At 34.2% G+C, this 71,724-nt stretch overlaps 5 protein-coding genes and 3 long non-coding RNA genes across 11 annotated transcripts; 2 read left to right on the top strand and 6 right to left on the bottom strand.

The window, feature by feature from the left end:
• Window positions 1-25,117: 25,117 nt before the first annotated feature.
• Window positions 25,118-26,273, bottom strand: LOC133200995 (uncharacterized). Of its 2 annotated transcripts, none has more exons than XR_009723027.1 (4): window positions 26,231-26,273; window positions 25,695-25,784; window positions 25,328-25,414; window positions 25,118-25,191 (listed from the first exon to the last, which is right to left on the bottom strand). It is a non-coding gene; the product is annotated as an uncharacterized LOC133200995 (long non-coding RNA). The 2 variants fall into 2 exon arrangements; XR_009723026.1 differs by having other exon boundaries at window positions 25,328-25,406.
• A 652-nt stretch (window positions 26,274-26,925) lies between these two features.
• Window positions 26,926-32,508, top strand: LOC133201083 (uncharacterized). Of its 2 annotated transcripts, none has more exons than XR_009723034.1 (6): window positions 26,926-27,619; window positions 28,070-28,148; window positions 28,435-28,508; window positions 28,621-28,728; window positions 28,981-29,100; window positions 31,367-32,508. It is a non-coding gene; the product is annotated as an uncharacterized LOC133201083 (long non-coding RNA). The 2 variants fall into 2 exon arrangements; XR_009723035.1 differs by having other exon boundaries at window positions 28,427-28,508.
• Window positions 32,509-37,565: 5,057 nt separating this feature from the next.
• Window positions 37,566-41,114, bottom strand: LOC133201081 (uncharacterized). Of its 2 annotated transcripts, none has more exons than XR_009723031.1 (6): window positions 40,421-41,114; window positions 39,892-39,970; window positions 39,532-39,605; window positions 39,312-39,419; window positions 38,912-39,059; window positions 37,566-38,769 (listed from the first exon to the last, which is right to left on the bottom strand). It is a non-coding gene; the product is annotated as an uncharacterized LOC133201081 (long non-coding RNA). The 2 variants fall into 2 exon arrangements; XR_009723030.1 differs by having other exon boundaries at window positions 38,940-39,059.
• Window positions 41,115-44,891: 3,777 nt separating this feature from the next.
• Window positions 44,892-47,453, bottom strand: LOC133201080 (ankyrin-3-like). The gene is made up of 3 exons (XM_061336882.1): window positions 46,894-47,453; window positions 46,261-46,564; window positions 44,892-45,335 (listed from the first exon to the last, which is right to left on the bottom strand). The coding sequence occupies exons 1-3, from the start codon at window positions 47,446-47,448 to the stop codon at window positions 44,896-44,898; spliced, it is 1,299 nt and encodes a 432-aa protein (XP_061192866.1). The 5' UTR covers window positions 47,449-47,453; the 3' UTR covers window positions 44,892-44,895.
• Window positions 47,454-49,350: 1,897 nt separating this feature from the next.
• LOC133201079 (serine/threonine-protein phosphatase 6 regulatory ankyrin repeat subunit C-like) lies at window positions 49,351-52,973 on the bottom strand. Its single transcript, XM_061336881.1, has 4 exons — window positions 52,920-52,973; window positions 51,662-52,230; window positions 50,288-50,597; window positions 49,351-50,125 (listed from the first exon to the last, which is right to left on the bottom strand). The coding sequence occupies exons 2-4, from the start codon at window positions 52,217-52,219 to the stop codon at window positions 49,677-49,679; spliced, it is 1,317 nt and encodes a 438-aa protein (XP_061192865.1). The 5' UTR covers window positions 52,220-52,230; window positions 52,920-52,973; the 3' UTR covers window positions 49,351-49,676.
• A 238-nt stretch (window positions 52,974-53,211) lies between these two features.
• Window positions 53,212-55,554, bottom strand: LOC133201078 (poly [ADP-ribose] polymerase tankyrase-1-like). Its single transcript, XM_061336880.1, has 3 exons — window positions 54,909-55,554; window positions 54,440-54,743; window positions 53,212-53,753 (listed from the first exon to the last, which is right to left on the bottom strand). The coding sequence occupies exons 1-3, from the start codon at window positions 55,461-55,463 to the stop codon at window positions 53,311-53,313; spliced, it is 1,302 nt and encodes a 433-aa protein (XP_061192864.1). The 5' UTR covers window positions 55,464-55,554; the 3' UTR covers window positions 53,212-53,310.
• A 510-nt stretch (window positions 55,555-56,064) lies between these two features.
• LOC133201181 (uncharacterized) lies at window positions 56,065-60,927 on the top strand. The gene is made up of 4 exons (XM_061336968.1): window positions 56,065-56,389; window positions 57,338-58,087; window positions 59,640-59,744; window positions 60,076-60,927. The coding sequence occupies exons 1-4, from the start codon at window positions 56,216-56,218 to the stop codon at window positions 60,583-60,585; spliced, it is 1,539 nt and encodes a 512-aa protein (XP_061192952.1). The 5' UTR covers window positions 56,065-56,215; the 3' UTR covers window positions 60,586-60,927.
• Window positions 60,928-61,433: 506 nt separating this feature from the next.
• LOC133201182 (fumarylacetoacetate hydrolase domain-containing protein 2-like) lies at window positions 61,434-70,211 on the bottom strand. Its single transcript, XM_061336969.1, has 7 exons — window positions 70,041-70,211; window positions 69,443-69,659; window positions 69,272-69,331; window positions 67,346-67,508; window positions 64,830-64,938; window positions 64,422-64,509; window positions 61,434-61,580 (listed from the first exon to the last, which is right to left on the bottom strand). Exons 1-7 carry the CDS (start codon window positions 70,199-70,201, stop codon window positions 61,518-61,520), a joined length of 861 nt encoding a protein of 286 aa, XP_061192953.1. The 5' UTR covers window positions 70,202-70,211; the 3' UTR covers window positions 61,434-61,517.
• Window positions 70,212-71,724: the final 1,513 nt, after the last annotated feature.

The following is a 71,724-nucleotide window of genomic DNA, read 5'->3' as shown; positions in this document are numbered from 1 at the left end:
TTTGTCAACTGTAGAAGACATTGTCATATTTAACAACAACAACCTCCATTTTCTCTTTTTCGCTTTTATGTTTTGGATTATTTATAAAATGACCTTGAACTTCATATCACAAGCAACTCTTCTTGACGTTTTCAAAATTATAAGCCTTAATTCTTTCTATAAAATAATGGTAATTTACATGTTTATGTTCAAGACCCCCCCCCCCTTCCTCGAAGCAACCAGGTAGAATACACAGATATAAAATTCACAACTTATACGGAACTTCTTAAGAGTTTCATTAATAAAATTCAGTTCCCCTGATGTGATTTGATATTTTGCTACCATTCATTCTTCTTCTGTTTTGTCTATAGAATTTATAATTATTTTATTTAGAATTAATTTATCCTCAGAAAGTAGTGATTGTCAGCTGCATTCATTAGCATTTCACGTTTTCTTGTATATCTATTACTTCCATATTAATAATTTCATTAAACAATATTTAAAAGTATTTAAACTTCATTTCTATTAAATTTTATTCATTTGTAAATCCTTGGATCCGCTCCTGCAGGTGCGCGAAAGCCTCATCACTACTGTAAACAAATTATTCATCACGCCGAAAATGTTCATGATTCCGCTAAACTAAGAAAGTTTACACATAGTTTATCATCTCATAAACAACCATCAGCCCTGTCCAATGCAGAAATGCTCGAATTGAAGGGGAAAATTCAGGAATTGTTTTGCGTCAGCCATGTTTTGACGTGAACCTTACACGGCATTCTCTTATTAAGGTCTTCCGTTTCAGACGGAAGACCTTATAGTGATTCTACTGTTTCTTCTTTTTTAAGGTCTTTCGTTTCAGACGGAAGACCTTATAGTGATTCTACTGTTTCTTTTTATTATTATTTTTTTTTTCCCCTTTTCTTGTCGGAGCGTTTTCTCAGAGATGGCTGGACGGATTTTCTTGAAATTTTCAGGGATGATAGAGAATGAAAATACCCCTAGGCGTTTTTTTCATTTTTTCAAAATTCACTTCCGGTCGTCAGATATGTCCGATTTCCGTTTTTTTCAAAAATATTTTGTCCCAGTCATATCTCAGAAAAGGTAAGAGATTAAGACACCAAACCTATACGGTTAATAGATCTTGAGGAGTAGGCAAAACCATTTGGGTTAAGAGCGTCAGCCGTCACTTCCGGTCGTCACAGGAAGTGATCAAAGAAATCGAAATTTTCAACTTTTCTTTTTTGATTTTTTTCTTTCATTACATTGTTGCATCTTATTTGTAGATTCGAAATATGTTAGTCTTACCGGAACCAAAAACGTCAACTTCCGGCTATAAGTGAAAAACTGCATAATTTGAGTATTTTACTTTCCCATAAATATTTTTTATACATAATGTATTTGAACTGATTTTTGAATATGTTATCAAGACTGCAAATGTCTAGAGTAACGTCAAATATCTTTGTAAAATTCACTTCCGGTCGCGCGTTTAAATGTCCGCAAAATGAGAACTTGTCCGAGTGAGATCTCAGAAACGGTAAGAGATTTAGACACCAAACTGATAAGAGTATTAAACCTTGAGAAGTAGACAAAACAATTTGGCTTAAGAGCGTCAGTCGTCACTTCCGGTCGTCACAGGAAGTGATCAAAGAAATCGAAAATTTCAAATTTTCTCTTTTGAAATAAGACTTGCATCATATAATTGTATCTTTTTCACAGTTACGAGATGTCTTGGTTCCACCGGAAACAAAAAACGACAACTTTCGGTTTTAAGAGAAAAACTACATAATAGGGGTTTTGAATTTCCCCCAACATATCGCTTATAGATAGAGTTCTTTAAATGATTTTTATATATGTTATTGAGACTGCAGTTGTCTAGATTGACATGAAATATCTTAATAAAATTCACTTCCGGTCGCGTGTTTTCTTGTCCACAAAATGAAAAGTTATTTCAGCGAGATCTCGGAAACGGCATGAAAGTAAAACACCAAACTTGTAGGAGTAATAAAACTTGGTGAGAAGGCAAAACACATAGGGTTAAAAGCGTCAGCCGTCATTTCCGGTCATCACAGGAAGTGATCGAAGAAATCGAAAATTTCAACTTTTCTTTTTAAAATTAAAATTTTCATCACTTTATTGCTTCCCTTTCGCTGTTTTAAAATATGTTAAATTCCACCGGAAAAAAACTTTAAACTTCCGGTTTTAAAAGATAAACTACGTTATTTCGTGGTTTAGCTTTCTCATAAATATCACTTATAGATAAGTAATTGAAATGTTTTTTTTTTTTTTTTTTTTTTTTTTTTTTTACATATGCTGTAGATACTGCAAAAGTCAAGAGAAAATTCAGAGATTTTTATTCAGTTCACTTCCGGTCGTGTGTTTTCTTGTCCTCAAAATTAGAATTTGTTCTCACAATTGTTCGGCAACAGTAAAAGACTGAACTCTAAAACTTTCAGGACTTATAGTCAGTCATCAGTTCATTTGCTTGGTGTAAAAATCGTGTGTCGTCATTACTTCCGGTCGTGAGAGGAAACGAAGCAAAAAAGTATATTTTAAGTTATTTGGTTTCTACATAAGTTTTAGGCTAATACCGACGTTGGAAAAGACATGTTCATGCAAACAGGAAGTCGTATAACGGAAGACCTTCTCATTACTAGTAATGAGTTTCTAGTATTCTTAATATTATTGTATAGACGAAATTTTGTAAAGGACCTTTGTCCGCTCCATTTCTCCAGAACAGTTTAAGATATGAAAGTTAACTCTGTCAGATATCATAGATAATGACTTGTAGATGTCACCATGAATATTCTTTCCGTCGTCAATACTTCCGGTCGTCACAGAAATTGGATTAAAAAGTCGAGTTTTTCAATTTCTTCGTCTTTCTAACTTCTTTTTTCTGTAATATTCATAGGGTATGTAAAGGCCCCTCTTTGAAGATTTTACGTATTACCAATTTCTTGATAGGATTAAGAAGGAATTAAATATCTTTAAATATCTTAGAATTTCCAAAAACGTAGGACCAACGTTTCTTAAACACTACAAAATATTGATTTTCCCCCCGTATAAATAGTTTGCGGGGACTGCTGAGCGCTCATTTACGTACGAGGAGGTGTAGAGGTAACACCTACCTGGTGATTGGGATAAGCCAGAAAAACCTTCCTGTTGCCATGGAAACGAGTTTATATTAAATAAAAACGGTTGTATATGATATGTGTGCGCATTTTATTCGCTCCTCTTTTTTGTCAACTGTAGAAGACATTGTCATCTTTACCGACCCCCCCCCCCCCGCCCTTTTTTCTCTTTTTCGCTTTTATGTTTTGGATTCTTAATAAAATGACCTTGACCTTCATATCACAAGCAACATTTCTTGTAGTTTTCAAAATTATAAGGCTTAATTCTTTCGACAAAATAATGATTATTTACATGTTTATGTTCAAGACCCCCCTCCCCCCTTCCCCGAAGCAGCCAGGTGGAATAGGCAGATATATAATATACAACTTATAAGAAACTTCTTAAGAGTTTCATTAATAAAATTCAGTTCCCCTGATGTGATTTGATATTTTGCTACCATTCATTCTTCTTCTGTTTTGTCTATAGAATTTATAATTATTTTATTTAGGATTAATTTATCTTTAGAAAGTAGTGATTGTCAGCTGCATTCATTAGCATTTCGCGTTTTCTTGTCTATCTATTACTTGCATATTAATAATTTCATTAAATAATATTTAAAAGTATTAAAACTTCATTTCTATTAAATTTTATTAATTTGTAAATCCTTGGATCCGCTCCTGCAGGTGCGCGAAAGCCTCATCACTACTGTAAACAAATTATTCATCAGGCCGTAAATGTTCATGATTCCGCTAAACTAAGAAAGTTTACACATAGTTTATCATCTCATAAACAACCATCAGCCCTGTCCAATGAAGAAATGCTCGAATTGAAAGGGGAAAATTCAGGAATTGTTTTGCGTCAGCCATGTTTTGACGTGAACCTTACACGCATTCTGTTATATTCTTAATATTATTGTATAGACGAAATTTTGTAAAGGACCTTTGTCCGCTCCATTTCTCCAGAACAGTTTAAGATATGAAAGTTAACTCTGTCAGATATCATAGATAATGACTTGTAGATGTCACCATGAATATTCTTTCCGTCGTCAATACTTCCGGTCGTCACAGAAATTGGATTAAAAAGTCGAGTTTTTCAATTTCTTCGTCTTTCTAACTTCTTTTTTCTGTAATATTCATAGGGTATGTAAAGGCCCCTCTTTGAAGATTTTACGTATTACCAATTTCTTGATAGGATTAAGAAGGAATTAAATATCTTTAAATATCTTAGAATTTCCAAAAACGTAGGACCAACGTTTCTTAAACACTACAAAATATTGATTTTCCCCCCGTATATATAGTTTGCGGGGACTGCTGAGCGCTCATTTACGTACGAGGAGGTGTAGAGGTAACACCTACCTGGTGATTGGGATAAGCCAGAAAAACCTTCCTGTTGCCATGGAAACGAGTTTATATTAAATAAAAACGGTTGTATATGATATGTGTGCGCATTTTATTCGCTCCTCTTTTTTGTCAACTGTAGAAGACATTGTCATCTTTACCGACCCCCCCCCCCCCGCCTTTTTTTCTCTTTTTCGCTTTTATGTTTTGGATTCTTAATAAAATGACCTTGACCTTCATATCACAAGCAACATTTCTTGTAGTTTTCAAAATTATAAGGCTTAATTCTTTCGACAAAATAATGATTATTTACATGTTTATGTTCAAGACCCCCCTCCCCCCTTCCCCGAAGCAGCCAGGTGGAATAGGCAGATATAAAATATACAACTTATAAGAAACTTCTTAAGAGTTTCATTAATAAAATTCAGTTCCCCTGATGTGATTTGATATTTTGCTACCATTCATTCTTCTTCTGTTTTGTCTATAGAATTTATAATTATTTTATTTAGGATTAATTTATCTTTAGAAAGTAGTGATTGTCAGCTGCATTCATAAGCATTTCGCGTTTTCTTGTCTATCTATTACTTGCATATTAATAATTTCATTAAATAATATTTAAAAGTATTAAAACTTCATTTCTATTAAATTTTATTAATTTGTAAATCCTTGGATCCGCTCCTGCAGGTGCGCGAAAGCCTCATCACTACTGTAAACAAATTATTCATCAGGCCGTAAATGTTCATGATTCCGCTAAACTAAGAAAGTTTACACATAGTTTATCATCTCATAAACAACCATCAGCCCTGTCCAATGAAGAAATGCTCGAATTGAAAGGGGAAAATTCAGGAATTGTTTTGCGTCAGCCATGTTTTGACGTGAACCTTACACGCATTCTGTTATATTCTTAATATTATTGTATAGACGAAATTTTGTAAAGGACCTTTGTCCGCTCCATTTCTCCAGAACAGTTTAAGATATGAAAGTTAACTCTGTCAGATATCATAGATAATGACTTGTAGATGTCACCATGAATATTCTTTCCGTCGTCAATACTTCCGGTCGTCACAGAAATTGGATTAAAAAGTCGAGTTTTTCAATTTCTTCGTCTTTCTAACTTCTTTTTTCTGTAATATTCATAGGGTATGTAAAGGCCCCTCTTTGAAGATTTTACGTATTACCAATTTCTTGATAGGATTAAGAAGGAATTAAATATCTTTAAATATCTTAGAATTTCCAAAAACGTAGGACCAACGTTTCTTAAACACTACAAAATATTGATTTTCCCCCCGTATATATAGTTTGCGGGGACTGCTGAGCGCTCATTTACGTACGAGGAGGTGTAGAGGTAACACCTACCTGGTGATTGGGATAAGCCAGAAAAACCTTCCTGTTGCCATGGAAACGAGTTTATATTAAATAAAAACGGTTGTATATGATATGTGTGCGCATTTTATTCGCTCCTCTTTTTTGTCAACTGTAGAAGACATTGTCATCTTTACCGACCCCCCCCCCCCCCCGCCCTTTTTTCTCTTTTTCGCTTTTATGTTTTGGATTCTTAATAAAATGACCTTGACCTTCATATCACAAGCAACATTTCTTGTAGTTTTCAAAATTATAAGGCTTAATTCTTTCGACAAAATAATGATTATTTACATGTTTATGTTCAAGACCCCCCTCCCCCCTTCCCCGAAGCAGCCAGGTGGAATAGGCAGATATAAAATATACAACTTATAAGAAACTTCTTAAGAGTTTCATTAATAAAATTCAGTTCCCCTGATGTGATTTGATATTTTGCTACCATTCATTCTTCTTCTGTTTTGTCTATAGAATTTATAATTATTTTATTTAGGATTAATTTATCTTTAGAAAGTAGTGATTGTCAGCTGCATTCATAAGCATTTCGCGTTTTCTTGTCTATCTATTACTTGCATATTAATAATTTCATTAAATAATATTTAAAAGTATTAAAACTTCATTTCTATTAAATTTTATTAATTTGTAAATCCTTGGATCCGCTCCTGCAGGTGCGCGAAAGCCTCATCACTACTGTAAACAAATTATTCATCAGGCCGTAAATGTTCATGATTCCGCTAAACTAAGAAAGTTTACACATAGTTTATCATCTCATAAACAACCATCAGCCCTGTCCAATGAAGAAATGCTCGAATTGAAAGGGGAAAATTCAGGAATTGTTTTGCGTCAGCCATGTTTTGACGTGAACCTTACACGCATTCTGTTATTAAGGTCTTCCGTCTTCACGGAAGACCTTATAGTGATTCTACTGTTTCTTATTAAGGTCTTCCGTCTTTACGGAAGACCTTATAGTGATTCTACTGTTTCTTATTATTATTAGGGTCTTCCGTCTTCTGCGGAAGACCCTTCTATTATTCTATTGTTGATTTTTCACTTTTCTTATTATTATTATTATTATTATTCTTTTTTTTTTCCTTACCGATTTTGTGCAGAAGATTTCTCGGAGATCGCTCGATCGATTTGCTTCAAATTTTCAGGGTTAATGCGTTGCTATCTGAAGTTTATAACGCCGCTTCAGTTTTTGAGAAATCACTTCCGGTCGGAAGTTATCGCCCTTTGATCGATTTTTTGATAGACTTCGTGTCTGCACAAAAACTCAAGAACGACAAAAGCTAGAGTGCTGAAACTGTCAGTGGTGATAGAGGACATGTTCTAGTTGTGCACCTTGGTTTTCAAATTTTCCGGAAGTGCGAAGTATGGAAGCTCGGTAGGGGTCAAAATTTAGGACGTGATTTATGAGTGAATTTTAGAGACATTTCTTATAATAACATTTTAAATAAAAGTATTTTGTTAAAACATATTGAACAAAAAGTCTTTAAAATCACAAGACCTTTTATTTGATATCAATAAAAAGGGGCCGACTCCTCAAATTAGGGGCTCAGAAGGGCCAAAAGTCTTTCATCTATAACTCTTTAATGATCAATATTTTGTTATAAATTACTGAAGCAAAAATGTTTATCTTAACACTCTGCAACTATATATTATAAAATTTTGATCATATGTTACGTAATAAGGGGCCATAAGGGGCCAGAATGCTAAATCTTTGACACATTATATCTCGAAAAGGGGAAATATTTTGATAAGCAATATTGAACAAAAGATGTTCAGAATAATGTTCTAAACAATATACACCCTTTTATTTTTTGCAAGACATCCCCATTAAGGACTTGGAGGGCTGGCCCCTAAATATTGTTATTCTATATATCTCTTAAACGAAAGGAAATTTCTGAATAGTTGTTGAACAAAAAGTCTTCAAAATCACAAGACCTTTCATTTGATATCAAGAAAAAGGGGCTAACCCCTCAAATTAGGGGCTCAGAAGGGCCAAAAGTCTTTCATCTATATCTCTTTAATGATCAATATTTTGTTATAAATTACTGAAGCAAAAATGTTCATCTTAACACTCTGCAACTATATATTATAAAATTTTGATCATATGTTACGTAATAAGGGGCCATAAGGGGCCAGAATGCTAAATCTTTGACACATTATATCTCGAAAAGGGGAAATATTTTGATAAGCAATATTGAACAAAAGATGTTCAGAATAATGTTCTAAACAATATACACCCTTTTATTTTTTGCAAGACATCCCCATTAAGGACTTGGAGGGCTGGCCCCTAAATATTGTTATTCTATATATCTCTTAAACGAAAGGAAATTTCTGAAGAGTTGTTGAACAAAAAGTCTTCAAAATCACAAGACCTTTCATTTGATATCAAGAAAAAGGGGCTAACCCCTCAAATTAGGGGCTCAGAAGGGCCAAAAGTCTTTCATCTATAACTCTTTAATGATCAATATTTTGTTATAAATTACTGAAGCAAAAATGTTCATCTTAACACTCTGCAACTATATATTATAAAATTTTGATCATATGTTACGTAATAAGGGGCCATAAGGGGCCAGAATGCTAAATCTTTGACACGTTATATCTCGAAAAGGGGAAATATTTTGATAAGCAATATTGAACAAAAGATGTTCAGAATAATGTTCTAAACAATATATACCCTTTTATTTTTTGCAAGACATCCCCATTAAGGACTTGGAGGGCTGGCCCCTAAATATTGTTATTCTATATATCTCTTAAACGAAAGGAAATTTCTGAAGAGTTGTTGAACAAAAAGTCTTCAAAATCACAAGACCTTTCATTTGATATCAAGAAAAAGGGGCTAACCCCTCAAATTAGGGGCTCAGAAGGGCCAAAAGTCTTTCATCTATAACTCTTTAATGATCAATATTTTGTTATAAATTACTGAAGCAAAAATGTTCATCTTAACACTCTGCAACTATATATTATAAAATTTTGATCATATGTTACGTAATAAGGGGCCATAAGGGGCCAGAATGCTAAATCTTTGACACATTATATCTCGAAAAGGGGAAATATTTTGATAAGCAATATTGAACAAAAGATGTTCAGAATAATGTTCTAAACAATATACACCCTTTTATTTTTTGCAAGACATCCCCATTAAGGACTTGGAGGGCTGGCCCCTAAATATTGTTATTCTATATATCTCTTAAACGAAAGGAAATTTCTGAAGAGTTGTTGAACAAAAAGTCTTCAAAATCACAAGACCTTTCATTTGATATCAAGAAAAAGGGGCTAACCCCTCAAATTAGGGGCTCAGAAGGGCCAAAAGTCTTTCATCTATAACTCTTTAATGATCAATATTTTGTTATAAATTACTGAAGCAAAAATGTTCATCTTAACATTCTGCAACTATATATTATAAAATTTTGATCATATGTTACGTAATAAGGGGCCATAAGGGGCCAGAATGCTAAATCTTTGACACATTATATCTCGAAAAGGGGAAATATTTTGATAAGCAATATTGAACAAAAGATGTTCAGAATAATGTTCTAAACAATATATACCCTTTTATTTTTTGCAAGACATCCCCATTAAGGACTTGGAGGGCTGGCCCCTAATTATTGGTATTCTATATATCTCTTAAACGAAAGGAAATTTCTGAATAGTTGTTGAACAAAAAGTCCTCAAAATCACAAGACCTTTCATTTGATATCAAGGAAAAGGGGCTGACCCCTCAAACTAGGGGCTCAGAAGGGCCAAAAGTCTTTAATCTATAACTCTTTAATGATCAATATTTTGTTATAAATTACTGAAGCAAAAATGTTCATCTTAACATTCTGCAACTATATATTATAAAATTTTGATCATATGTTACGAAATAAGGGGCCCTAAGGGGCCAGAATGCTAAATCTTTGACACTTTGTATCTCGAAAAGGAGAAATATTTTGATAAGCAATATTGAACAAAAGATGTTCAGAATAATGTTCTAAACAAAATACATCCTTTTAATTTTTGCAAGACATCCCCATTAAGGACTTGGAGGGCTGGCCCCTAAATATTGTTATTCTATATATCTCTTAAACGAAAGGAAATTTCTGAATAGTTGTTGAACAAAAAGTCTTCAAAATCACAAGACCTTTTATTTGATATCAAGAAAAAGGGGCTGACCCCTCAAATTAGGGGCTCAGAAGGACCAAAAATCTTTTATATATAACTCTTTAATGATCAATATTTTGTTATAAATTACTGAAGCAAAAATGTTCATCTTAACATTCTGCAACTATATATTATAAAATTTTGATCATATGTTACGTAATAAGGGGCCAGAATGCTAAATCTTTGACACTTTGTATCTTGAAAAGGAGAAATATTTTGATAAGCGATATTGAACAAAAGATGTTCAGAATAATGTTCTAAACAATATACACCCTTTTAATTTGCAAGACATCCCCATTAAGGACTTGGAGGGCTGGTCCCTAAATATTGTTATTCTATATATCTCTTAAACGAAAGGAAATTCCTGAATAGTTGTTGAATAAAAAGTCCTCAAAATCACAAGACCTTTCATTTGATATCAAGAAAGAGGGGCTGACCCCTCAAATTAGGGGCTAGGAAGGACCAAAAATCTTTTATATATAACTCTTTAATGATCAATATTTTGTTATAAATTACTGAAGCAAAAATGTTCATCTTAACATTCTGCGACAATATATATTATAAAATTTTGATCATATGTTACGTAATAAGGGGCCCTAAGGGGCCAGAATGCTAAATCTTTGACACTTTGTATCTCGAAAAGGAGAAATATTTTGATAAGCAATATTGAACAAAAGATGTTCAGAATAATGTACTAAACTATATACACCCTTTTAATTTTTGCAAGACATCCCCATTAAGGACTTGGAGGGCTGGCCCCTAAATATTGTTATTCTATATATCTCTTAAACGAAAGGAAATTTCTGAATAGTTGTTGAACAAAAAATCTTCAAAATCACAAGACCTTTCATTTGATATCAAGAAAAAGGGGCTGACCCCTCAAACTATGGGCACAGAAGGGCCAAAAGTCTTTTATCTATAACTTTTTAATGATCAATATTTTGCTATAAATTACTGAAGCAAAAAAGTTCATATTTATATTTTGCGGCTATATATTGTAAAGTTTTGATCATGTGTTACGTAATAAGGGACCTTAATGGGCCAAAATGCTAAATCTTTGACACTTTATATCTCGAAAAGGGGAAATATTTTGATAAGCAATATTGAACAAAAGATGATCAGAATAATGTTTAAAACAATATGCATTCTTTCACTTTATAGACAAATATCTTACTCAAGATCTTGAATAATCTCATCCAAAATCAGACGGAAGACCCACTCGTTGCTCGCAACGAGAACCATCTAGTTATTATTATTCTTTTTTTTTTCCTTACCGATTTTGTGCAGAAGATTTCTCGGAGATCGCTTGATCGATTTGCTTCAAATTTTCAGGGTTAAGGCGTTGCTATCTGAAGTTTATAACGGCGTTTCAGTTTTTGAAAAATCACTTCCGGTCTGAAGTTATCGCCCTTTGATCGATTTTTAGATAGACCTTGTGTCTGCACAAAAACTCAAGAACGACAAATGCTAGAGTGTTGAAACTTTCAGTGGTGATAGAGGACATGTTCTAGATGTGCACCTTGGTTTTCAAATTTTCCGGAAGTGCGAAGTATGGAGGCTCGGTAGGGGTCGAAATTTAGGACGAAATTTTTGAGTGAATTTTAGAGACATTTCTTATAATAACATTTTAAATAAAAATATTTTGTTAAAATATATTGAACAAAAAGTCTTCAAAATCACAAGAACTTTTATTTGATATCAAGAAAAAGGGGCTGACCCCTCAAATTAGGGGCTCAGAAGGGTCAAAAGTCTTTTATCTATAACTCTTTAATGATTAATATTTTGTTATAAATTACTGAAGCAAAAATGTTCATCTTAACATTCTGCAACTATATATAATAAAATTTTGATCATATGTTACATAATAAGGGGCCATAAGGGGCCAGAATGCTAAATCTTTGACACTTTGTATCTCGAAAAGGAGAAATATTTTGATAAGCAATATTGAACAAAAGATGTTCAGAATAATGTTCTAAATAATATACACCCTTTTAATTTTTGCAAGACATCCCCATTAAGGACTTGGAGGGCTGGCCCCTAAATATTGTTATTCTATATATCTCTTAAACGAAAGGAAATTTCTGAATAGTTGTTGAACAAAAAGTCTTCAAAATCACAAGACCTTTCATTTGATATCAAGAAAAAGGGGCTGACCCCTCAAATTAGGGGCTCAGAAGGGCCAAAAGTCTTTTATCTATAACTCTTTAATGATCAATATTTTGTTATAAATTACTGAAGCAAAAATGTTCATCTTAACATTCTGCAACTATATATTATAAAATTTTGATCATATGTTACGTAATAAGGGACCATAAGGGGCCAGAATGCTAAATCTTTGACACTTTGTATCTCGAAAAGGAGAAATATTTTGATAAGCAATATTGAACAAAAGATGTTCAGAATAATGTTCTAAACAATATACACCCTTTTAATTTTTGCAAGACATCCCCATTAAGGACTTGGAGGGCTGGCCCCTAAATATTGTTATTCTATATATCTCTTAAACGAAAGGAAATTTCTGAATAGTTGTTGTACAAAAAGTCTTCAAAATCACAAGACCTTTCATTTGATATCAAGAAAAAGGGGCTGACCCCTCAAATTAGGGGCTCAGAAGGGCCAAAAGTCTTTTATCTATAACTCTTTAATGATCAATATTTTGTTATAAATTACTGAACCAAAAATGTTCATCTTAACATTCTGCAACTATATATTATAAAATTTTGATCATATGATACGTAATAAGGGGCCATAAGGGGCCAGAATGCTAAATCTTTGACACTTTGTATCTCGAAAAGGAGAAATATTTTGATAAGCAATATTGAACAAAATATGTTCAGAATAATGTTATAAACAATATGCATCCTTTCACTTTCATAGACAAATATCTCAGTCAAGATCTTGATTAATCTCATCCAAAATCAGACGGAAGACCCACTCGTTGCTGGCAACGAGAACCATCTAGTTATTATTATTATTATTATTCTTATTTTTTAGACAAATTTTGTGCACGCAATATCTCGAGAACTATTCAATGGTTTTCCATCAAACTTTCAGGGATAATGCGCTATAAAATGCCATTGTTACATTTGAAAGAATTTTGGAAAAATTCGCTTCCGGTTCCAAGTTATGGACATTTTTCTGATTTTGAAAGGACATTTTATCCGCGCGAGATCTAAAGAACGGCTAAAGATATGAACTGGAGACTTGTTGGAGAGCATAGAACATGACTTCTAAATATGCGGGTTTGCCTTTTCGTGCGTCGTGAGTACTTCCGGTCGCTACCGGAAGCGAATTAAAAAAGTCCATTTTTTCAACTTTTACGTTTTTCAATATTTTTCTTTGATTTTAATAGGGTTAATAGAGACTCTTATTGTAATGCTTAATATATAATTTGTTTTTAAAATTGTCTACTAGAATACATTTTAAAAATAGATTTTTTAGACAAATTTTGTGCACGCAATATCTCGAGAACTTTTCAATGGTTTTCCATAAAACTTTCAGCGATAATGCGCTATAAAATGCCATTGTTACATTTGAAAGAATTTTGGAAAAAATCGTTTCCGGTTCCAAGTTATGGACATTTTCTGATTTTGAAATGAAATTTTATCCGCGCGAGATCTGAAGAACGGCTAAAGATATGAATTGGAGAAATGTTGGAGAGCATGGAACATGACTTCTAGATATGCGGGTTTGCCTTTTCGTGCGTCGTGAGTACTTCCGGTCGCTACCGGAAGCGAATTAAAAAAGTCCATTTTTTCAACTTTTACGTTTTTCAATATTTTTCTTTGATTTTAGTAGGGTTATATTCCTTTATAGATGCAAGTTACCGAACATAATAGGTATCAGATTCCTTGAGCATCATATGGCGAGACGTGTTTTGTTGCAAAACATTCAAGTCTTTTCATTAATGTGTTACTGATTGGAATAGTCCACTTTGGGGGTTAAGAGGAATATAAAATGTGTAAGAAAACTTAGCGCTGCCTTTATGTTACTTGACCGTATACGATATGTTATATGTACAGTGTGATAAATAAACATTCTTAGGCTCCAAAATCAGGCTATAGCAACATATATTTTTTTTTAAATTCATTGAAGCTATCATGTACACTCATTCAATTGAAGACACATTTCAAAGAAAAGGTGCGAAGATTTACTCGTGACGTTTGGCGCGAAATAATGTATCTTGACCCGCCTTTCACAAATGGTCTGATGCAGTAGTGTAGAAGTACAGAAAAAGATTACACGGACATGTCTGTATTTGGAATTGCATAGAATAGAAAGCTGAATGCATAAAGAATAAAGGAAGTAAACACAATAGTTTTTTTTTTAGTTTTTATCAGTAACAGATTATTTTCTCTGCTATCAGTTATTGTTAAAACTCAAGTATAAAATCCGATGTAAATCTACTAGCACTTGCACAAAATTTAGCTGGCTAGTTTTCATCCTATAATTCCGCACTATAAGAAAAAAAAATTAACCTGCCTGACACTCGTTACTTCAGAGAATGAGTGCAAGGTAAACATCGATAATGGCTGGTACATTGCGCTAGTGTAGTGGTTTCAATATTAAAGAACAAGGTTCACTTAGGGCCTTTTTTTGGCCCTGTGAATTTCAGAAAAACTGGAACTGCTTGGCTTTAGTTGACAATGCATTAAATATCATTTAGACCTTTGATGACTGCGTATCTTTCAAAAATGACGTAATTTTTTGGCTAGCCTATGCATTAAGACGTCATGAAATGCGTCATTTTCCTCGTATCCTGAAAATTTCTACAAAACAGCAATTTTTAAAGCTATTTTTCGATATCGATATTTAATATAGGACGTAACCTCTGATCTTAAATATGCAACTATTAAATGATAGAACTATTTCTGAGGATTACCAAACCTGTTTTATCGTTTTAGATCAGAGGATGCGCTCATGTTATTTCTCTTCTTTCTTTTTTAAACTAAAACTTGCATCACTTTATTGCATCTGTTCCGCTGTTTTAAAATATGTTAGATTCCACCGGAAATAATCGTCAACTTCCGGTCTATTGCTCAACAACAGTAAACGACTGAAGTCTAAAACTTTCAGAACTGATACTCAGTCATCAGTTTATTTGAATCGTGACAAAATCTTATATTCACGATACTTCCGATCGTGATAGGAAGTGATGCAAAAAAGGGAATGGTTAATGGTTAGCACGTTGGATTTTCAGGCTGACGACCAGGGTTAAATCTCGAGAGTGTCTGAATTTCTTTTATCACTTTTTCAGCTTGAGTTTTCTTTTTTTTCAGAATTGGACGGAAGACCTCTCATTGCTCGCAATGAGTTTCTAGTTATTATTATTATTATTCTTATTTTTTAGACAAATTTTGTGCACGGAATATCTCGAGAACTATTCAGTGGATTTTCTTCAAACTTTCAGAGATAATGCGCTATAAAATGCCATTGTTACATTTGAAAGAGTTTTGGAGAAATTCGCTTCCGGTTCCAAGTTATGGACATTTTTCTGATTTTAAAATGAAATTTTATCCACGCGAGATCTAAAGAACGGCTAAAGATATGAACTGGAGACTTGTTGGAGAGCATAGAACATGACTTCTAGATATGCGGGTTTGCCTTTTCGTGCGTCGTGAGTATTTCCGGTCGCTACCGGAAGCGAATTTAAAAAGTCAATTTTTTCAACTTTTACGTTTTGCAATATTTTTTTTTAATTTTAATAGAGGTAATAGAGATTCTTATCGTAATGCTTAATATATAATTTGTTTTTAAAATTGTCCACCAGAAGATATTTTAAAAATAGATTTTTTAGACAAATCTTGTGCACGCAATATCTCGAGAACTATTCAATGGTTTTTCATCAAACTTTCAGGGATAATGCGCTATAAAATGCCATTGTTACATTTGAAAGAATTTTGGAGAAAATCATTTCCGGTTCCAAGTTATGGACATTTTTCTGATTTTGAAATGAAATTTTATCCACGCGAGATCTAAAGAACAGCTAAAGATATGGACTGGAGACTTGTTGGAGAGCATAGAACATGACTTCTAGATATGCGGGTTTGCCTTTTCGTGCGTCGTGAGTACTTCCGGTCGCTACCGGAAGCGAATTAAAAAAGTCAATTTTTCAACTTTTACGTTTTTCAATATTTTTCTTTGATATTAGTGGGGTAATATTTCTTTATAGATGCTAGTTACTGAACATAATAGGTATCGGATTCCTTGAGCGTCATATGGCGAAACGTGTTTTGTTGCAAAACATTCTAGTCTTTTCATTAATGTGTTACTAATTGGAATAATCCACTTTGGGGGTAAAGAGAAATATAAAATGTGTAAGGAAACTTAGCGCTGCCTTTATGTTATTTGCCTGTATACGATATGTTATATATACAGTGTGATAAATATACATTCTTAGGCTCGAAATTCAGGCTATAGCAACATATATTTTTTTAAATTTCATTGAAGCTATCACGTACACTTATTCAATTGAAGACGCATTCCAAACAAAAGGCGCGAAGATTTACTCGTGACCTTTGGCGCGAAATATTGATCTTGACCCGCCTTTCACAAATGGTCTGATGCAGTAGTGTAGAAGTACAAAAAAAGATTACGCGGACATGTCTGTATTTGGAATTGCATAGAATAGAAAGTTGAATGCATAAAGAATAAAGGAAGTAAACACAATAGTTTTTTTTTTTTAATTTTGATCAGTAACAGATTATTTTCTCCGCTATCAGTTATTCTTAAAACTCAAGTAACAAATCCGATGTAAATCTACTAGTACTTGCACAAAATTTAGCTGGCTAGTTTTCATCCTATAATTCCGCACTATAAGAAAAAAAATTAACCTGCCTGACACTCGTTACTTCAGGGAATGAGTGCAAGGTAAACATCGATGATGGCTGGTACATTGCGCTAATGTAGTGGTTTCAATATTAAAGAACAAGGTTCAATTAGGGTCTTTTTTGGCCCTGTGAATTTCAGAAAAATTGAAACTGCTTGGTTTTAGTTGACAATGCATTAAATATCATTTAAACCTTTGATGACTGCGTATCTATCAAAAAGACGTAATTTTCTGGCTAGCCAATGCATTATGACGTCATGAAATGCGCCATTTTCCTCATATCCTGAAAAATTCTAAAAAACAGCCAATTTTTAAAGCTATTTTTCGATATTTAATATAGAGCGTAACCTCTGATCTTAAATATGCAACTATTAACTGATAGAACTATTTCTGAGGATTAGAAAACCTGTTTTATTTTTTTTTAGATCAGAGGGTGCGCTCATATTATTTCTCTTCTGTGAAAGTACTCAAATATACTAGTTTTCCTTAAAATTCAATAACATTGCAATTCCATGAAGCCTGTTTTCCAGAACCTTTGCTTTAAGGAGAAAATTTTTAATAGGTTATGAAAGCACTAAGTCTCTACTTTATCTTGATGTTTAAAATGGAACATAAAGTGTTAGTCAATAAATTGGTATATCTACAGGTCCATTTTATGCATAAAGTGAACCTAGCTCTTTTCAGGCAGCCGATCTTGGTTTAATCCCGACTATATCTGAATTTTTTGCATTTTTCGTTTTTATTTATCTAGAGTAACCTTAAATATCTTTCAAAATTTCACTTTTGGTCGCGTGTTTTTCTGTCCTCAAAATGAGATATTGTCTGAGCGACATCTCAAAAATAGGTAAAAGATTAAAACACCAAATTTTTATGAGTAACAGACCTTGAGGAGTAGGCAAAACCATTTTGGATAAACGCGTCAGTCTAAACTTCCGGTCGTCACAGGAAGTCATCAAAGAAATAAAAAAATTTAACTTTTCTTTTTAAAATTAAAGTTTGCATTAATTTATTGTATCTCTTTCGCTGTTTTAAAACTTCAACTTCCGTTTTAGGTGATAAACTAAGTTATTTCGATATTTAACTTTTGTCATAAATATTGCTTATCGATAAAGTACTTGAAATGTTTTTTATGCATTTTGTAGATACTGCAAATGTCTACAGAAACGTCAGAGATTTTTTTTTTAATAAAATTCACTTCCAGTCGCTTGTTTACCTGTCCTCAAAATTAGAATTTGTTTTCACAATATTGCTCGGCAACAGTAAACGATTGAAGTCTGAAACTTTCAGGACTGATAGTCAGTCATCAGTTTTCTTAATCGCGAGAAAATCTCGTATCGCTGTTACTTCCGGTCGTGACAGGAAGTGATGCAAAAAAGTGAATGGTTAATAGTTAGCTCGTTGGATTTTCAGGCTGACGACCAGGGTTAAATCTCCAGAGTGTCTGAATTTCTTTTATCACCTTTTCAGCTTGAATTTACGTTTTTATTCTCAAAATCGGACGGAAGACCTCTCATTGCTCGCAATGAGTTTCTAGTTATTATTATTATTATTTTTCATTTTTATTTTTCTGACCTTTTCAAATCGCGATATCTCAAAAACTACTCATTCATTTTCAGCCAAATTTTCAGGAATGATTTGTTATCTCATGCCATTTTGAAATATTGAAAAAGTTTGGAAAAATTTACTTCCGGTCGGGAATTATTACGATTTTTCACTTTTTACACTAAAAATCTAGTCCATGAATGTTCTCAGAAACTGTTAAAGGTAGGAGTCTGAAACTTTCAGGTATGATAGAATTTGGTTTGTAGATGTGTGATGGAAACATTTCGTGTGTCGTCGTAACTTCCGGTCGTCACAGGAAGTGATTTAAAAAGGGTAATTTTTTGAACTTTTTTGTTTTTCAATATTTTTTTATAATGTTGATAGGCTTAATAAAGAGTCTTACAAGAATGCTAAATATGTAGTTTGTTTAAAAATTGATTAACCCATACTCTGAATATTTATCATTTTTCAATTTTAAGAGACGGTGTTTGATAGTGTAATGGTTAGCATGTTGAATTTTCTAGTGGGCGATCTGGATTCAATCCAAAGAATTTCCAAATTTTTTCTCACTTTTTGGGGCTCAAATATAAGATTTTATCTTAAGGGGGGGGGGGGGGCTATGTCTTTAGACGTCAGAGCAGCGGTGTTTGACGGCACAATATCAGCGTGTCTTTTTACTCCCTCATAAAGAGTTTGCAGTTTAATTTTGCACTAATTATTGTGCATAGATGCAATTGTGATATGACAAAATGAGGAAAACATGTTGGTGCAAATGTATATGTAGCTAGATACCTATGCAATTGTATCATAAATTGGAGAGTTGCGGAATTGTATTTTGAAAGTAGAATTTGTTACTTTCTCATGTTGATTGAATAACATATATAGCAATTTCAAATGAGAGAAAAATAAACTTCAATGATATTTTTCTTTGATTTTAGTAGGGCAATATTCCTTTATAGATGCAAGTTACAGAACATAATAGGTATCAGATTCCTTGAGCGTCATATGGCGAGACTTGTTTTGTTGCGAAACATTCCAGTCTTTTCATTAATGTGTTACTAATTGGAATAATCCACTTTGGGGGTAAAGAGGAATATAAAATGTGTAAGAAAACTTAGTGCTGCCTTTATGTTACTTGCCCGTATACGATATGTAATATGTACAGTGTGATAAATATACATTCTTAGACTCGAAAATCAGGCTACAGCAACATATTTTTAAAAATTTCATTGAAGCTATCACGTACTATTATTCAATTGAAGACACATTCCAAAGAAAAGGCGCGATGATTTACTCGTGACGTTTGGCGCGAAATAATGTATCTTGACCCGCCTTTCACAAATGGTCTGATGCAGTAGTGTAGAAGTACAGAAAAAGATTACACGGACATGTCTGAATTTGGAATTGCATAGAATAGAAAGTTGAATGCATAAAGAATAAAGGAAGTAAACACAATAGTTTTTTTTTTTTAGTTTTTATCAGTAACAGATTATTTTCTCTGCTATCAGTTATTGTTAAAACTCAAGTAACAAATCCGATGTAAATCTACTAGTACTTGCACAAAATTTAGCTGGCAAGTTTTCATCCTATAATTCCACACTATAAGAAATAAAGATTAACCTGCCTGACACTCGTTACTTCAGGGAATGAGTGCAAGGTAAACATCGATGATGGCTGGTACATTGCGCTAGTGTAGTGGTATCAATATTAAAGAACAAGGTCCACTTTAAGGGCCTTTTTTGGCCCTGTGAATTTCAGAAAAACTGAAACTTCTTTCACAATGCATTAAATATCATTTAGACCTTTGATGACTGCGTATCTATCAAAAATGACGTAATTTTCTGGCTAGCCAATGCATTATGACGTCATGAAATGCGACATTTTCCTCATATCGTGAAAAATTCTACAAAACAAACCAATTTTTAAAGCTAATTTTTCGATATTTAATATAGAGCGTAACCTCTGATCTTAAATATGCAACTATAAAATGATAGAACTTTTTCTGAGGATTACAAAACCTGTTTTATTATTTAGATCAGAGGATGCAATCATATTATTTCTCTTCTTTCTTTTTTAAGCTAAAACTTGCATCACTTGATTGCATCTCTTTCGCTGTTTTGAAATATGTTAGATTCCACCGGAAATAAAACGTCAACTTTCGGTCTATTGCTCGGCAACAGTAAACGATTGAAGTCTGAAACTTTCAGGACTGATAGTCAGTGATCAGTTTATTTGAATCGTGACAAAATCTTGTATCGCCGTTACTTCCGGTCGTGACAGAAAGTAATGCAAATAAGGGAATGGTTAATGGTTAGCACGTTGGATTTTCAGGCTGACGACCAGGGTTAAATCTCCAGAGTGTCTGAATGTCTTTTATCACTTTTTCAGTTTGAGTTTTCTTTTTTTCAGAATCGGACGGAAGACCTCTCATTGCTCGCAATGAGTTTCTAGTTATTATTATTATTTTTCTTCTTCTTCTTCTTCCTGGGTACTTTTTTGTCCGCGAGTGATCTCGTCAACTACTCATCCGATTGAGGTGAAACCTTTTTAGGGTTAATAGGCATGTTATGTAGATTTGCGGAATCAGGGTCATTTTGCGCGCACGTGCATGCACGTGCGTGCGCGTGCAATGCGTAAAATGACTAATATACTTGATATAGCTGTAACTTTTATATATTTTGATGAAATGCTTTGATACTCAAAATATAAGGATATATTAAAAGTGTAAACAAGATGACATGGTCAACATGCACATGCATGCACGTGTGCGCACACGCAAAGCGTAAAATGACAAATATACTTGATATATTCGTAACTTTTATACTTTTTGATGAAATGCTTTGATACTCAAAATATTTATATATATTAAAAGTGTAGACAAGATGACATGGTCATCATGCACATGCATGCATGCATATGCATGCACGTGCGCGCGCGTGCAATGTGTTAAATGACCAATATACTTAATATAGCCGTAATTTTTATATTTTTTTATGAAAAGTTTTTATATTAAGAATATACAGATATATTAAAAGTGTAGACAAGATGATGTGGACATCATGCTCATGAATGCACATGCGCGCGCGTGAAATGTGTTAAATGACCAATATACTTAATATAGCCATAACTTTTATATTTTTTTATGAAAAGCTTTGATACTAAGAATAAACAGACAAATTATAAGTGTAGACAAAATGGCATGGTCATTAAGAACATGCATGCAGGTGCGCATGCATGCAATGCTAAGATGACCAATATACTTGATATAGCCGGAACTTATTTATTTTTTGACGAAATGTTTTGATACTGAGAATATAAAGATGCATTAATAGTATAGATGAGATGACATGGTCATCCTGCACATGCATGCACGTGCGCGCGCGTGAAATGCAAAAAACGATCAATATACTTCATTGCCTTATTTAATGAAGCTTACAGGAAATAAGACACCAAGAGGGTGTTGGGGAGCGTTTGGGGAACATCTGTAACGGTCCCCGTTACAATTAATACTAGTTCATAATGCAATATGCGATATATTGGATTCTTTAACAAATCTATTAAAAAAGGTTTTGTAAATCATTTAATGCATGAATTTGATAAAAACTGGGTGTTTTATTACCAAATTGGAAGTTCATGTCTCACTCTCTTTACAAAGTACACTTCAAATTCAAATTTTTAATGACTGTAAAACTAACATGTTGAAAAATAGTTGTCTATGTATTTTGCAGTAGTTATTAAGATGTGCTATCTCCTTCATGTTTATTTCATTATTGATCAGCTTTAATTCAAAACAGTGAAATATAATCTTTGGGGACTGAAATTCCCAACTTTTTCACAGAATTTTAAGAAAAACTCTCTGTCCAATACAAATTGGAAGTTAGTTTTTTGATACGATACATTCCTGAATATTGATACGTATTGATTAATCGATATATTGACACAGCCCTAATGGGGACCAAAATATTTTAAGAGAAAACGCTTTTGAAATATTTAGTCAATTTTTGCTCTAAACTTTTTGAAATATGCACTGAAATGAATTAATTTTTTTTTTCAGAGCTTGGCAATAAATGACACCTCTACCAGTTGCGGAATCACCGCTCATGTATTGAGAGTATTTTTGATGTGTAAAGAAAGAGATCTTCACTGAATTAGTTTTACATAGAAATGATAGAATTTAATCTTCTCAGATTAAGCTGTAAGCTTAAGAGAGCTTTTCTGATCATCCATTGTGCAGCATCTGTTTGTCTATATACTGTAATCATTTTAGACTTCTTCTTGAGAACCACTGGTTTCCCCCTTCCAAGAGTAGATTATCAAGAAGGGCAAAAATGGGGTGGATGAAGGGATTATTTAAAAATCTTCTCAAGAACATCTTGGCCAAAAAGATGAAAGGTTTATGACAAAGGATAGTGTGAATTCTGAATTTTTCAAATTGTGGCGCCCATGGGTAGGCTACAATTGATCATTGATTAATGAAGTTAAGAGAGTCTAACACATGTTCGTGCTTTCAATCACATTTTGCTTTCGCACAGCTTCCTTCATGGTTAAATTTTCAAATGTGGAGAACCCTGGGTAGCATAGGTCCAAGATAGGGATCTAACTTTAACATGGAAATATAAAGGAATTTAAAGTTTTTTGATGTAGCATAGATTTTAAATTGATCATTAAATCAAAGGGGGTATGTTGGGGCTAAAATAAGAGGTCAGTTTGACATAGGAATTGATTAGTTGAGCATCCTCAGGGTAGTGCAAAATTAACTTCATTTGAATCGTGGCCCTTAGGGTGGAATCATAATGGGGGATCCAAGTTTTGCTGGGGAAAAAAGAAAAAAATCTTTAACAATCTTTTTTTGAAGAACACTAAGGCCAAGACTAATCACAATGCATTTGGCCAAATGTAAAAACTATACAGGGGTAAATTGTTTTCATAAGAATGAAGAAATAATTTTTTTTTATTTAAAGTATTCTGAGGAAAACATGACCAAAGTAACTCTGGTGAGCTATGTGGTTCATGTTTCTTTTTTTATTGTGTATGTGTATAGAGTATTTTTTTGTTTTTCGGGCAAATACTATGTAGAATGAAAAAAAAAAACTTATTCTCGCATTTTAGTATTGTTTTTAATATCTTGAAAGGTCCTTGATACAAGAAAGCAATAAATTAGAGTACTGTTTGTCTGTGTTATAGATAATGTGCAGTTTACATCTTGTACTACAATATTTTACTTTTTTGGTGGGGGGGGGGGGGGGATTTGCTGTTATTTACCTTTGCATATGTTATAAAAAACTGAAACTGAACTTTTAAAGAAATGCAAAAAAGTTAAAGCATATATATATATATATATATATATATATATATATATATATATATATATATATATATATAACTTTCATTGGCCATAGTGGTCACACCCTAACCTGGGAGTCATGATTTGAACAGATTTGAATCTACATTATCTTTGGAAGCTTTCATGTAATTTTCATTTTTTTTTCTGGTCCAGTGATTCTTGAAAAGATTTTTAAATGACCTCACCCAATTTTTACTTTTTCTTAATTATCTCCCCTTGGAAGAATTTGTGTAACCCTTTATTTGATCAAACTTTAATTTACTTCACCCAGTCACACTCTGTACCAAATTTAATTTAAACTGGTGCCGTGATTGTTGGGAAGGGGAGGAATTTGGAAAAAAAAGTTATAGATGACAACGACAGACCATGGACAAATTTTGATCAGAAAAGTTCACTTGAGCCTTTGGCTCAGGTGAGTTAATAATGGCTGAATTGTGAATCGCTGTGTTTTGCTTGTACATGTATGTCTCTGGTCTTAGTCTTTAGTTGTTTTGTAAAACAGGCCCCTTATACCTAAATCTAAACAAGAGATGTTTGTGAAACACTCATGCCCCCCCCCCCCCCAGGACATACATTATGCTACAGGGTGCACAAGCCTTTATTATGGGCAGTATACATTATGGGCAGTGTACATGGAAATGAAATTGACCTTTTGAACTTAAAATCAATAGGGGTCATCTACCAGTACTATCTGAGATGCATCAAAGAGAAATAGTCTTCTACATCACATCTTTGGCAAAAACATGTTTCTCATGATATATCAGTAATTTATTTGTTCAACCTTTGCAGAGATAATGAACAGAAAGCTAAGTCCAAGGGGCATAACTCTGTCAACAATTGTTCGATCGTACCCAAAACAGAACCTGACCTAGATATTCATATGATAAATCGGTATACCATATTTCATTTCAGTAAGTGCAACCTCTGCGAAGAAAATGAACAGAAACTGTTGGTGGACCGACAGACAGACAAATTGACCGACTGACCAAAAGACAGCAGCAAAGCAATATGCTCCCCCTTCTTCAAAGGGGGGCATAATAAATGTACAAACCTTTGAACTTGAAATTGGTAAACTATACCTGTTTAGCTATTTTATGGGTGTCCTCTTCTGGAATCAGTTGTTGGTACAAATTAGGTTTTAACCAATATTTGGAGTTGACCTTGACCTAAATGGTGCTTTTCAATCTTCGAATAAGAAGAAACAATACATGATTAGCAATACAAATAGAAACTTGTATGATTATCATCTTGTTACTTTATCTATGTAAATTAAAAAATTATGAAATTCAATGCAAGTTGTTAACTTCATTACAAACATTATTTGTTATATCTGCTAAGTTCACAATGTGATTTAAAGCCAAGGGCAATGAAAATCAATTCACTATAAGCATCAATTCATTGTAAGCATGTTCACATTAACCGTGTTTTACTGTACTGACCTTTGGACTTGAAACTGGTGCATTAATTCATTATCTTTTATCTCGCAAATCCAATACACAGAGTGGTTTCTTTCAAGCTGACATCAGTCTTGGCCTTTGATCTTTGACCTTGACATTGGAAAATATAAAATATATCTGTATAAGTAATTCCATTATGTATGATTGCTGGTTTCCTTTTCGTTAAAACAAACAGAAAGTATATATAGACAATTATAAATTTGAAATGCTTGTAAATGAAGTGTACCACTTTCAGCTGCACATTCCTAATTCTGCAAAATGGTTTTCCATACTCATAGTCCCCAGTCAGCTGAGCATGCGTCAATCTAAAATACTATTAATATTTAATACATTTTTAATATACATGCATTAGTCATATATATATGTGTATCTACAAATAATATAAAAGAATACATGTACATGTATATTTAAATTTTCAAGAAACTATATTTTTTTTCAATACAAGAAGTTACACAAACCTTGTTTGCTACTAATTACCTTTTTTTAAATTAATATGAATACATGTATTAAAAGCATCTTTTCATAAAAAGACATAATTAGAATTCAAGTTTAATGTATTTGCCCAAAATTACAAGAAGTAAAAGAAAACCTACCTATACATATCTATCACCAGTCTTGGCCGGTATGGATCTGCAGTTTAATATGTTGATGGTTCAGTACACACAAATTACTGTTACGTGGTACTAAAAAGAAAAAAAAATGTACATAAATGATACGTTTAATTTAAATTGCAAAAATATAATGCAGTAGGTGTTGTAATTTATCTGTATAGAGCAGGATGAAGCCCCCTTCCAATTTAGCCCCAGAGTTCTATAATTGAATGAAAGTATTAAGGAAATTTCTCTTGAATGTATTGTAAAACAACTTGATTCTAAATGCAAATGAAATAACATATTTCTTCATGTTCTTAACTGCATAGAAAATTAAAGAGCCATTTATCTTAATTGTATAACAAATGTGTCGATAGACAAATTCGAATTTCCTCGATGAAAACTGCAGAATGTCTTCGATTGTTGGAATGCTGTTCATATGATTTACTCCAAAGAAGCATTACGTTATACATACATGTTTAGAACAGCAAACTAAGCTATTCATAAAGATTTATAAGGGAAAAATCACCTGAACTTACCTTACTTGTCAGCTGAGACGAACGGGGAGGCTAGAAACCCCAATACACATTTTAGCGGTTTTTCGGTGTTAGGGAAGCGCTTACAGATTATCATACTAAAGCGAATCATGACTGCGTTTGGAAGTCACATATCCTGGCGCAATGCAATCTTGACTGCGTTTGAAGAAATACATCCTGACTTGCCCAGGATTGACGCTTGAATAAATCATGACTGCGTTTGGAAGTCATACATCCTGGCGCAATGTTATCCTGACTAGGCCAGGATTGACGCTTGAAGAAATCATGACTGCGTTTGAAGAAATACATCCTGACTTTATGGAAAGCCATAGGGGACCCCCATGTCATGTTCTATATGTTCCATTGTAAATCAATCCTGGCCGGTCAGGATATTAATCATGACCATGTCAAGATTTCAAACATGACCAAGCCATGATTTTTATCATCTTGACCAAGTCAGGATTGATAACATGACCAACCTATCTTGGGCAAGTCAAGATTTATAACATGGCCATGCTATCTTGGCCAAGTCAGGATTGATAACATGGCCATCCTATCTTAGCCGTGGTCATCATATAACATGACCAACCTATCTTGGCCAAGTCAAGATTTATAACATGGCCATGCTATCTTGGCCAAGTCAGGATTGATAACATGGCCATCCTATCTTGGCCGGTTATCATATAACATGGCCATGCTATCTTGGCCAAGTCAGGATTGATAACATGGCCATCCTATCTTGGCCGGTCATCATATAACATGGCCATCCTATCTTGGCCAAGTCAAGATTTATAACATGGCCATGCTATCTTGACCAAGTCAGGATTGATAACATGACCATCCCATCCTGGCCAAGTCAAGATAACATGACCACCCTATCTTGACCAGGTCATGATTTAATCTTGACCAAGTCAGGATTGATAACATGGTCATCCTATCTTGGCCGGGTCATGATTCAATGTTGACCAAGTCAGGATTGACAACATATGCCCATCCTATCTTGGTCGGCCAGGATTGCATTGCGCCAGGATATATTACTTCCAAACGCAGCCAAGATTTCTTCAAGCGTCAATCCTGGCCAAGTCAGGATGTATTTCTTCAAACGCAGCCAAGATTTCTTCAAGCGTCAATCCTGGCCTTGCGCCAGGATGTATGACTTCCAAACGCAGTCATGATTTATTCAAGCGTCAATCCTGGACAAGTCATGATGTATTTCTTCAAACGCAGTCAAGATTTGAAGTCATGATTGCATTGCGCCAGGATGTATGACTTCCAAGCACAGTCATGATTCGCTTTAGTATGATAATATGTAAGCGCTTCCCTAACACTGAAAAACCGCTAAAATGTGTATTGGGTTTCCAGCCTTCCCGTTCATCTCAGCTGGCAAGTAAGGTAAGTTCAGTGATTTTTCCATTATAAATCTTTATGAATAGCTTAGTTTGCTGTTCTAAATATTTATTTTACGCAATGGTTATTTGGAATAAATCGTATGAACAGCATATTCCAACAATCTAAGACATTCAGCAGATTTCATCGAGGAAATTCGAATTTGTCTATCGACACGTTTGTTACACAATTAAAATAAACGGCTCTTTAATTTTTTTATGCAGTTACGAACATAAAGAAATATGGTATTTTAGTTGCATTTAGAATCAAGTTGTTTTACAATACATTCCAAAGAAATTTGTTTACTCTCATTCAAATATATAGAACTTTGGGGCTAAATTGGAAGGGGGGCTTCATCCTGCTATATACGGATAAATTACAACACTTACTGCATTATATTTTTGCAATTTAAAATTTAAACATATCATTTAATATATACATTTTTTTTCTTTTTAGTACCAAGTAACAGCTAGTGATTTGTGTGTACTGAACCATCAACATATTAAACTGTCCAAGACTGGTGATAGATATGTAGGTAGGTTTTCCTTTACTTCATGTAATTTTGGGCAAATACATTAATCTTGAATTTTATAATTATGTCTTTTTATGAAAAGATGCTTTTAATACATGTATTCATATTAATTAAAAAAATAATTATAGTAGCAAACAATGTTTGTGCAATTTCTTGTATTGAAAAAAATATAGTTTCTTGAAAATTTAAATATACATGTACATGTATCCTTTTATATTATTTGCAGATACACATATATATGACTTATGCATGTATATTACAAATGTATTAATTATTAATAGTATTTTAGATTGACGCATGCTGACTGGGGATTATGAGTATGGATAACCATTTTGCAGAATTAGGAATGTGCAGCTGAAAGTGGTACACTTCATTTACAAGCATTTCAAATTTATAATTGTTTTAACAAAAAGGAAACCAGCAATCATACATAATGGAATTACTTATACAGATATATATGTTTTCCAATGTCAAGGTCAAAGACCAAAGGCCAAGACTGATGTCAGCTTGAAAGAAACTACTCTGTGTATTGGATTTGCAAGATAAAAGATGATGAATTAAAGCACCAGTTTCAAGTCCAAAGGTCAGTACAGTAAAACACAGTTAATGTGAACATGCTTACAATGAATTGATGCTTACAGCGAATTGATTTTCATTGTCCTTGGCTTTAAATCACATTGTGAACTTAGCAGATATAACAAATAATGTTTGTAATGAAGTTAACAACTTGCATTGAATTTCATAATTTTTTAATTTACATATAAAGTTACAAGATGATAATCACAGAAGTTTCTATTTATATTGCTAATCATGTATTGTTTCTTCTTATTCGAAGATCAAAAAGCACCATTTAGGTCAAGGTCAACTCCAAATATTGGTTAAAACCTAATTTGTACCAACAACTGAATCTAGAAGAGGGCAGTCTTGATAGGACACCCATAAAAGAGCTAAACAGGTATAGTTTACCAATTTCAAGTTCAAAAGTTTGTACATTTATCATGCCCCTCTTTGAAGAAGGGAGGGCATATTGCTTTGCTGCTGTCTTCTGGTCGGTCAGTCAATCTGTCTGTCTGTCGGTCCACCAACAGTTTCCATTCATTTTCTTCGCAGAGGTTGCACATACTGAAATGAAATTTGGTATACAGATTTATCATATGAATATCTAGGTCAGGTTCTGTTTTGGGTACGATCGAGCAATTGTTGACAGAGTTATGCCCCTCGAACTTAGAAAAGTTCCAAGTATGTGCAGTTTCTATTCATTTTCTTCGCAGAGGTTGGACATACTGAAATGAAATTTGGCATATAGATTTATCATAAGAATATCTAGGTCAATCTCTGTTTTGGGTATGATCGAGCAATTTTTGACAGAGTTATACCCCTTGGACTTAGCTTTCTGTTCATTATCTCTGCAAAGGTTGTACAAATAAATTACTGATATATCATGAGAAACATGTTTTTGCCAAAGGTGTGATGTAGAAGATTGGTTGATGCATCTCAGATAGTACCGGTAGATGACCCCTATTGATTTTAAGTTCAAAAGGTCAATTTCATTTCAATGTACACTGCCCATAACGTATACTGCCCATAATAAAGGCTTTTGCACCCCGTAGCATAATGTATGTCCGAGGGGAGGGGGGGCATAAGTGTTTCACAAACATCTCTTTTAGATTTAGGTATAAGGGGCCTGTTTTACAAAACAACTAAAGACTAAGACCAGAGACATACAAGCAAAACACAGCGATTCACAACTCAGCCATTATTAACTCGCCTGAGCCAATGGCTCAAGTGAACTTTTCGGATCAAAATTTTTCCATGGTCTGTCGTTGTCATCAATAACTTTTATACAAATTCATCCCATTCCCAACAATCACTGGACCAATTTAAATTAAATTTGGTACAGAGTGTGACTGGGTGAAGTAAATTAAAGTTTGATCAAACAAGAGGCCCATGGGCCACATCACTCACCTGAGCACATAAGCTAGGGAAAAAAAGCAAAAATCAGTAATTTATAAGGGGGGGGGGGGGCTTGATGATGCTTCTGTATCAATATAACATATAGCTTTGCTGTTCTTGAGCACAAGATTTCTTCCTATATATTCATTTGTATAAATTTGATCTCCCATTGTGGCCCCACCCTACCCCCGGGAGCCTTCATTTGAACAAATTTGATTCTACACTACCTGAGGATGCCTCCATATCAATATGACTAATCATGGCTTTTCTGTTCTTGAGAAAAAGATTTTTTTCCTATATATTCCTATGCAAAACTTTGACCCCCCATTGTGGCCCCACCCTACCCTCAGGGGGTTATGATTTGAACAAACTTGAATTTACACTACCTGATGATGCTTCCATATAAATATGACCTATCATGGCTTTTTTGTTCTTACGAAGAAATTTTTAAAGATATTTTCCTATAGATTTCTAAGTAAAACTTTTATCCCCCATTGTGGCCCCATCCTACCCCTGGGGGTCATGATACACAGATAGTGTAGATTCAAGTTTGTTCAAATCATAACCTCCGGGAATAGGCTTGCACTGCAGTTAGTGATCAATTTAGATTTTACTTGGGATTATATCTAAAAAAAGAATCTGCTGATGAACATGAAGGGCCACAAATATGCAGGTGGGTGTTGTGGCCAATGAGCCCCTTTTTTTTTTACTTTGACCTTTGTTATGTAATAAGTATATGTGTTAACTGCAATCAAACTTTTACATCTGAAAGCAATATTTTTAGGAATAAAACACAGGATATTTGGTTAGAGAATATGAAGGCTTCAAGAGTATGACATAAAATCAGCTGTAAAGTAGCAAACTGGAGATAACAATGGCATTTATTCTGTGGATAATTTAATTGCTCCTTTTATAGTCATGCATTGTGCATGGACCCACAAATTTTTTTCCAGGGGAGGCACACCTACTAAAAATGCCTCTCAAAAAAATTGACTACCTAACTATACAAAGTTGGTAATTTTGAACACTCCGGGGGGGGGGGGGGGGGGGGGGGGGGGAGGGTGTTCTAGACTCTCCCTGGATCCATGCATGATTTATAACTTGTATTTTTTCATTAATTACTTGTACATATTGTATGAAAGGTTATCAATAGTTACTATAGGTGACATACAAGCTGATACATTAATATGTAAATCCTTCAGTTGAAATCAAAATGCCAGTTAGACTAAAGATGATACATGTATGTAGATGATTGGGTTTTTTTTCAGGATTGATGTGGAAGCCCGGATGCTTAGCTGTGCCACTGAGTTCATTTCCTGTGGATGTTGTGTGCTTGGTGCATTGCAATAAGGACATATAACCCATAGAATTCACTTGAATAATATGGAAAGAGATTGCTTTGGCAAAACTCATTTTATATATTTTAGAATAACTTTGTCAAAGATCAAGTTTGTTTGGATGACATTCTGATGCAACAACATATTTTTATGCATAAAATCTTGTTATTTACTTGAATGGTCAAAGGATCAAGACAGTTGATATGAGTTTGAATGAAGCACATTTACTTTGGTATTTGTTAAGTTAATTGGAATATTTTCACTTTGTATAATAGGTTGACAAATGTAGATTTTATTCTCAGTCAAGATTGATCTTTAAGTTTTACATCCAAACAATAAACTCTTTTGTTTTGGACAAAAAAATTATTTAAACATACAGACTGTATTCTGAAGACAAATGCAAAGAAACAATTATAGATTGTTAATTAAGGATAAATAACACAAACTTTTTTTCCCCAAAATTCAGATATCTTTGCTAAATTAGGTGCCTTTCTCACTTTGGAATTAATATTTGTATAGTTAAACAACTTAATGTTTGGCCAAGGTACATTATTTGGCAAAAAGTGCAAAAATGCAACTTTACAGTTCAATATGTTTTTTTGAAAAGTTTATAAAATGTATTCAGTTTTCTTGCTTCAAAGTTTCTGGGGACATTTTCAAGAGTCTATTTTTACATTCTACTAAATTAAAATTTATTAATTACATTTCCATTGAAAGAAATATTGAAAAAATACCAGTGTAACTCTTCTGTGTGGAAGATAAGAAAATTTGTTTGTGGTGTGTATCTTTATTAATGTCAGTTGCTCAAATTCAAAAGGTCTAGATTATAAAAATGAAAATAATGTGGGGCCTTGTATGTCTGTCCATTTTTTAAATTATACATGTTTAAGGCCATATAATATATATGATTCATATTTGGTCAGTATTTGAAAATTTATTTGGGGAATGAATGAGCATAAACATTTTACTAAAGTGCTAACAATTTTTCACATATTTTAATTTTAATATTGAATATACATGTACATGCTCAGTCTGATCTATGTTTCATGTATCTTTTCACAAAATTATGAACACTCCAAATAAATTAATGTTTTCACTCTATTCTTTTTCCATGCAGACATTTGTTAGGTCACCTGAGTCACTCAGGTGACCTTTTGCAATCTGTTTTTGTCCGTTGCCGTTCGTTGGTTGAAACTTTTGAACATTTTCAAATTCTTCTCTGGAACCGTTGAACCAATTTCATCAAATTCATCTTTGGACAAAGGGGGACAAAAATTGTGAATTTCATGATCCCCACCCCCATTGGGCCTGAGGGGGCCAAAACCATTAAAATTAATGCAATTTTCAAAAATCTTCTCTACTCCTAAACATCAAGCATTCAAATTGTTTTCGTGATTATAACATACTATGAGCCCTTTACCTTTGCCTCTTCCAAAATTGTGAATTTAATTTCCCCTGGCTCAGGAGTTCTAGTGTTAAGGTGGGGCTCTATTGATTGTATAGTAAAAATGCATTAATTCTGAAAATCTTCTTCTCTGCTCCTGGGTATTGTTTAAACAAACTAAGTGCATGGTTATGATAAGCAAAGATGCCTCTTCCTAAATTTTGAAATTCATGGCCCCAGGGTCGGGGGTTCTGGTGAAGGGGATGGGGGCTCTATTGATTATATAGTGAAAAAGCATGATTTCTTTGAAAATAGTTTATTTTGCTCCTGGTTATAAAGCAAAGAAAGCAAGTGTATAGTTATGATGAGCAAGAGTGCTTCTATCCAGAATTGTGAGTTTCATGCCCCCTGGGTAAGATACTCTGATGTAAGGGTGGGGTTTTATAAAACAGTGAAAATGCATTATTTATATTTAATAATCCCCTCTGCTTCTTGTGTTGAGCACAAAGGCTCAAAGAGCTAATGCTACGGGCATTTGTGGTTTGTGTGTAAAATTTAGAATATGGGCTATATCTCAAGAACCCCTTGGCCGATTTTTGTCAAATTTGTCAGAGTGTCCTTGACTGAAGGGCTCTCATTTAAACTAAAACAAGGGATGTGACCCTTAAACAAGAGGAGATAACTTGGAAAATAAAACCAAAAGCTAAAAAATCTTCTCAAGAACCATTGGGCAGATTATCACCAAATTTACATACAAGAATAGGATATGTTGTAGATTAAAAGTTGCTCAAGGCATCACCCTGGGGCAAAGGGTGCGGTCTCAAGGTCACTTCAAAGTTGACCAAAAATTATGTTTTGTTTGATAAACTTTGATATTTTGCTTACTATAAGGATTAGGATAGTGAAATCTTGTCAATATTGATGCACCTTAGGACCTCATATCATGTTGACTCAAAAGTAGGTCAGTGACCTCCTTTTTAAATTTTGCAGGCATTCGTTTTCAAATTGATCATCAAACTTTGTCAGTTGATGCATCTTGGGTCCTAGTAGAACGTCAACTGAAAAGTAGGTCACCTTTACCTACTTTTTTGAATTTTCCAAAACATTTAAGGTCATTATTTAAGGTACTGTGAGGATTAGAATCGCCAAACCTTGTAAGTTGATGCATCTTGGAACCTTAAAACACATTTATTTAAAAGTAGGTCACAGTGACCCACTTTTTGAATTTTGCAGACATTGGTTTTCAAATAGTTTCAGAGGAGGGATATTTTGGACACTTCAGGGCCTATTATCATCAAACTTTGTCAGTTGATGCATCATGGGTCTTATGAGAATGTGAACTGAAAAGTAGGTCACTGTGGCCTACTTTTGAAATTTTATGGCTGTATTTAAATATTTCAGGTACTAATTGGCTAAGAATCATCAAACTTTGTCAGTTGATGTATCTTTGGTCCTCAGACTAAGTGTGTCAAAGAATGAATCCTCATAACACTGCTTTCTCGCCCCTTTTAAATGCAGAATTTTACCTTTTCAAATCAGAACGTTGTTATATTTTAGCTTAAGTCTTCAAGCATAGTCTGTAGAGATACTCATAAAAGATTTTTTGGGGAAAGAGACTTTCAATATATACATTATATCGATTAAATAAAATCGTATACTTCACTGTAAAATCCCGGTTTCGCCATTACAGCTAGGTAGGTCATTGTATTATTTGAATGAGAAGGCGGAGCGTCTCTCAAGCGTGCGATTAGTATGAATACATTAGCGTGTGTTCGAAGTGTACTAAGTTTTATGATTAACTGACACCTAAAAAGTCTTTTTCATGCTAGAGACCGACAAAATATAAGCATACATTTTTAATTTGGCTGGCTTAACTTTGATTTCTTTTCTGCTTAACTTACGAGTCATATTTGAAATGATTTAATTACTAGAAAATCGTTAAATTATTTATATATTAAATACACAATGGAATTTGGAAACAGAACGTATAACGAAGGATATACTATTTTTCACACTTTAAAGAAGCCTTTTTTTTTGAAAAAGAAATGATTAATCCATTGAAGCTTATTACGTACATAATTAGAAATTGTTCATACATATATATATATAATTTTGCAAAATCCGAGTGCTACAACAAATACACGTAGGCGGTTGAATTATGATATAAAACTAAACTCGGTGTATAAAAAATAGATAGTTAAGACAGTGAAAATTTAAACGTTAATTAAACGTCAGTATAACGTCAGTATCATCGCTGGTGGATAAAGAAACATCCGTGTCAGTGTACTTTGTACAGTCCAAATTGCATTGCTTCAAAAAATCCTGTTTATTCACGCCAGACAAGTTAATATGATCTTCCTCAATTAGGAATTCATTAATTGTCGTAATCCACTCCTGTATTTTTTGATTTTAACAAACTCTCTCCCTGTAGTAAGATAAGTAATAAATCACTCCGAGGTATTTAACGCCCTTTTTCATTCGACTGATTTTTTTTTTTACTAATATCTAGATCGGACATGTGAAAGGGTCATACAAATGCATGTTCTTGCTTTTAAACATTATGCTTTAAAAATACCTGCGAACATGGACTTTCTTTTACATGAACTAAAAAAAAAAAAAAAAAAATTGTAAAATTTTGTGGTGCCGATGTAAAAAGTTATAGCATTTGCTTCAGAAGAAACCTGAAGCTTCCTTCTATTCAAATTAGGGGTGCTTTTTGTGCAAATGTATTCATCCAGTGACTTTTCATCCGATACACAGGTTTTTTGAGCGCTCCGTACTTCAATTTCTTTCCCTGAAGGTTTCTTCTATTGGAAGTATGCATTTGTGCACTTGTAACAAAAATTTATTTTTCTAAAGATATGATGAATTGGTGTTTTTCAAATAACGGACTTTAAAATTAATGACAGTTTTAACTGAAAAAAATCTTTCATATCTTCCAAGGCAATGAACGGAGCACCGATGTATATTTAGGAACAAGGGCAAATGTATAATATATACCCACAGTAATTTAAATTTTAAAATTCTGGCCTGGAGGTTATAAAATTTTTTGAGTACATACTCCGTTCTCAAACTCATATTCTATTCTCCGATACCATAAACATACTCAAAATTTATATACAACTTAGAGTGGAATTTTGGAGCATGAGTATGGTTTTGGAGTACGGAGTATGAGTTTGAGCACGGAGTGCGTACTCAAAAAGAGTTTTATATCCTCCAAGCCTGTATTTATGAGACACAAGCAGTAAGTGCAAGCTATATGCTACAGGACTGCAATATAAATTGATATATAAACCCCCCCCCCCCCCAAAAAAAATCAAACAAAATCGACTGAAAATATTAACACATCTTAATCATAAAAAAAGTTTTCTCCCAGAATTTTAATTACCCATTTGAAAAATGATTTGACCATCGATAGGTCGCAGACACTAGACACAATGTCGCTTAGGTGTGCTCAAAGCGTGGAAGTGAATAGATTTGAGTCACGTGTTCAGTGCTTTGTTATTCATGAGGTCAAAGACGGGTTGAAATTTGTAAATAAGGTGCCTTTACTATGGAGACAAGCACCAGTGATTTTGCACCTTTTAGGAAAATAACAAATGAGCGCAAGACTGTTTCAATTTCTTTCATGAATGTAAATGACTAGTGTAACTCTTTACATTGACCGTATTTACGACAACTTGAAACATCCATGCGCTCATATAAAAAATGGGCTTGCAAAACGGGGGTGTGGCCTACAGTCTATGTTTGTTTGTTTGTATGTTGTTTAACGTCCCTCTCGAAAATTTTTCACTCATATGGAGACGCCACCACTTGCCGGTGGAGAGCTGCAAATTTTGTCCTATACTCGGCACTTACGGCCATTGAGCAGTGAGGGATCTTTTTCGTGCCAGCACCTTCTGCGACACGGGACCTCGGTTTATACGGTCTCATCCGAAGGACCGGTCTCCACGTCCCGCAGTGGGATTCGAACCCGCGACGTAAGGATCAACTCCTTACTTCGCGACTCTAGAGCAGACGCTCTAACCACTGCGCCACGCGGGCTAAAGTCTATGAGAAATCGATGTAAACAACATACCCCTGCTATATTAATCACATAAATACCTAATTACAGCGCAAGGAAGTAAAAAATGAAATTGAAATTAATAAACTACAATGTTTGATGGAAAGATTGAGGCAAAAATGTTTAGAAAATCTTTAATTTTTTTGTAAATTAATGGGGGGGGGGGGGCAAAATTGGACGTTTAAACGATTCATCCTTTAAAGTGGTCTCTGTGACCTACTTTTAGAATTTTATGGATATATTCAAATACTTAAACACTAATTGGCCTAGAATCGTCAGCCTTTGTCAGTTTATGCATTTTGGGTCCTTGAAGTATTATTAAGATAATAAAAGGTTTAGAATCATCGAACTTAGTCAGATTAGGAATCTTGGGTTATCAGAGTATTCTAACCAAAATGTAGGTCAAATTGACCTACTTTAGGGATTTCAAGGCTTCAACTAAATTATATAGGATACTAAGAGGCTTCAAATAGAAGTGATACATTGTACAATTTATCAGAAGATCCATTCAAGGTCCTTGGGGCTCTTGTTACATGTAGTTAACAACTCTGCATGGTTAACATCTGTCTTTTCTCAGAAAATACAACACAATATATATGCTTTAACTCTTTTTGCATTTCTTTAAAAATTCAGTTTCAGACTTTAATAACATATGCAAAGGTAAATAACAGCAACCCCCCTTCACCGAAAAAGTAAAATGTTGTATTACAAGATGTAAAATGCATATTATCTATAACACAGACAAATAGTACTCTAATTTAATGCTTTCTTGTATCAAGGACCTTTAAAGATATTAAAAACAATACTAAAATGCAAGAATAAAAGTTTTTTTTATACTACACAGTATTTGTCTGAGAAACAAAACAACACTCTATACACATACACAATAAACAAAGAAACATGAGCCACATAGCTCAACTGAGTTACTTTGGTCCTGTTTTCTTCAGAATATTTTAAATCAAAAAAAAATTATTTCTTCATTCTTATGAAAACAATTAGCCCCTGTATAGTTTTTACACTTGGCCAAATGCATCATGATAAGTCTTGGCCCTACTGTTCTTGAAAAGAATATTGTTCAAGATTTTTTTCTTTATTCCCCAGCAAAACTTGGATCCCCCATTATGATTCCACCCTAAGGGTCAAGATTCAAGCGAAGTTAATTTTGCACTACCCTGAGGATGCTCGACTAATCAATTACTATGTAAAACTGACCTTCTATTTTAGTCCCAACATACCCCTTTGTGCTTTGATTTAATGATCAATTTAAAATCTATGCTACATCAAAAAACTTTAAATTCCTGTATATTTCCATGTTGAAGTTAGATCCCCATCTTGGACCTACACTACCCAGGGTTCTCCACATTTGAAAATTTAACCATGGAGGAAGCTGTGCGAAAGCGAAATGTGATTGAAAGCACGAACACGTGTAAGACTCTCTTAACTTCATTAATCAATGATCAATTGTAGCCTACCCATGGTCGCCACAATTTGAAAAATTTAGAATTCACACTATCCTTTGTCATAAACCTTTCATCTATTTGGCCAAGAGGTTCTTCCAAAGATTTTTAAATAATCCCTTCCCCCAACCCATTTTTGCCCTTCTTGATAATCTCCTCTTGGAAGGGGGAACCAGTGGTTCTCAAGAAGAAGTCTGAAATGATTACAGTTTATAGACAAACAGATGCTGCACAATGGATGATCAGAAAAGCTCTCTTGAGCTTACAGCTTAATCTGAGAAGATTAAATTCTATCATTTCTATGTAAAAATAATTCAGTGAAGATCTCTTTCTTTACACATCTCAACATCTGTGTAGGCCAAACAAAAAATACTCTCAATACATGAGCGGTGATTCTGCAACTGGTAGAGGTGTCATTTATTGCCAAGCTCTGAAAAAAAAATTAACTCACTTCAGTGCATATTTCAAAGTTTAGAGCAAGAATTGACTAAAAATATTTCAAAAACGTTTTCTCTTAAAATATTTTGGTCCCCATCTGATTTTAAACTTCAATTTAAACAAAATGTACAGACCTTTGAACTTGGAATTGGTAAACTATACCTGTTTAGCTCTTTTATGGGTGTCCTATCAAGACTGCCCTCTTCTTGATTCAGTTGTTGGTACAAATTAGGTTTTAACCAATATTTGGAGTTGACCTTGACCTAAATGGTGCTTTTTGATCTTCGAATAAGAAGAAACAATACATGATTAGCAATATAAATAGAAACTTCTGTGATTATCATCTTGTAACTTTATATATAAATTAAAAAATTATGAAATTCAATGCAAGTTGTTAACTTCATTACAAACATTATTTGTTATATCTGCTAAGTTCACAATGTGATTTAAAGCCAAGGACAATGAAAATCAATTCGCTGTAAGCATCAATTCATTGTAAGCATGTTCACATTAACCGTGTTTTACTGTACTGACCTTTGGACTTGAAACTGGTGCTTTAATTCATCATCTTTTATCTTGCAAATCCAATACACAGAGTAGTTTCTTTCAAGCTGACATCAGTCTTGGCCTTTGGTCTTTGACCTTGACATTGGAAAACATATATATCTGTATAAGTAATTCCATTATGTATGATTGCTGGTTTCCTTTTTGTTAAAACAATTATAAATTTGAAATGCTTGTAAATGAAGTGTACCACTTTCAGCTGCACATTCCTAATTCTGCAAAATGGTTATCCATACTCATAATCCCCAGTCAGCATGCGTCAATCTAAAATACTATTAATAATTAATACATTTGTAATATACATGCATAAGTCATATATATGTGTATCTGCAAATAATATAAAAGGATACATGTACATGTATATTTAAATTTTCAAGAAACTATATTTTTTTCAATACAAGAAATTGCACAAACATTGTTTGCTACTATAATTATTTTTTTAATTAATATGAATACATGTATTAAAAGCATCTTTTCATAAAAAGACATAATTATAAAATTCAAGATTAATGTATTTGCCCAAAATTACATGAAGTAAAGGAAAACCTACCTACATATCTATCACCAGTCTTGGACAGTTTAATATGTTGATGGTTCAGTACACACAAATCACTAGCTGTTACTTGGTACTAAAAAGAAAAAAAATGTATATATTAAATGATATGTTTAAATTTTAAATTGCAAAAATATAATGCAGTAAGTGTTGTAATTTATCCGTATATAGCAGGATGAAGCCCCCCTTCCAATTTAGCCCCAAAGTTCTATATATTTGAATGAGAGTAAACAAATTTCTTTGGAATGTATTGTAAAACAACTTGATTCTAAATGCAACTAAAATACCATATTTCTTTATGTTCGTAACTGCATAAAAAAATTAAAGAGCCGTTTATTTTAATTGTGTAACAAACGTGTCGATAGACAAATTCGAATTTCCTCGATGAAATCTGCTGAATGTCTTAGATTGTTGGAATATGCTGTTCATACGATTTATTCCAAATAACCACTGCGTAAAATAAATATTTAGAACAGCAAACTAAGCTATTCATAAAGATTTATAATGGAAAAATCACTGAACTTACCTTACTTGCCAGCTGAGATGAACGGGAAGGCTGGAAACCCAATACACATTTTAGCGGTTTTTCAGTGTTAGGGAAGCGCTTACATATTATCATACTAAAGCGAATCATGACTGTGCTTGGAAGTCATACATCCTGGCGCAATGCAATCATGACTTCAAATCTTGACTGCGTTTGAAGAAATACATCATGACTTGTCCAGGATTGACGCTTGAATAAATCATGACTGCGTTTGGAAGTCATACATCCTGGCGCAAGGCCAGGATTGACGCTTGAAGAAATCTTGGCTGCGTTTGAAGAAATACATCCTGACTTGGCCAGGATTGACGCTTGAAGAAATCTTGGCTGCGTTTGGAAGTAATATATCCTGGCGCAATGCAATCCTGGCCGACCAAGATAGGATGGGCATATGTTGTCAATCCTGACTTGGTCAACATTGAATCATGACCCGGCCAAGATAGGATGACCATGTTATCAATCCTGACTTGGTCAAGATTAAATCATGACCTGGTCAAGATAGGGTGGTCATGTTATCTTGACTTGGCCAGGATGGGATGGTCATGTTATCAATCCTGACTTGGTCAAGATAGCATGGCCATGTTATAAATCTTGACTTGGCCAAGATAGGATGGCCATGTTATATGATGACCGGCCAAGATAGGATGGCCATGTTATCAATCCTGACTTGGCCAAGATAGCATGGCCATGTTATATGATAACCGGCCAAGATAGGATGGCCATGTTATCAATCCTGACTTGGCCAAGATAGCATGGCCATGTTATAAATCTTGACTTGGCCAAGATAGGTTGGTCATGTTATATGATGACCACGGCTAAGATAGGATGGCCATGTTATCAATCCTGACTTGGCCAAGATAGCATGGCCATGTTATAAATCTTGACTTGCCCAAGATAGGTTGGTCATGTTATCAATCCTGACTTGGTCAAGATGATAAAAATCATGGCTTGGTCATGTTTGAAATCTTGACATGGTCATGATTAATATCCTGACCGGCCAGGATTGATTTACAATGGAACATATAGAACATGACATGGGGGTCCCCTATGGCTTTCCATATGGTCATGTTATCTTGACTTGGCCAGGATGGGATGGTCATGTTATCAATCCTGACTTGGTCAAGATAGCATGGCCATGTTATAAATCTTGACTTGGCCAAGATAGGATGGCCATGTTATATGATGACCGGCCAAGATAGGATGGCCATGTTATCAATCCTGACTTGGCCAAGATAGCATGGCCATGTTATATGATAACCGGCCAAGATAGGATGGCCATGTTATCAATCCTGACTTGGCCAAGATAGCATGGCCATGTTATAAATCTTGACTTGGCCAAGATAGAATGGCCATGTTATCAATCCTGACTTGGTCAAGATGATAAAAATCATGGCTTGGTCATGTTTGAAATCTTGACATGGTCATGATTAATATCCTGACCGGCCAGGATTGATTTACAATGAAATATATAGAACATGACATGGGGGTCCCCTATGGCTTTCCATATGACTTGGCCAGGATTGACGCTTGAAGAAATCTTGACTGCGTTTGGAAGTAATATATCCTGGCGCAATGCAATCCTGGCTGACCAAGATAGGATGGTCATATGTTGTCAATCCTGACTTGGTCAACATTGAATCATGACCTGGCCAAGATAGGATGACCATGTTATCAATCCTGACTTGGTCAAGATTAAATCATGCCCCGGCCAAGATAGGTTAGTCATGTTATCTTGACTTGGCCAGGATAGGATGGTCATGTTGGTCAAGATATTATGGCCATGTTATAAATTAATCTTGACTTGGCCAAGATAGGATGGCCATGTAATATGATGACCGCGGCCAAGATAGGATGGCCATGTTATCAATCCTGACTTGGCCAAGATGACCGGCCAAGATAGGATGGCCATGTTATCAATCCTGACTTGGCCAAGATAGCATGGCCATGTTATAAATCTTGACTTGGCCAAGATAGGATGGCCATGTTATATGATGACCGCGGCCAAGATAGGATGGCCATGTTATCAATCCTGACTTGGCCAAGATAGCATGGCCATGTTATAAATCTTGACTTGGCCAAGATAGGTTGGTCATGTTATATGATAACCACGGCCAAGATAGGATGGCCATGTTATCAATCCTGACTTGGCCAAGATAGCATGGCCATGTTATAAATCTTGACTTGCCCAAGATAGGTTGGTCATGTTATCAATCCTGACTTGGTCAAGATGATAAAAATCATGGCTTGGTCATGTTTGAAATCTTGACATGGTCATGATTAATATCCTGACCGGCCAGGATTGATTTACAATGGAACATATAGAACATGACATGGGGGTCCCCTATGGCTTTCCATATGACTTGGCCAAGATAGGTTGGTCATGTTATATGATGACCACGGCCAAGATAGGATGGCCATGTTATCAATCCTGACTTGGCCAAGATAGCATGGCCATGTTATAAATCTTGACTTGCCCAAGATAGGTTGGTCATGTTATCAATCCTGACTTGGTCAAGATGATAAAAATCATGGCTTGGTCATGTTTGAAATCTTGACATGGTCATGATTAATATCCTGACCGGCCAGGATTGATTTACAATGGAACATATAGAACATGACATGGGGGTCCCCTATGGCTTTCCATAGATATCATCCAAAATTATCGTTTTGTATATTACTTTCTTTCATATACAGTGTACAATGAGCAGATTATCATGTTTTTAATTCTTTCGATTAATTTGAAATGTAAAATCTTTTTAGCTATAAAAATAACTTTTCTTCCTCCTTGAGTTGTTACTAGCAATGTACATGTAATAGTGTACTATATGTAGTACGTATCTTTACACTAATGTTAAACTCTTTAATTATTTCTGCTCGCCTCCAAGAATCTTTAGGGTTATCTGAGGAGACGACCATTTGATTCTGAGAAGGGCAGGTTTTGAAAATATTTAATATGTCCTCGAAAATGTTGAAAATAAATAATCTGTCCTCAACTAGGAAGATAATTTTTCCTTGCCTGGTGTAACCACTCATCACCCTCCTCCACGTAACGAAATAAAGATTTGAAGTTTGGCATATTTCCCTTTTCTTTTTTTTTTTAGGTCACCTGAGTCACTCTCTGGAACCGCTGAACCAACTTTTGTATATAGCATCAATGGACAAAGAGGGACAACATTGTGAATTTCAAGGTCCGTGCCCCTAGGTCTAAGGGATGCAGCTAAAACCATTAATGGAATCTTCAAAAATCTTCTTCATTATAATTCCAGATATACAATTATATGATTTATATTTGTAATAAGCCTTGAGTCCTGTACCGAAATTGTGAAATTCAACTCCCTGGGTTTGGTGCTAGGACTGGCCTTATTGAACATGAAGTGAAATGAATAATTCTTTAAAAAGTCTCCTTCTTTCCCTCCTGTATATTAAACAGACAACCTTAATGCATGGTCATGATGAACAAAGTTGCCTATATACGTAAAATTTGAAATTCATTGCCCAAGGATTCAGGTGTTGGTGGAGCTTTATTGACCACGTAGTGAAAATCAATTAATTCTTTGAAAATCTTTTTCTGCTCCAGGGTATTAAGCAAATTAAGTGCATGGTTATTATGAGCAAGAGTGCCTCATCCGAAATTTAGAAATTCTAGAATAGTCTGAGACTGTCATTCCGGTACTGGGACAGGGCTGTATTGATCATATGGTGAAATGCATAAATTCTTTGAAAATCTCTGCTTCTAGATATTCAGCAGATAAAATAATTGCATAGTTACATGTATAAATAGCAAGGGTGCCCCTTACAAAATTGTGAAATTCATGGCAATTTAGGGGGGGGGGGGGCACAACGATACATTTTCATTTGAGGAGGGGTGTACTATCAACTACCAAAATTCCTTGACAAGAAAAAAAGGTCATCAGACGTTATTTTTGAGGGGGCATAAGCATATCAATAGCAGATGCGTTTTCCATAGTATTCTATCTCCCGTCCCCAGGTTCCTAAGGCCATGAACTAAGTTCATATCTTCATCTATCAGTTTATTTTGTTTTAATATTTAATTATTACCCCCCCCCCCTTTAAAAGGGATGGACTTGACAAGGACGGACCTCAGCTTCGCAAAAGGTGTTCTTAGCCATATTGTTCTAGTACTCTTGACTTGAAATTCATAATTATATTAGTATTAATATTATTTGATTTATTTCTTTGCAGAAGACGAAGCAGGAGCAACGTCAAAATGTTCAAGGTTTACAAAACCTAAATTACCCTGCAAGTAAAAAATTTCAACACTTTTCATTAAATACCTAAAATTTTTATATTCATTCAATTTGGTTATAAATTTACGGGATGAGATTATCTTGCTTTTGATTAGAGAAAACAGACCATTGCATAACACTTAGAATAATAGATACAGATAAGGAAATACAATCTTCCTTTCTAGAACACCAGAGAAAAGACGATCGAATGCTCTAAAGGTTCACAAGTTTATTTCTCACATCATAAGGTAACACTAGCTTTTGAACTTTTTGCAGAAGATTTAAACCAAGAATCTTTCTCACATTTAAAATGACGATTTTCTCCAATGAAGGCGGAGAACATGCAATTCTCCGTAAACGGTCATGTGTATCAGGATTATTGAGGAGGGCCACGGGTGTTCTGTCGGACGGAGTCATACTTAGCATGTAATCATGCTGAGAGAGATTATATCCATATTGTACCAGTAAATCCACAATATCCCACTGTAAGAGATCAACAGCTAATTCAAAGGGGTCATATAGACGCCTCTCTCGTCTCCCGTAGGAAACCAAGGCCGGAGGGTCAACTTTAGCGTTGTGTTCCAACAGCAGTCGTACCGTATTCTGATCTCTGTTTCCAGTTGCAGCAATCAACGGGGTAATACCAGACGAGACTGTGAAAGAAAAAAAAAATGATATTTTTAGAATAACGAGAAAATATTACCTATACATGTAAACATGTTGTAATTATCTGATCATGAGGGAAAATCCAGGGAGAGAAATATAAATGGAGAACTGAATAACAGCATAGGGTTTTCATGTCCCATTTACACAGTACTGTACAGTAATCTACATTGTATCCAATGCTATAAGAATGCCTGATGACTTTGGATCCTCGATCGCTCTAGAAAAATCCTACAGATCTTGTAAAGAAAGAAGGTGAACTCTCACCCAACGAAATAAAATTTGAAAATTCGATATTATTCGTAATATTTTAGTTCATATCCATCCTTCTCTAGATAGCTTGAATAATATACATGTAAATTTACCTTGTAATAGTTTGGTTACACAATATTTCAGATCATGGAAGGTCAGGGATATACACATGTAACATGCCAACCAAAATTTCAGAACAAGGATTCTTGTCGATCATATACGATTTATATTTTACTCCAAGTGGACGGGGAAAAAATCTTGGGTAAACATACCCAAAAATACATTTTATCTATTTATATGTGTTATAGAATTACATCTATATCCAACATTTACTGCACATCAATTTAGTCCGTTCTCTCACTTAGAAAATCTAACACTTATACCTTCTGTATCTTTTAAAGAAGTCATTTACATTTTCTTATTATACCTCTACTGATTTTTTCCTATGTAAAATTAAATTGTTAGATGTGAACAATTCCCTACAAATCGCTTTGATTGCAATAGTTGAACTGTAAGTGAGCTAATCCCTGCTTCGAAAGCTAATTTCCGGTTTCTTATGCAAAATTTGTATGTGGCAATTGATTGTCATGTACAAATTCTGCATAATAAATATCAAAAACTGTGTATAGGACATTTGAATAAATTAAAAAATTACAAAATTACACTCAATGTTAGGATCTGCCCCACAAGCAAGAAAATACTCCACAAATTTAGCAGATTTCAGCAAAGTAGAAACCATGAGAGGGTTACTGTTCTCGCTCGTATTCGAGTTCAGGTTAGCACCCATTTGGATTAAAAGTGTCATGACTTCTATAACGTCATCTCCAACCACATCACAGGAGGGGCGAACCGATGACGAAATTAAATTAGTTAACGGTGTATGGCCACCTTTATCTTCCGTATTGACATCTGCTCCAGCCCTCAACAATAGAGGTACGACGTCCAAATGCCGCTTTGTCAGTGAAATCTGAAAAGGGAAAAATGAAGTGAAAAACGCTACTTTCTTCAATTTAATTTATCAGCTGTGTTTGGGAACGCCAAAGTATAACCTGCATGTTGTAGAACATTACTCGGTAAATTTAAGACTTTGAAGCCATACTAAAAAAATACCGCTAAACACGGATAAGATATATTTCAGAGTGCTCAAATTATCGATTCTCCTAAATAATAAGTAGATATATATACATGTACATGCATATGTTTTAAAAGAAGTTAAGATTTACCTTCATCACCTAAGTATTGCCTACTACCTAATTTATGATATGATATACCTCAATATGAAGCATGAATTTATACCTGAAGTGCCGTCCTATAATCTAATGCATCTTTGGAATCTACAACAGCACCTTGTTTAATAAGAATTTTAGCTATAGTCTCTCTTTTTGTCAGCTTTGGTATCTGACAAACAGAAATCAACGGAGTCACACCTTGTACTGTCCCCTTATTAATATCGGCATTGCATCTTATCAATAAATTCAAAATAGCCACATTATCTGACTCTATAGCAAAATGAAGTGGTGACTTGCCGGATTTATCAGGGAAATTCACGGAAGACGGACATTCCGATATCAAATATTCCACGACATCTTCCTGTTGGCAAATGATACTGTGGATCAAGGGTGACATCCCCCATGTGTCATGTGATAACACGTCCGCTCCAGCTTCAACGAGTGCTCGAGTGGTATGCAAATTTCCTTTTTCACAACTCAAATGAAGAATTGTGAAAGAAACGTACGGAGTTCCGGTGTATCTTTCATTAGGATTAGCACCGTCTTGTAATAAGTGTCTGAGCTTGCTTAAGTCATTATTATCCACGGCGTGATATAACGATGCAGTTATGTCCTCTTCCATTATTGTCACCTATGGTACGTAAATATAGCATTTCTCAGAAAAATTACAAAAATGATTAAAATTAATATTTTTGATCTGAATAAAAAAGCTGAAAATTTCGTAGATATTTTTATCTGTATGTTGTTGCTATCTTGTATTTCAGGTCCTTATTTATTTATAAATAACTTTAAAAATGTATCCGGTACTATCAACATCTTCGCAACTATCAAAACAAAAAAGGTATAAATAAAGATGCACTTGTACACATGTAGTACTATGTTGCCCCTCGAAAAAGTTGAATAGAAATGCAGAAAGTTAATATTCTGGACCGCCGAGGTAAATATGTCAAATTCATCAAACTTATATTTCATACATAATACGCTACTTTAGGTTATAATAGATAAATAATTGAAAATACATATACCTCACACGTTGTTTACAATCCAACAGAGAAAGATCTATAGAAACACATGTGTCTTATCAACGCGAATAGTAATGAAAACAATATGATCAGACTTTTGTTATGAAACATACGCAATTTTATTCTGTGTTTCTTGTAATGGGAATTGGTAAATAAAAAGTTTGGTTTAATGTCAAAATTGATTTAGCATCTGGGAGGTTAATATATACATTTACAAGTGTTGGGATGCTCTTCTGATATCCGGAAGTTGATGAACATTAATATTTCCGGTCAAAACGTGTCATGGGGTAAAGAAGAATCAGTTGGATTTTAAGGAGGATCTGGTGTAAATGTTGCATACTGGATACCCCCTTTTTATGAAAAAAAAATTGGCATAAGCTAGGCTAAACAATCAATTGTAAAAATGCGAACAATGAAGGACAATCAAGAGAGGAATGTATTGAAAGTTAGCCAGGTTTCTTACTATTTTGGTAGTACCTATCGGGTCTCTCGAGTTTGATGCAGAGAGCATATCTATAAACATAGTATACTATTGAACACCAAAGCCGTATGTATGAGTAATGTATAGAGCAGCACATTGAAAATACATGTATACCCGACACACATTGTTTTCAATCCAACAGAGAAAGATAGAAACACATGCTCAACGTATATATATATATATATATATATATATATATATATATATATATATATATATATATATATATATATATATATATATATATATATGAATGCAAGCTCTATAGAAAAAAAATCATATTTTTTCCCTTTTGAAGTGGAAAATATGAATAAGATTTAAAGCACTTTATGAATTCAAACAAATTCAAATTACTGTTTGTTACTCTCAAAATATCATCGATAAGAAACCGGAAAAAATAGTTTGATAGTTTTATTTCATTATTTTGATAAATGCATGATACAATTATACATATACAGCAATGTTAAGGTTCATAAACCCTCTTCTCACTCATATAAAATGTTTCTTTAACTTCTACGACTTTCCAAAAGAAATGTATTTTTTAAGTAAAATACAAACAATTATAGCATTGCTTGCGGGGCAAAATTGGACAAAAAGACACTTCGACTCGACAAGATTATAAAGGAATTATAGACATTTATGTCATTAAGAGTTATCTTTCTTATCAGATATCGATGAACCTTAATTCAAACTTGCTAAATATTGCCTCAAATTAATACTTTCACGTACATGTTTGGAAATGACGTGATATTAGCCTGAAAAAAAAAAAAAAAAAAATAACAGACATACAATCGGACTCTATATACATGCATCTATATTCGACGATAATTGTATAGTATGTGTATTCAAGAAAATTCATGTTCCCTTGAAACTCAATGTTTATGTTCAAAACTGAAATTACATGTGTAAGTCCTAGCAACATAAATGCAGTATATTTTTTACTTGTAAGTATTGAGGGTATTACAATTATATTACGTTTTCACTGAAGAACACGCAGTCAGGCTTTGCACAAGAATAAGCGTTTTAATCATATGAAAGCATTATTTTAAATTAGAAAAAGAGCATAACATTACAAAAACATATACAATGATTGAATCATGTATTTTTTCATGGACTGTAACTGCTCCAGCCTTTCTCATTAGTGGTATATTGGGTGGGGATTGTGGGGGGGGGGGGGGTATTTTCTTGAATTCTACAATTATTCATGATTGTTGATGTCCACACATTTAATACCCAAATAATGAATTATAATCAGGATTGTAAGCAAGTTATTTACTCAATAAGATATGAGAGTATCCAGAAATTAAATAACTGACATAAAAAGAATTTGAGAGATTGAGAAAAATGTCACAAATTTTCCAAAAATAATAATGCCATTTTTAAAGAAGCAGGCAATGGAAGATCTTTCACCTTTTCAGATATTTCATACTTCAAGATATGTCTAATTTTCAAAACAACAATTTTCTGGAGAGAGAAAGGCGAACTCGCCAATGTTTGCAGTTTAGTCAAAACAGAGAGGTGGTCGCGGAGGGATTCGGGCGCTGTTTCTGAGTAAAGGGAATCTTGTAAGTATTTGTGCTGAGAGAGACTATAACCATAATGAATCAATATATCCACAATGTCCCACTGCAAAAGATCGACAGCTAACTCAAACGGGTCAAACAGACGTTCTTCCTGTCTTCTCCGGCATACCATGGCTTTTGCACTCACATCTGCATTATGTCGCAACAAGAGGCGTGTTGTGTTTAAGTCTCTGTTACCCACAGCAGCCAATAAAGGTGATATTCCAGAAACAACTGAAAGAGATTTATAATTCTTATATGTTATCCAAAAAAATCATTGGAAAAAAATTTAAAAAACAGAGCAAGAATACTAACAACATCAGCAACGACGAATAACCTGCTATTTGTGAAATTACTGAATTAACATTTTAAAAAATCTAAAACAATTTTGCTTACATTTAACATTTGGATTTGCTCCGCAACCCAAGAAATATTCTACGAGTGTGGCAGACTTCAGTAAAGTTGAGACCATGAGTGGGTTACTGTATTCGCATTTGTTTGTATTTAATTCGGCTCCCTTTTGCTGCAGAAGAACAATAATTGTCATGACGTCATCACCTACGGGTGGATCCAGACACGTGGCGCGGATTGAAGAAGCCATGAGATTTGTGAGGGGCGTACTTCCACCCTTGTCTAAACTATTAGAATCCGCACCAGCAGACAACAATACAGATACTATATCTGTGTGTCTTTTTGTTACAGCAAACTAAAATAATTAAAAAGGAAATGAATCTGAATTTATCCTGTTACTTGATGAAACAAAGTAATATTTCCCAAATCAAACACTACAATCTTAATTGTAATTGGGGGATTGCCGGTGGTGGTAATCATTATTAATGGTTGGCATCCCCCCAAAAATATAATTATGTTTTAAAAAGAAGCACAGAAATTATTAGCTGCAATAATGTAGCCCTCTCCGATTTCTTTTTCTTTTTTTTTTTTTGGGGGGGGGGGGGGAGAGAGAGAGGGCTACAACTCCTTAGGATCTCCGTAATGGTGCAAGTGCGGGAGTGATTCACTACCGCACAGATTTCGGCTCAAATTATCAGTAAGTGGGTATTTTATTAACAAATCTTACCTGAACTCATAAATGTAGTTATGCAAGATATGAATTGATCCAAAAATATACAGAACAATTGGTATATCGGTTATTTTTCGTGTATGTCGACATCACAACTTAAATTTATCCGCCATGTTTACTGACCTTCATCGATTTGATTTTGGGACAACCAATGAGAATTCGGGATCTAGGGGAGCGGATCGTTTAGGATTTCTCTTATTTTAAGTATAAATATCACTGTTAATGAAAAAAATTCCCATGGAATGCTTTTGTTTATCGATGTTTAGTGATATCATACAACATAAACATTTATCAACACCGATATTTACTTTATCAAGTGATTCTAAATTTCAAGCGCAAGTCTCAGTACATCACGCGAGAACTGGCATGGCTGCTGAGGAGAACAACTGGTAAACATGCAGATTTATTTTACTTGGTTTTCGCGTATAAAGGGTTATGACGTTGATAGTGAATAAAAATTCCGTCTCATTGGAAGTAAGCTGAATGCAAAAACAATTTATTTTGCCTGCAGTCGCCCGTATCTAAAAAATATATTTGCACCATTACGGAGATGCAGTGGAATTGTAGCCCTCTCCTGAAAATATCAGATTAAAAAAGTCGGAGAGGGCTACATTATTGCAGCTAAGAAATTATTGCTGTAACGTTGATTGTGTGATGAATTTGGTTTTATTTTCTAATAATTTCTGTACCTGAAGTGCAGTTCTGTAATCTAAAAAGTCTTTTAAATCCACGAGGGCTCCTTCCTCTATAAGGATTCGAACCATGTCCTCTCTGTTTGATAGTTTCGGCGTTATACATGCAAACATAAGCGGCGTTATGCCATACATCGTGCTCCTATTAATATCTGCTCCCCACTTAATGAGCAATTCAAAAATGTCCACATTGTCTGATTCTATCGCAAAATGAAGAGGTGACTTATCGAATTTGTCCGGTTGGTTTACTAGCTGAGGACAAACTGTTAACAAGTATTCGACTACGTCTTTATATTGAGAAATGATGCTATGGATGAAAGGTGTCATGGCCCATACGTCACGCGATTGAACATTTGCACCAGCTTCCACGAGTACTTTGGCGGCTTCTAAATGTCCTTTTCCACAACACAAGTGGAGGATCGTAAAAGACAACGCAGGACTGTCATTATAATTCTCATTAGGATCCGCACCTTCCTGAATTAAATGACGAAGTTTTGTTACGTCATTCTTGTCCACAGCATGGTATAAGGCAGCTGCGATATCGTCTGTCATCATTGAAGACCTTACTGTAAGAATAAAACCAAATTAAAAAATATACCCATTTTTTAGGTAAGATATTATTTATACAATGATTTAAAAAAAAAAATCACTAACAAAGCTTATCCAACTGAGAAAGTATTTAGTTCCATATATTAATAGAATTTTCAAGTTTTCAGTGTAGTTTTTTTAACTCATACATCGTACATTCTAAGGTTTGGAGGAGGGATATACAAATTTTAATCATTTATAACAAACATAAACATTTTTAAAGAATGTCTAAAACGGTAAAAGTTTCAGTGAAATATTAGAGTAAGAAAGATGGAGGCTTCAATTAAAATCTTTTAAGTCTATGTTTAAGGATATACATGTATAACACAAACTTTTTTTTTCAGAAATCAGCGATGTCTATAATAGATTTACATGTATGTTCAATGACATATAGATAACTTGAATAATGTTTGCCAGAGTCACCTTAGAAATTTGTAAGATTTTGTATTATTGTCAATGATAAAAAAATGCAAAATCCGTAGAATTATACAGAAAATGGCACAAAGTCTCAAATTTGAACACCAAAGAATACTTTCAATTTCTTTATATTTCAGGAATTTATTATCTGTGCCATATCTATTCAAAATCAATCAAAAAATATATACCAATCCAGCATCAATATTTTGTTTGTGTTATTTATCCTTAAATTTCTGAGACTTTTCCTTACCTTATTTACAAACTTTACACAACCATTATGATTTTCTCACAGACGGGGGGAACTTGTGAGGGAATCTATTTTTATTTTGTTTACGTTCCACACACATCGCAGATACATTTGTCGAAGCGCCAAGAACACGCACGTGTATTACTCTGTAGAACACTTGCATAACAACACTGTCCGAGTGGATGTGAAGATTGGAATTATACCATTACATGTACAGTGTAGTAGATTCTTCCTGGTGATCATAATAAATCAACTATCCATATATACTGTATGTACACAAAAAGAAACTAAAAAACACACTTCATAGATTATTTTATTTAGATATATATATTAAGCAAGATACAAATTACATATTTATAAATTCGATAAGCCAAATCATTAAACTGAACTGTTGTCATCCCGCTAGGCATATTAAATCTCTTTGTAAAGACGTTGGTAATGGTAACATTCCAACTTTATTATGGAGATCCTTCCTCAGATATGTCCGAATAGCTATTGACGTAATCTTAAATAAGGAAAGTGGTTCAGAGGCCATCTGCTGTAATGACGTCAGTACTGTTTGGTTTTGTTGAAGAGGAAGGGGGATATCCTTAGTATTAAAGGAGTCGGCTAGATAGGGGTACTTTGATAAATTAAAACCATATGCATACAAAAGTTCCACGACATCAAAACAGCCAAGGTGTACAGCCAGTTCGTAAGGATTAAAGTAGAATTCTTCTCTACGCTTTATCACTCTTCCCTGAAGATAAAGGGGACTGTTGTACTCCAATAGAGTTTTAATTGATGGAATGTCACGGTTACCGACAGCTGCTAAAAGTGGGTAAACCCCAGAAGCAACTGAAAATAGAAAAGAACGAAGTCTTCTTTAGATTCCTCTATTTTAAAGCGAAGAGAAAAGTTGGTTTTAAATGCAAAAAATTTAGTAGAGTTACCCTTATATTTTTTTTAATTATTAGTTTTACATTTACCTAATTGGAGGAGATATAGTCCATTTATTTTAAAAAAATGTATTGGCCCTATTTGTAATAATTTCAAATACATGCATAAATATGGCCTATAGTCATGTCATGGTCATTAAATAATGAGAGAAATTCATGATGCACGGGCTACAACTCGTATCTTTAACTGGGATGAATAGAAATATACATGTATGTTATTGCCGATGACCAATATAGGCATTTCATGTATTGATCTTCACTAAAGACCATGTTTTTTCTTTCAAAGTCGTTTATTAATGATCAGGATCAGAAATCAGTTCTATGCTGAGTTTGGTATTGCTTAATAAGCCTTTGTGCACGTCCTAAATCGGTCTCAAATTCATAACATTGGGCAATGAAATTAAAAAAAAAAAGCCAGTTCAATCCAATTTATATGTTGACCATTGTACTGAATCAAGACGGACATATCAACAGGGTCATGTAGTGGTGTCATTTGTGTAACTGGAGAAGGGGTCCACTTTTTTTTTTTTTTTTTTTTTTTTTTTTAAATTGAGTTACTTAGTGATTCAAACAGCAATAACTTACAGCGAATACCCGGATCAGCTCCATGTTCTAAGAAAAATCGAACCAAGAACTCGCACTTTAAAAGCGACGCCACCATTAATGGGCAGCATTCCTCACAGGTCGTCATATTGAGGTCACTTCCGGCTTGAAGTAACATCACGATGATTGACATGCAGTCGTCCGTTTGGATTGATCCGTCGGATCGGACACATTGTCGGATCACATTTGTCATTGGTGTCCTTCCTGCCCCATCAAGGGTGTTGGTGTCAGAGCCGACGTCCAACAGAATCTGAACGGCTATAATTTTCAACTTAAGAGCGGCATACTGGAAAATAAATAAAATATGGAGTATCAAAAGATTATTTTGAAATCAGGACAAGAAAACTTTATAGTTTCGTATGTTATGAAACAAATTTTGCGATTTTCTAAATGTGTAAATAAATGATCAAAGCATTTTACTCGATACAAATTCGTGTTTTCCTCCCCATACTTGTAATGCGGTGCGTTTGGCGGCCACGTCTCGAAGGTTGACCAAAGCCCCATGATCGATCAGCAGTCGCATCATCTCTATATCGTTCTGTAGATCTGACGTAGAACACAACAACATCAATGGCGTTATTCCTTTCATTGTCCCTACATTAACATCAGCGCCATGACGGATAAGTAGATCTACGATAGATACAGAATCTGACTCTATAGCATAATGTAGAGGAGCTTTCCCATATTTATCACACATATTAACTACATCCGGATTACGTGTGATAAGAAATTCCACAATTTCTGAAAACTGTGGCATTATGGCGTGTATCAGTGGCGACATCCGCCATTTGTCTCGCGACAAAATGTCCGCTCCTCTGTCAACCAAGATTCGTGCGGACTCAAGGTGCCCCTTTCCACAGCAGACGTGCAGAATGGAACTGGAGCTGATATTTTCCATGTCGTAATAATACTCGTTTGCATTTGCTCCGTTGTTCAATAGTTCCTCAACTTTGACGGGATCATTTTTACAAACAGCATAGTAAAGTTCAGCAGATATATCCTCCATAACTTACTAATAAATAATCTTCAAATTCCAACAGAACACATATTATATTCCGCATAAGTTTTGCAAGAAACTGAGCAGCACGGAAGCGAGGAAGAATTTCCGATAAGCCGTTGTAAATGCAAGGGGATTGTATCAAAAGAGAAAAAATACTCCCGTGCTTTAAAATATTTCTATATGTTACTTTAACAGATTTATTATTGCATTGCAAAGATTATATACCATAAATAAGAAAGTATTTCTGCTCATGAAGAAATATTAATTTACTCTTATATTGATTTAAATGATCGCTTTGTTTAGACATATTTTGTTGTATGACACAAAAGGATTAAAACATCTTATTTTACAATTCTTCTCCATGTTGAAAAATCTTTTCTTTTAATTCATAACCTTAATTTGTAAAACTGAGTGGTATCGACTGAAAAAAAAATCAGTGTGCGAAGAGTTAAATTGACCTATAAATTAAAATATAATAATTTACAAGAAATATTTAACTCTTGAGAAAATTATGTAAGTTATAAACAGGGAACTTATCAATTATATTCCATCGAATACATGAAGAATTATTGTAGCATGCGTGAAAATTATGGATTACCCGTGAACACATGTCACCTTTAAAGTTTTTTCTTCTTTTGTCACTCACATCTGTTCCACAGTACCACGTATATGTCCAATCATTGATTACGTCGCCACGTTCAAAAGAAACAGTAAATTTGTAAAAATAAAGTATGTAAAAATCTGGATTTGATTTGATTATGATTCGGCGGAAAGCCAAGGAGTACAGTGGTTCCAGTCTAGAACTAGGTGGTGCGGCAGATCTCACAAAACATGTCCCCATGAAGAAACTTAAATCTATGAAAGCCGTGAAATACATTATTTTAATTATGTTGGGGTTTATCCTACATGCTGGATACAGGTTTCTTACAAAGGTATGACTATTACAATGGTACGTCTCTATCAAAAAGGTACTTGTCTATGTAATACAATGATATGTGTCTATCTATTAAAAAGAAACGTGTCTATTACAAAGGTACATTTATGTCTATCACAATAGTACTTATCTATTACAAAGATGCATGTCTATTACAAAGTTATATAGTTTATATCTATTACAGACACGTAGTATCGGGGGGGGGGGGCAGCCCCCTTCCCCCACTTTTTTTCCAAACATTACCTTTTACCGTTGAAAATATTCATTATAAGGCTTGTTCCTCCCCCCCCCCTCCCCCCACACTTTTTGTTGCAGTATAGTCAAAACACGGTAATGTTTTACTGTATGAATAAAAACTGGTCATAAAAGAAGTTGGAACCCCCCCCCCCCCTTCCATGAAATAGGATTTTAGAGCTTGACAAGTTTTCTTTTCTTCTTCTTTTTTTTTGCTTGTCAAAGTTTTTTCAGGTAAGTTGCAAAATGCTAATGTCTTTCTATTCTCTAAAAACTGCAAATTAAGGAAATGTTCCCTTTTTATCCATGTAAAAGCAGGCCCGTAGCAACGGTTTCAAGGGGGGGGGGCTTCCCAAAATAATCTGATAAGAAAAAAACTCATACAATGTCCAAATCCTGGAATTTGCCAGTGAGCGACCTTACAACAACCCCCTACCACCCTGCGTGCTGAACAGTGTCCATCGGTTTTGCACATACTGAATGAGTGAGAACACAAAATTTAGAATATGACAAAATTCATGTTCTGTTTCTGTGTATATTATCACATTAATCCAGTATATAATATCAGGACAAAACACTGATAAACATAATGGACAGACTTTATTGAAAGTATACATGAGTAATAGAATTTCCTGAAAGTAATAAATGAATAATTTTGGAAAAACTATTTTCAAAACCTTAATATTTACTCTTTTTGTAATATATTTTTCAGCCGAACTCACAGGGAGACATAATCGATATCTCTCCTGACGACATTGTAAATAGTGAAGCCCCCAGTAACAATGATTGGGAAGACGAGAAAAATCCATTTATTGAAGAATTAGAGCAAGAGTCAAAGGTCAGAGAGAAATTAGGTGATCATGCAAAGCAAGTTTTTGACAGTCATAGGACAAAGAATACTGTAAGTGTAAAAATTGAAAAAGACTCGGATAAACACAATATAGTAAAAACTGATGAACATATGAAAAAGCAAAACAAACCAACAGAGAAAGCGGGAAAACAGCCTCCCGATAGTTACCATCTTAACAAGCAAATCAAAGACAACATTGTAGAAAAGAAATTCAACCCTAGGAATGACAATGAGAGGAAAGATTTAAAAAAAGAAATGGAAATAGAGAACCAGATAGCAAAATTAATGGACGACAATCAGGATTCCCAAAAATTGGACCAAATGCCAGTGGAAGACTATAAAGATCCGGAAAAACCAATCCAGAAAGACCCGGAAGTACAACAGGAATTCCATCAAAAAGCTGAACAGATAGCCCAAGTAGTGAACAGTAATATTCAGAGTTTTGTTCTGTCTGAGGGACATCACACTCACGACATTCCCGCCCTCGTCACCGCTGTCTCGCAGCAGACATTGAGCCAGATTGAACATCTCGTAACCTCCATTCAGTACTTTTATCCAAAGGAGGATATTTATGTGTTTGATCTGGATCTTAATGATGACCAACGATTAAAGGTAAAAGAATATAATAATAAAGGCAGTAAGTAGATATTTTCGCATATTCTAGAAGGTAATAAATAGAAAAATAATATTCTTTCAGTTAAACTTAAAGAATTTGTTATTATATAAAGTTTGTTGAGTTACTAGTGGTTTTTTTTTTAATTTGTACACAAGATATTGTTTTGCAATTGGTCAGGAAAATGTTACTTATCCTGGTCTCTGCATATCATGGAATCATTCCTAGCACTCATACGTCTACGTGTTCTGTAAATTCTACTTTCTTTTTGTAGGATGCCAAACTGTATAATTGAATGCACATTAACTTCACCTGTTTTTATATTAATTCTTATAAAGTAGAATTTATTCAAAAATTTCCACCAGAGAATAAATGAAAGTCTTGCTGTGGTCCACATTTCGATATATCGACGACGGTTTATTAATCAACAATAATCATTTTCATTCAGATTTCAACTCGATATACTTGTATTCCAGTGAACTCAAAATAAAAGACACAATAGAAACTGCCACATGTATCTCATACTTGGATATTTTACAGCTGATTATAGACGTTAATGTCTAACTAACAACTAAACAATATATATGACAATCGGGATGGCTTCAATATCCCCTTTTAATGTAGTAATATTCAACAGTCAACTGCATATCGATACTCAAGAGCATGTTCTGAGTATAGGGTCAATTTTTAAACCGAGACAGGCTGCTGACATTTAATTTGATGTTACAGGGTTTTCAACTACCTCGTTTAAAGGTAGCGTTTGACAATTCTATGGTCATTATAATGACTTTGTTTGAATGAAAAACATATTTTTGAGTCGTACTATAACTGACGTGTTTCACACCAATTGTTAGGCCATGGTTTTTTATACCGTTTGCCTACGACTGACTACGAGAGGGCTCACAGCGGGTGTGATCTGTCGATAGGGGATGCTTACTCCTTCCAGGCACCTGATCCCACCTCTGTTGTTTTCAGGGGTCTGTGTTTATGCACTGTTCACGATTCGTATTCCGTCTGGAATTTTTAGTTTGATCACTGTTCTTTATCTTCACCTTTTTCATGTGTTGGTTAAATGATTAAATTTAGAACATTATATGAAAAGTACTAATCTTTTAGCGCGTTTTGTAAAATAAGAAATAAGGCATACAAATGTCTGTCGCATTTACTACTTCATTACTATTACTGTCACTGAGAATACATGTATTCTTGACAGTTTATCCAGTTATTGACAAAAATGTAAACTTTTTATTTGAGCCAGAGCTTAAGTTAGAACCAGATTTTTTTTATCATCGTCACATCAACTCTTTGTAAAAGTTGCAATATAGAAGTCTTGTTTCAGGTGTCCCTTACTTTATGTAAATTACCTAATGAAATGCTTTCTTTTACGCAGTTGTACGGCCCAGGTACCATACAATAATTTTGCTTCTCGTTTAGGTGTGCGAGAAAAATCTTACCTCGTTAACTGTTAAACAAATAAAAGAACAAATATGCGATATTTTTATACGAATATTAGTTTATATATATAGTTTCTTTTCAATTGATTTGTTACAGTTGTCCTCATTCTGCAATGTGCGCATGCGCGGTTTCTGGTTGAATCTTTTCCCCAGCTTTATCCATGACTTATCGAATTTTTACTGGAGACCATTAATTATCCAGGTAATAATGTCTCTTCAATCTGATAAGTATTTATATATTTTCTAATATCATAAAAAATACTTAGGTTACTTACAAGCAGATGCACATTTCCCCCATAAACATATTGTTAAAGAGAGTGTATTAGACTAAGCGTTAATGAAGATCTAAATATCGATTTACTTTATATGTAATGATAAACTACCCTGTACATTTCTGTAATATTATTGATATTTTACTTCTTGATTAGTAACTAATTGATAACAAGAGTAAAAATTTTAAGGGCAAACCACTCCTTTTTCGAATGATTTAAGATTGCTTTGATCAAATGTCTTTTTAAAAAAAACATTTTCAGACAGCCTTAGCGGAATTTGGACACATAGCATGGATAAATCCGGGATTCAAAGTTAGTTCCATGGCGTTCAATGATCTCGTGCACAAATCTGAAGAGCCTGGGATCTTAGTCATAGGACAAAACGCAGATTACTCTACATTTGCTGTGACACACCCCAAAATGTACAAATATTTAACAGTGGATAGGAGAGAGTTATTCAAGTCTCCACATATTGAGATGAGGGCAATGATAATTCATAATACAGATGAAGTGATGAACAACTTTATGAAGCTTCTAACGGCGTGTGCAGTTGAGGAACAGTGCCTGAGTCCTCCTGGGGCTGCATCTAAGTGCAGGTTTGATGTGACAGGACGGGAGTATGCTGATTGTCATCGTTATGACGAGTCAGCTGTCAATATTATTCTGAAAAATTGGCTTGGACATAAATCCGCCACATATATGGTGAAGAGTAATTTCTTGCAGCCCATCAATAAGTATGACAGAGCCAATCCAAAGATATGCAGAACTTGAAATCAACTATATAGTGAATATGTTTAAATAACTGAACAACATGCATACGAGTCAGGCTGCTCAACTGAGGAGTCACATTTCTCTTTATGTTAAAGAAGTATCAGTAGTAATTACGGCCATTAGACTTTAAGGCCATGATTTTGCCAATTTATATCAAATTATATTGATTGTTCATATCAGCATTACAAACTAAAGCATTAATGTTTTGAGCCAATCTAATCAAGACATTGCAGAGAAGAGAGATTCACGACAACTTTGGAATTTTTTACAGATTGTAAAAGACAAAACATGTAGCTCATCATTCTAACCTGAAAGTTGAATTAAAATCAATATGAAGTCATAGTCTATATGATGCAGATGGTTACGTTCATCCCAGCAGCTGAGATGTACGAGTAAACCATATAGTAAAATACATTAAGTTATCGTATAGGAACTAACAGTACACCCCTGTCCTCTTTAAATAATTCTTAGAGTTTCTTTTTTTATAAATATATTTCGATGCCATTTCTAACTGAAATTTTCCAGATGTGGTTTGTTTTTCAAAATAATATTTATACCCCATACTTTTACAAAACTATCCCGAAATCAAACGATATTTCCTAAAGTAAAAGTTCATTATTACCACAACATACAAGAACACAAAACGAGAGTCACATGAAAAACGTTTTTTTCTGCATGAAGAAACAAAGCGACGGCATTTCTGTTTTGGTCTACTGATTTTCTGCTGATACATGTACCTCGAGTGTTAATAAAACGTAATCAGGTCCTAGTATTTTTCTATAAACAAAGGCTGGGGAGGGGATCCAAAATAGATCCTCGAATAGTTTAAGAGCAAAACAAACAGGTGATCAGGCAATAAATATTTATTAAGCAGTATAATGAGGACAATTCGACGCAGATCTTCATTTGTAACACAGCTGGGTAGGATCAACTCATACCACTCTGTTGGATATGTTCCCAATACCATCAATATCACATTGCACAATATCGCCTCTCTGCAAAATTGTTATCAGAGTGTTAAGGTCATTAATTTAAATGAACTGTCTTGTTAATATAACCTCAAACTATAATGATATTAACAATGACGAATTAAGTTTGATAATAAATGAAAAAAAAAATTAAATATAGAAATTACATAAGGATGATCTTTCTTTGTTTTACATTTTCACTAAGTAGGTAAAGATGATGCTTGACGAAGGTGATTAATTTTGTGGAGAAAGCATTTGCCTAATCTGGTCGTTAAAGAGATTAGTACAACTATTTTGAAACATATTACTTTCCAAAACACGTTAGAATACAAACACACCAATACAAACAGGACTGAGTTGTCCCTTTCATATCCGAAAACAACTATATTGTCTGAGAAGACGGGTAAAACTTTGCCTCAGTTTTTCCCCTTTTGTCCCTCGCTTTCATGGAAAGAGGGGGATATAGATTTTGGTTTGTCTTTCCGTCCGTCTGTCTGTATGTCATACTGTCTGTTTCCAGACGATATCTCAAAAGCCTTTGAGCTTTTGCAATGAAAATTTATATCATAACGTTCTATGGCCTAAAAAAGACCCCTATTGATTTTGAGGTAAAAACGTCAAAGTCATAAATTGATACATTCTGTCTGTGTGTAACACTTTCGTTTCTGGGTAATATCTTAAGAACCTTTGAGATTTTGAACTAAAATTGTGTATACCACAACTCTTAATGGCTTAAAGAAGACCTCTATTGATTTTGACATCAAAAGATCCAAGGTAAAGGTCAGAAATCAATACATTGCAAATAACAGTTTCCAGATGATAACTTAGTTTTCATTGAGCTTTTTTCAATAAAATTTAATATCACAACTTCCTATGGCCTAAAGAAGACTTCTATTGATTTTTAGGTCAAAAGTCAAGGTCATAACTTCATACACTCTCTTCTTGTTAAACACTTTTGCTTCGGGACAATATCTTAGAAGCCATTGAGATTTTGCAACGAAACTTTATATTACAACTTCTAATGGCCTAAAAAAGACCTCTATTTTTTTTTTTTTTTTTTTTTTGAAATCAAAAGTTAAAAGGTCAAGTTCAAAAATACATACATTACAAATAACAATTTCCAGATGATTGGGTTTTCTTTAGCTTCTTTCAATAGAATTTTTTATTATAACTCCATATGGCCTTAAAAAGACCACTATTGATTTTGAGTTCAAAAGGTCAAAATTCGTACAATGCAAAAAAAGGCTTCTAGGTAATAACTTTCCTTGAGCTTTTTCAATGAAATATTTAGCTGCAGAACTGTAGCTCTCCGGAAAAAAAAAATTGACAGACCGGAGACCTACAGTGCTACCCATAGAAAAAACTGTATATTTATTGCGCACAAAAAGTTGCGCTCGGTTCTGGATTTATTTCTCCAAATTCTTAACTCAACTGCAAAAAAGCTCGATTTCAAAAGATTCCTTAGACCTCTGTCAACTACTCTTGCAGTTGACATCTTTACGAAGCGCTTTGGCCGAATTGTCTAGCCATCCAAAATGGCCGTAATAACAAGCGAAATTGTGGATGGTCTTAATTTCAGGCCCAGGAGGGCTATTAACAACGGTTACAGGAAATGTTTTGATGTGGGAATAGTGCAAAAATGTGTTAGGAACACGCGGTCAGTAATATTTAGAAATCGCAGATTAAAAATGCGGAGAAATAAATCGAGAAACAGCGCACTTTTTCGTGCGCAATAAATATACAGTTTTTTTTCTATGCGTGGCACTGTAGCTCTCCGGTCTGTCAATTTTTTTTTCGGAGAGCTACAGTTCTGCAGCTATGAAATATTATAACTCCTGTTGACTTTCAGAAGACCCTTTTGATTCTTAGGTCAAAAGGTCAAATTGAAAAATTGATGTCTTGCATAGAATGGTTTCCTGATGATAAATCGAGTTCTCTTTGAGCTTTTGCAATCAAATTTTGTACCTTTAGTCCATATGACGTAAAAAGACTCTTATTGATTTTGAGGTCAAAGACCAAGGTAAGAAATTTAAATATTGCACACATAGATCAGATGATAACTTAAGTTCTCTGTAAGGTTTTGTAATGAAACTCAAAGTAATAAATTTCTTTAACCTAAAAAAGACCCTATTGACTTTAAGGTCAAAAGATGAAAGGTCAGCGTTGACCTTTATTATTTCTTCATCTGCATATTTTTTTTTCATTTTTCCTCTCTTTTTTTCCTTAAGCGGGGGGGGGGGGCACATTTTCTGAATAAGCATGTTCCTATATGAATTATGCCATACCCATTGCCTTGTCATCTCAAACGAATTTTTCAACATTTAATAATATTTTGGACCAGTAGTTTAGCTCCAACACTGGCTTCGCGGCAACAATCTCACCAAAGAATGTAAAGTTCTTCCTACCGGTATATAAAGAGAAGGGGGGGGGGGTTGCATTTTATATCTGGTACAAATAACATTGAGGATTATTTGATTATTTAAATCCAGTAGCAACTGAAAGCATTCAATCAGATGTAAGTATCATTAAACTGACTGACCAAAAGCTATCATTTATTTAATTGAAAATCCATGGAAATGAGATTCGTTTGTTGCAGCTAAGAGATTTTTTGATTGGAGCTTATACAAGCTAAATATTCTAAATGCTGTAAAATCGTGGTGATTATTCTTGATTAATGATTACAGTAAAACACGTTTAAAGCGAACACGCATATAATGAATTGACGCTTATAGCGAACCGTGACTTTAAAATATATTGTGAACTTAATGGATATATAACAAATTACGTTAGAACGAAGCAAAATCGTCCGTTCCTGGCACTTCGCTATAAGTGGTTTTTTTTTGTACATTGTAAGACGTAGGTTCTGACCTTTAGGAATTCTGGGGGATTTCTAGTAAAACCCACACCAGGGGGCGTTCCTGTCAACACAACATCTCCAGGCTTCAGCGTGATGAATCTTAAATGAGACATATAAACTGGTATATATACATGTACACTTCAGTTTATGTTTATGATACCTTATCAGCTACTTATTCGGTAATCTTGCTTTTAATCCTAAAATACAGGGAAATACCAGGGTATCAAGGAGAAACTTTTTTCTTTGATGCTTATTTTAGGTAGTAAATTTGTTTTAAAATTGCATAAATGTAACATATTTTACAAGACCAAAAATGACGCCGAATTTTTATCACTTACAACACAACTTATATTAAATTAACCATTTCAGAAACTTTCCTCTAGTTGTTCCTGAGAATATTGGAGAATATTTGTCGGTACCTTGAAATATGTGCGATTATTGCAGCTGACTTGTGTACAAGTTGATTTGTGTTGCTATTCTGTTTGATTATTCCGTTTACTTTGCATCTTATCCCAAGATTATGAGGATCTGTAATTAACCAAGAATAGCGAAATCACGGAACTTGTTTTTACAAAAGTAACTTTCATTTGCTTACCCAATAAGGGAGGCAGAGGGAACTTTTGATTTGATTGGTTGGTATCATTCAATCATTAGTAACTCTCGTGTTCATCACCTGTATCAGTCATTAGCACCTTAGATCACTTTTTGCGTACATAATAAGTTTTCTGCCAAATCAACGCGTTTTTAGCTCACCTGAGCCAAAGGCTCAAGTGAGCTTTTCTGATCAAAATTTGTCTGTTGTCTGTCGTCGTTGTTGTTGTAAACTTTTCACATTTTCATCTTCTTCTCAAGAACCACTGAGCCAATTTCAACCAAACTTGCCACAAAGTATCCTTGGGTAAAGGGGATTCAAGTTTATTCAAATGAAGGGCCACGCCTTCTTCCAAGGGGAGATAATTAAGAATTTGTGAAAAATTAATGGCATCATTAAAAAATCTTCTTCTCAGGAACCACTGTGCTTGAAAATATGAAACTTATGAGGATGCATCCTCAGGTAGTGTAGATTCAAGTTTGTTCAAATCATGACCCCTGGGGGTCGGGTGGGGCCACAATGGGCGATCAAAGATTTACATATGAATATATAGGAAAAATCTTTAAAAATCTTCTTCTCAAGAACAGCAAAGCCATGATTGGTCATATTTACATGGTAGCATCCTCAGATAGTGTAGATTCAAGTTTATTCAAATCGTGACCCCCGGGGCTCGGGTGGGGCCACAATGGGCGATCAAAGTTTTACATAGGAATATATAGGAAACATCTTTAAAAATCTTCTTCTCAAGAACAGCAAAGCCATGATTGGTCATATTTACAAGGAAGCATCCTCAGATAGTGTAGATTCAAGTTTGTTCAAATCATGACCCCCGGGGGTCGGGTGGGGCCACAATGGGCGATCAAAGTTTTACATAGGAATATATAGGAAAAAATCTTTAAAAATCTTCTTCTCAAGAACAGCAAAGCCATGATTAGTCATATTTATATGGTAGCATCCTCTGGTAGTGTAGATTCAAGTTTGTTCAAATCATGACCCCCAGGGGTAGGGTGGGGCCACAATGGGCAATCAAAGTTTTACATAGGAATATACAGGAAAAATCTTTAAAAATCTTCTTCTCAAGAACAGCAAAGCCATGATTGGTCATATTTATATGGTAGCATCCTCAGATAGTGTAAATTTAAGTTTGTTCAAATCATGACCCCCAGGGGTAGGGTGGGGCCACAATGGGCAATCAAAGTTTTACATAGGAATATATAGGAAAAATCTTTAAAAATCTTCTACTCAAGAACAGCAAAGCCATGATTGGTCATATCTACATGGAAGCATCCTCAGATAGTGTACATTTAAATTTGTTCAACTCATGACCCCCGGGGGTCGGGTGGGGCCACAATGGGCGATCAAAGTTTTACATATGAATATATAGGGAAAATCTTTAAAAATCTTCTTCTCAAGAACAGCAAAGCCATGATTGGTCATATTTACAAGGAAGCATCCTCAGATAGTGTAGATTCAAATTCGTTCAAATCATGACCCCCGGGGATAGGGTGGGGCCACAATGGGTGATCAAAATTTTACCTAGGAACACGTAGTAAAAATCTTTTAAAAAAACTATTTCTTAAGAACAGCAAAGCCATGATATGCATATTCATATTCATATGGAAACATTCTTAGATAGTGTACATTCAAGTTTGTTCAAACATGACCCCTGGGGGTCGGGTGGGGCCACAATGGGTGATCAAAGTTTTACATAGGAATACATAGGTTAAATCTTTAAAAATCTTCTACTCAAGAAAAGCAAAGCCATGATTGGTCATATTTAAATGGAACATCCTCAGCTTATGTAGATTCAAATTTGTTCAATTTATGAACCCCCCCCCCCCCCACTCCCCCACTTTTATATTTAAACTTTTCAACCTTTCAAGACTGAACTGATTTCTGCTTTATTCTAGCCATAGTGCTCAGGTGAGCTATGTGGCCCCTGGGCCTCTTGTTTAAAATTAGTCTCAGTCTCGTTACATGAAATGAGATTTTATTATTAAGCTTATAAAGTTTACATACCTTACTCTACGAAAACGAGGAATCAAACGCTTTCTCATACATTTTGATACATCATAAACAAAAGGTGGAGTTCTTTAATTGCAAATTTTAAAAATATGGTTCTTGATTTGCAGCAAAGGAAAAATTCATTTTGGGCAGAGGTTACGCATAAAAAAATTAAATATACCTGACTCAAAACATTGACCTTATGTCCAAAATAAATATACATGTACATGTCATGCAACTTTATTTTCAGAATTTAACCATTTGACAACACGTGCCTTATACGTAAACAATCCTTTAACCATGTTTAACAATGTAGGTACAGTCTAGGAAAAGGCTTACCGCCTATTTCATCTTTTGTAACTATGGCGGGACCCAAGGGACAAAACCCATCCATGGCTTTACCAAGCAGCACTTGTCCGCCATTTTTTCCAATCTGCCAATCTCGGGCAGAAGCATCGAGTGCTACCGTGAAACCAAAGATATGTTCCATAGCACTACTTTCCTATAAAAAAGTCAACGTACAGATCTAATTATGAAAGGATCCGTGAAAATTGACATTATTTGATACTAAAGGCGTAATTTAGTTGAGTAATCGCCCACACAGTAAATGAAAATACCTATTTTGACACATTATAAGTTAAGTGACCACAAGAAAAGGATTGTCCTTGTTATTTACCTGATATTAATTAATAAAAAAAAATGGCACTTCGTTATCTTATTTTCGCAGGAATTCAATTTCTTAAGGAGGGATTCTTCTCTGGTTTCTGACTAATTAAATGAAATACTCAAAGTATATTTGCTTACAAGTCTTTTATATTTAGATGTTAAGGATTTTAAAGATCATATTTTTCTTTCTTTTTGATATTATCATCTGGTAGACCTTTTGTTGTATTAACTTTTTATGTAAAAAGAAAAAGATTAAATCTTTTAAAGGAAAAATAAGTATTACATGATTGGCAACAATAATTTCTGATTCTTAATGACACGGAAAAGATTATGACCTTGACCTTTTAATGAAACGGGCAAATATAATGTAATTGATGTCATTACTTGGTGATATTGTCTTCTTGAATCTGTGAAAATTTCATTAATTTTTAAATATGATAAACACGAGAAGGATGTCTTGTTACACGTGTAGGCTATGTTTCCTTTATCACCAAGTTTCTCAAGCTCACAGAACATCTATTAATTTATCTCACTATCTGGAGGAACATTTTGACATGAATTAAAGGGGGGGGGGTAATCAGGCAATTAAAAATTAAAGTACATGTAATAACAAATTCTGTTATTACATAATACTACATTATACGAATAGATGTATAGGCAATCTTTTTTGGCCGAGAGACAAATTAAAATCAATTTGTACAAAGTTATATACGCACTTGAAAAAAATGAATAATTAATCACTGAATGAAGAAATTTAAAGCGGTAAGCGTATACGCTAAACACATTATGCCATTTATGTTATTATGGGTCTTCATCAGAGCGCTACCTATGATCTGTTTCAAAAATATCAGGTGGGATGAGGTGCCATGGAGGAGTGAGCATCCCCTGCCGACCAGTCACATCTACCATGTGCTCCTTCTCATGATCGAAAAAATCCTTAGACAATTCAGTGTGTAAATAATGGCCTAACAATCAGTATGTAAAACGTTAGTCAGCATTTGACTCAATGATAGGTTGTATTTGATGACAAGGTCATTGTATCGACCTTAAAACTTGCGAAATGATGACTTCAAACGAGACTGTTCATATCCTTGTTTCATCAACTTGTTTGTCAAAAGCTTGCCTCGTTTTAGAAATTGTTCATACGTAGAGCATGCTCTTGCATATCGAATCAACTTGCGAAATGATGACTTCAAACAAGACTGTTGATATCCTTGTTTCATCAACTTGTTTGTCAAAAGCTTGCCTCGTTTTAGAAATTGTTCATACCTATAGCATGCTCTTGCGTATCGAATCAACTGGGAGATAAAAACCCCATATGCAGGTGAAAAAGGGTATATTGCTACATAAGTAAGGGAAGCTTACGATTGAAAAATTGAATCATCACGTTTATCATAAAGCTTTGTTGTTAAACAATGCATTGAAAATGTTCTTAAAGAAAGTTCAAAATTAAATTTGAGCTAATATTAAAGCTACTGTAGAACCTGATATTTAGATATAAAGCAGCTAACAGTTCACAAAAGTCTTGATCTACTACAACAAGTAAGTTTTTAAACCATTGTCTTAGCTTCGCCAAATCAGCATAATAGGATGTAATACCTTGACATGTCGGGCTTCTTTTCCGATAACAAATGCTAGTTCCGCTTCCCAGTCTAGTTTCTGTTGATAAAAAAAAAGTCATTAAAAGGCATTTATGTCATTATAGTAATATGTAAAATTCTTACACATCAAATTTGTTGGTGTTATGCCAACATAATTTGCAGAAAATACCTGTGTTTCTCTAGGATATTCTAAATTATCTGTCGGTCCTATGATACTGGATGGAAACTTATTGAAAACCACGGGTTCCGCGGGGACGGGGGCGTTCTGTTCCTCGCAGTGATCCCGGTAATTCATCCCAACACACAGGACCTTCTCTGGGTTAGAAATCGGTGCCACTATCTTTACAGAATCTCGTGCAAGAACACATTTTCTTTTGTCAACCAAGCTAAAATATTTAGGATTTGAGATTAAAAATAATGTCATATTAATTTATATGATAGATATACAAGTATAACTCAGACAAGGCGACTTAAGCTGTTTATAATGGTAAAAACTTTTTTATCAAAATATTGTAATTGAGTGTCCCCTCCCAAATTGATTTACCTGAACACTCTGGAGTCATATTCCTGCTACAGAACTTTGCCAATAATGTAGTTTGAATAAGGACGTTATGGAACCGATTAAAATACCTACATATATGCGTATTTTACAAATATCTTACAGTAGGAAAGAAATCTTTTTTTTAAAAAAAAATTACAAGTCAAAGCAAGGCAAAAACAATGAAGACATTTGAAGGTAAAGATTAAGAATAATAAATTTAACCTACTTTTGGGCGGATCTTATGTTTTCCTCTCCTCCTTCTATAAAACTTCGTAAATCTGAGGGGATTTTTGAATCCCCTGCATGTAAATCTACGATATCCCCACCATCCCTTAACTCCACCCCCACACTTATGCCTTCGTTCCTTAAAAACTGAACAAATCGCATTTAGAACGTCGACTTAACAGCGTCCTATATATTAAGACAATAGATATGGAGCATCAAAATGGCAAAAAATCAACGATTCTGGCCTTTTTGGATAATGATTTTATTTCTTAATATTTAATCGAGATAATTTTCTCAACAGCCAATAAATAGATAGTAGTACAATTCTATTGTCACATAGCTAAGGAACTCAGTCCAAGGTAATATCTTCAGACGTGTGCTGGCTGGTACCGAAGTGTAATCTGCTCTTCTAAGTGCTACTGCTTTTGTAGATGATTAAAAATGTCACATGATATATATATATATATATATATATATATATATATATATATATATATATATATATATATATATATATATATATATATATATATATATATAAGCACTAAGAAATTCACTTTTGTAAAGATACCCACTTCAGCAATCCGGGGTTGAACTCTAGACCTATGGAATCTGTCTTCTAGCAGTACAGGAACAGCGCGCTAGACCGCTCGGCCACCTAGGCAAGTTAAAAAACTTGCTTTCGATGCCGATGGGATTCTCGTGGCGCTGTCCTACACTACACAGTCATTGAGAATGGAAGTGAGATACAGTTATTTGGACAATAGTTAATGAATTAATTTTATTTATAAAGCACAATTTACAACAACTCTTAAACTAATACAGTGTATAACTGCCGTAAGTGAAGAAATATTAATATAGAAAGCACAAAGAAATCCACTTATATATGGATACCCACTTCAGAGACAGAGAGTAACCCCCCCCCCCAGAGAGAGAGAGAGAGAGAGAGAGAGAGAGAGAGAGAGAGAGAGAGAGAGAGAGAGAGATGGGTCCGCTATCAAGGTATTCAATAACATTTGTTGTTTTACAAGGATAATCTGGTGTCAAATAAAAGTTGCAGAATTTTGCACCAGTCCCTAGGTGTCCTGCTGCTAAGTAGATCTTATGTCTTCTGCTAGCTGTCAATATAAGCAGTTTCCAATTTCCCTTATTCCAGATTACGTCAGTCATACTGTGTAATCTTAATGGAAAAAAGACATTGACACGTTTCCAGAAAATAGCGTAGATAATGGAATAATATTTCGTCATTGGATCATGAATCATGACCTTGAAAAATGCCAATGTAAACAATGTAAAATATGTAGAATTCATTGTGAATAAATTTACAAATTAAGTTGGTATTTGTCGATCATCTAGGACATGGGAAAACATTTTTTTAAATGAATTTAGTATTCCAATTGAAGAGTCCAAAGTCATAACCCAGTCACATTTTTGGATATGATTTTAACATTTCAAAGCTCAGTGAACTTGAGTCAAAGACAAATATGCCATAGGAAGCTACACGTACAGATATATATTGCACTAATATTTAAATTCATCAATTTATTTATTTACTCAAATTAAATTAAATTTAGCAAGACAATAGTTAAATGTACACTAAAATGTTTCATGACTTACGTACACCGATTGTTTTAAGGAAGAACTGTCTAGTTTGTTGGGTATACTAGGGCATTAAGTGCATTAAT

This window comes from Saccostrea echinata, unplaced genomic scaffold (assembly GCF_033153115.1).
Source record: "Saccostrea echinata isolate AGI-Se365-2 ecotype Australia unplaced genomic scaffold, CSIRO_AGI_Sech_v1 ptg000042l, whole genome shotgun sequence".
Lineage (NCBI taxonomy): Eukaryota > Metazoa > Mollusca > Bivalvia > Ostreida > Ostreidae > Saccostrea > Saccostrea echinata.
This window is presented reverse-complemented; position numbering and strand designations above follow the sequence as displayed.

Coding starts and splice junctions, on each gene's coding strand:
- LOC133201080 (XM_061336882.1), bottom strand. CDS start 47,448: ATGGAAGAGGACATAACTGCATCGTTATATCACGCCGTGGATAATAAT. Junction 46,565..46,893: donor ATTATAGGACGGCACTTCAG/GTATAAATTCAT, acceptor TTCCCTTTTCAG/ATTTCACTGACAAAGCGGCA. Junction 45,336..46,260: donor GGCAGATCCTAACATTGAGT/GTAATTTTGTAA, acceptor TTTCTTTCACAG/TCTCGTCTGGTATTACCCCG.
- LOC133201079 (XM_061336881.1), bottom strand. CDS start 52,219: ATGATGACAGACGATATCGCAGCTGCCTTATACCATGCTGTGGACAAG. Junction 50,598..51,661: donor ATTACAGAACTGCACTTCAG/GTACAGAAATTA, acceptor TAATTATTTTAG/TTTGCTGTAACAAAAAGACA. Junction 50,126..50,287: donor AGCAAATCCAAATGTTAAAT/GTAAGCAAAATT, acceptor AATCTCTTTCAG/TTGTTTCTGGAATATCACCT.
- LOC133201078 (XM_061336880.1), bottom strand. CDS start 55,463: ATGGAGGATATATCTGCTGAACTTTACTATGCTGTTTGTAAAAATGAT. Junction 54,744..54,908: donor CCAAACGCACCGCATTACAA/GTATGGGGAGGA, acceptor TTTATTTTCCAG/TATGCCGCTCTTAAGTTGAA. Junction 53,754..54,439: donor AGCTGATCCGGGTATTCGCT/GTAAGTTATTGC, acceptor TTCTATTTTCAG/TTGCTTCTGGGGTTTACCCA.
- LOC133201181 (XM_061336968.1), top strand. CDS start 56,216: ATGATTCGGCGGAAAGCCAAGGAGTACAGTGGTTCCAGTCTAGAACTA. Junction 56,390..57,337: donor GATACAGGTTTCTTACAAAG/GTATGACTATTA, acceptor TATATTTTTCAG/CCGAACTCACAGGGAGACAT. Junction 59,745..60,075: donor GGAGACCATTAATTATCCAG/GTAATAATGTCT, acceptor AAACATTTTCAG/ACAGCCTTAGCGGAATTTGG.
- LOC133201182 (XM_061336969.1), bottom strand. CDS start 70,201: ATGCGATTTGTTCAGTTTTTAAGGAACGAAGGCATAAGTGTGGGGGTG. Junction 69,660..70,040: donor AACATAAGATCCGCCCAAAA/GTAGGTTAAATT, acceptor TAAATATTTTAG/CTTGGTTGACAAAAGAAAAT. Junction 61,581..64,421: donor ATCCCCCAGAATTCCTAAAG/GTCAGAACCTAC, acceptor ACAATTTTGCAG/AGAGGCGATATTGTGCAATG.